Source organism: Pseudophryne corroboree, chromosome 6 (assembly GCF_028390025.1).
Source record: "Pseudophryne corroboree isolate aPseCor3 chromosome 6, aPseCor3.hap2, whole genome shotgun sequence".
In the NCBI taxonomy this organism is placed as follows: Eukaryota; Metazoa; Chordata; class Amphibia; order Anura; family Myobatrachidae; genus Pseudophryne; species Pseudophryne corroboree.
The window spans coordinates 800,275,045-800,347,133 of record NC_086449.1 but is presented as its reverse complement, the minus strand read 5'-3'; the positions used below and the strand labels follow the sequence as shown (position 1 = coordinate 800,347,133).

At 48.2% G+C, this 72,089-nt stretch overlaps 1 protein-coding gene and 1 long non-coding RNA gene across 2 annotated transcripts; both read left to right on the top strand.

The window, feature by feature from the left end:
- The first annotated feature begins 8,330 nt into the window (after positions 1-8,330).
- Positions 8,331-10,299, top strand: LOC134935752 (uncharacterized). The gene is made up of 3 exons (XR_010180388.1): positions 8,331-8,726; positions 8,977-8,998; positions 10,002-10,299. It is a non-coding gene; the product is annotated as an uncharacterized LOC134935752 (long non-coding RNA).
- Positions 10,300-34,181: 23,882 nt separating this feature from the next.
- On the top strand, positions 34,182-71,267 carry LOC134933592 (patatin-like phospholipase domain-containing protein 2). Its single transcript, XM_063928919.1, has 9 exons — positions 34,182-34,503; positions 59,830-60,062; positions 62,309-62,374; positions 63,102-63,311; positions 65,208-65,268; positions 66,569-66,778; positions 67,139-67,271; positions 68,834-68,947; positions 69,957-71,267. Exons 1-9 carry the CDS (start codon positions 34,317-34,319, stop codon positions 70,246-70,248), a joined length of 1,506 nt encoding a protein of 501 aa, XP_063784989.1. The 5' UTR covers positions 34,182-34,316; the 3' UTR covers positions 70,249-71,267.
- Positions 71,268-72,089: the final 822 nt, after the last annotated feature.

Sequence of the window (72,089 nt, the reverse complement as noted above, 5' to 3'; positions counted from 1 at the left end):
AACTGTGACAGGGAAGGTGGCCCCTCTCAGCTCTGGGCCCCATAGCAGCTGCACTCCCTGCACATATGGTAGCTACACCCTGTTTATAACACATGTAACTGTGACAGGGAAGGTGGCCCCTCTCAGCTCTGGGCCCCATAGCAGCTGCACTCCCTGCACCTATGGTAGCTACACCCCTGTATATAACACATGTAACTGTGACAGGGAAGGTGGCCCTTCTCAGCTCTGGGCCCCATAGCAGCTGCACTCCCTGCACCTATGGTAGCTACACCCTGTATATAACACATGTAACTGTGACAGGGAAGGTGGCCCCTCTCAGCTCTGGCTCCATAGCAGCTGCACTGCCTGCAACTATGGTAGCTACATCCTGTATATAACACATGTAACTGTGACAGGGAAGATCTCCCCTCTCAGCTCTGGCCCCATAGCAGCTGCACTCCCTGCACCTATGGTAGCTACACCCCTGTATATAACACATGTAACTGTGACAGGGAAGGTGGGCCCTCTCAGCTCTGGCCCCATAGCAGCTGCACTCCCTGCACCTATGGTAGCTACACCCCTGTATATAACACATGTAACTGTGACAGGGAAGGTGGGCCCTCTCAGCTCTGGCCCCATAGCAGCTGCACTCCCTGCACCTATGGTAGCTACACCCCTGTATATAACACATGTAACTGTGACAGGGAAGGTGGCCCCTCTCAGCTCTGGGCCCCATAGCAGCTGCACTCCCTGCACCTATGGTAGCTACACCCCTGTATATAACACATGTAACTGTGACAGAGAAGGTGGTCCCTCTCAGCTCTGGGCCCCATAGCAGCTGCACTCCCTGCACCTATGGTAGCTGCACCCAGGGCCGGCTCCAGGCCTACTAGCACCCTGAGCGAGAAAATGTAAAAGCACCCCCCAACCCCTATGCGCGCGACGAAGGCGCGCGCGCTTCGGGAAAAGTGGGCGTGGCCTCTTGGGAAAGTGGGTGTGGCCTCGTAACTTCATATTATTAAACTATAAATAAATATATTTTTTCACACCCCCTCTATGCACACAACTAGCAGCCTTATGCAGAACAGCCACAGTAGTGTTCCTTACACACAATGTCTCCAGTGTAGTGCCAGCTACACATGACATGCCCCGCAGCAGTGCCAGCAACACATGACATGCCCCGCAGCAGTGCCAGCTACACATGACATGCCCCTCAACAGTGCCAGCTACACACAATAGACCCCCAGCAGTGCCAGCTACACATGATAGTGTTCACGTTTTAGGGCAGGGTGCTGAGCACAAGGAGGGCACATTTTTAAGTAAGGAGGGCAAAATGATGTACATACTGTAATGCTTGGTGCTCCTCCACCCACATGCTGAAGCATGGACAGTGCGCGGCGAAGGCGCGCAGCAAAAATTTAGGGGCGTTGCTTCGTGGGGAAGGTGCATGACCACAGAATAGTGGCAATTCGCATTACACCACATAGTAGTGCAGCTAATACACATTGCACCAGGTAGAACCTCCTATACACTTTGCGCCAGGCAGAGCACGATAGACACTTTGCGCCAGGCAGAGCACGTTAGACACTTTGCGCCAGGCAGAGCACGATAGACACTTTGCGCCAGGCAGAGCACGTTAGACACTTTGCGCCAGGCAGAGCACAATAGACACTTTGCGCCAGGCAGCGCACGATAGACACATTGCCTAGCCACAGACGCCTAGTAGATACACTACATGATATGCCCCCCAGCAGTGCCAGCTACACGTGACATGCCCCCCAGCAGTGCCAGCTACACGTGACATACCCCCCAGCAGTGCCAGCTACACGTGACATACCCCCCAGCAGTGCCAGATACATAAATGGCCACACAGTGCAGATATGCCCCCAGTGCCAGATACATAAATGCCCCCACAATGCCAGATACATAAATGACCACACAATGCCAGATACATAAGTGCCCCCACAGTGCCAGATGCATCAATGACCCCACAGTGCCAGATACATAAGTGCCAGATACATAAGTGCCAGATACATAAATGCCCCCAGTGCCACAAAACATAAATGCCCCCACAGTGCCAGATAAATAAATGCCCGCCATGCCACAAAACATAAAAGCCCCCACAGTGCAGATATGCCCCCACAGTGACAGATACATAAATGCCCCCAGTGCCAGAAACATAAATGCCCCCACAGTGCCAAACATAAATGCCCCCACAGTGCAGATATGCCCCCACAGTGCCAGACACATAATGCCCCCACAGTGCCAGAAACATAATGCCCCCACAGTGCAGATATGCCCCCACAGTGCCAGAAAAATAATGCCCCCACAGTGCAGATATGCCCCCAGTGCCAGAAAAATAATGCCCCCACAGTGCAGATATGCCCCCACATTGCCAGAAAAATAATGCCCCCACAGTGCAGATATGCCCCCACAGTGCCAGAAAAATAATGCCCCCACAGTGCCAGAAAAATAATGCCCCCACAGTGCAGATATGCCCCCACAGTGCCAGAAACATAAACGGCCCCACACAGTGCCAGACAGATTTTAACTTACCTGTCACTGACACTGCGGTGCTGCTGGGAGCCGGGAATACTGCTGTGGGCGCGGGCGGGTGGGCGGGCTGCGGACGGAGGAAGGAAACTGTCTTCGCGCTATGCACGCTGCGCGGCGCCGGCGTCCAACGTCAGACGCCGGCGCCGCACAGCGCGCTGCATAGCGCGCACACAAGCGGCCGGGAGTGGGACACACAGAGGCTGGCTCCAGGCAGGAATATGGCGGCCGCAGCGTGCGGCGCCCTGTAAGAGTGGCGCCCCGCGCGGCCGCTCTAGTCGAACATGCCTGGAGCCGGCCCTGGCTGCACCCCTGTATATAACACATGTAACTGTGACAGAGAAGGTGGCCCCTCTCAGCTCTGGGCCCCATAGGAGCTGCACTGCCTGCACCTATGGTAGCTATGCCCTTGAATTTACCCCTATGATTCTTGACTGCTAAGAGCTGCCATACGTATTCCCTGGCTACATGAGACTCTTCCAAATAAAAAAATATAATGCAATGGTGTCAGACGTTTTCAGAAAAACTTAGGTCGCTTTCTTTTCACCTAATAGTCGACATGTGACATGAGAACTGGACTTGCAGACCCCCTTGCGTTGGTGACACTAAAAATAAATATTCTTTATAAAGGGCATGCAGACCCACCAACCTCAGCCAATCCCCAATGTGCATGTGTGCACATACAGGCCCTCATTCCGAGTTGGTCGCTAAGAGTCTTCGCAACGCAAATGTACGAAATGTAAGTATCTGCGCATGCGCAAATGCGTGATTACGCATGCGCGAGTACATACGTACGACAACTGTGCAAAATTACTCAGAAAAAAAAAAGCCGTAACTGGCAAACGAAAACGAGGAGTGGCGTGGGCGTGGCGGAGGCGAGACTTCGCAATGCTCCGACATGGGCGTGAAAGTGGGCGTACAGTGTGGGAGTATGCAACTCGCAATGGGCGTGTTTTTCGCAAATAAACATTGTCGCTGTTAAAACTAACATAGGAAACCGTAGCAACATTCACGCAGCAGCCGAGTAGGTCTGCAGTTACTCTACATTTGCGAAGTACTGGTACAAGTGTGTATGCAGTAATTAGCAGTTAATTGGATAGCACATTCATCTGATGTCCAATTACTTGTTAATTAATGAGCAGATGAAAGTTACCAACCAGCAATTGTCTGAACACACATTACATGTTTATTCTACTCACATATAAATCTCACACACTGCCAAATAAGGGTGTGATTTTTGTTGAAGTTGTTGTGTAAGCATTTTTTAAACTTGTTTTAATGTGTGTAAGACTCCCAAATACAAACAAGTGAAAATATTTGTGAAAGTGTTTGAAATCTGCAACTTTTTTGACAAATAAACCAACACCCACATAATGCAGCATACACTTTAATTTAGTCTTAAAAGTCACAATAATATTTGATTATAATATCTGACAATGTTTGAAATGATGTCCTGTTGACCATAGATATTTATAAAAAGCGTCGTGTCTGTTTACTTAATATGGACATTAAAGTGTGGTGCAAAGCATACCTTTTTTTGGTGTTTTTACCAATTTTTAAGGAGAATTTGCAGATTGGTCTACAAGTGTCTATATGCTGACCTAATCTTTCTGGAACTGCATTACCTTGAAGAAACTGCTCAAATTTTTTAAATATCTTTTTTATTACTATAATAATATTTCACAACATTTAAACAACATGGCTCCACGTGAGTCGCACAGGCAGAGATGGACCAAGCAGCAAGCAGATGGCACTGACAATCATTAGATAGCAGAACTCAGTACTCTGCAAAATTCTGCTTCTGACAAAAGTATATTTTTTAAGCATAAATAAAACATGACACACCCTGCCACACACAAATTTTAAACCAAATGAGAAAGAATTAGGATCCACCACACAAACACAACAATACATAGCACACTAGTAAGAGGAAGATGGCTCTGGTGTTTATACACATAAACTCACAGGCTACAATACATCCAAACAGAAAGAATACATTTCACTAAGAGGGAGTTATCCATTCTGGCCACACAAGCCAACTCCAAAAATACATAGAGGCAACATCAAAAACATGGGTGCTGCCCATCTGGAGAGACATCATTTTCTTCTTTTTCTCCCCGCCTGAGGCTGTTCTTCTTTGGAAGGTCTGCGGAGCGACCTTCGTTGGGCCTGCCCAGTGGGCTGTTCTTCCTGGGCAGGGGCAGGGGAGGGAGCCGATGTGGGTGGCTCTCTGCCACTGTGGGCAAGGGAGACAGCGATGGCCTGGAGCCCTTGCAAGATGTTATTTGCAAGGCTTTGGAATGAGGAGGCAAGTTGTTCTTGGCCCTGCCTGATCTCTGCCAGACCTTGGCAGAGTTGAGCAACACCTTGCTCAACACAGGTTCGGTGCTCAGTGAGCCGGACAGCTATCTGGCTTACCTCCCGGATGACCCCGTCTTGAAACCGATTTAGGCTCTCACCATACCTAGCGATTTCAAGCAGGATCTCCGGGATAGCAGAGGGTTGGGTGGGGGGGCCAGTAGGAACCTGCAGAGGTGGGATTTGTTGGCCCACACTGCCAGACTCACTAGGTCCCTCCACCTCAGCCTCAACCACATAACCGTCCTGTGACTCAAACGGATCACCCCCCTGTGCTGTGTTTTGTGGCAAGCAAATAGAAGAATGTGTGGGGAAAAAGTTGGATACAAAATTAGTTTATTATTATAAATACTGTCAAAATTACAGACAACTAAATGTGTAAACTTACCTTCCAAGTCATGTCCCGTCAGGATCTCAGGCAGGTCCGTGTCCATATGAGACACCCCTTGGCCCTCCTCATAACTGACACAGGGCATCGCCATCTCCTCCAAGTCAGTATACTCCACAGCGACAGGTGCTCCTCCACCTGTAGCCCTTGAGGCATTCCACTCCGCAGCCCTCTTTGCCTTCAGGCGGGATTTGAAGTCGGCCCACCTACATATGTATTGTGAAAGAGGGACAAAGTAGAGTCTTATTATTTGTCTAAGCTAATATATAGGACACGTGTTCTGCTTGTGTTTGCTAGACATAACATCACATGTAACTACATTTTTTAGTCAACTTATCACTGAAAAATGACTGTCAATATGCACTTACCGTCGTCTCACTTCCTGTGATGTTCTGACGACAGAGCCAACTTCATTCACAGATTTTGTGATGTCTCTCCAGATGCGATCTTTTGAAGCCGCCCCCATGTTTTTTGGCCCTCTATGGATTTTGGACATGGCCTGCGTGACCAAGACACGCAACTCCCTCTTAGTGAATGCAGGCTGTCTTTTCTTCCGTCTGGAGGTAGCCTGTGAGGTTTCTTCTTGTTGGTCATCACCATCTTCCTCCTCACTAGCAGCTTCTGTCTGTTGTGTTTGTGTGGCTAAAGCCAATTCTCCCTCAGTTTGGTCACTATGTGTGTGTGGCAGGGTATCCCCAGTCAATTGTTGTGGTTCAGAAGCAGACATTTGCAGAGTACTAGGTCCTGCCTCTTCAACATCCGCAGAGGCGTATTCCAACATGCGCCTTTGGCAATCTAGGCGTCTTTTCCGCAATGCCATCTCCTGCTCTGCAATGCGGTCCATCTCTGCTGCGATTTGCTCACGAGAAGCCATGTTTGTGATGACGTGTGTACGCCGAGGTGTGTGCTTATATACCTACGTGCGTAGCGTTAATTCACACAGGTGTACACTGTTAATCTGGTTAATGATTGCACTGCTTATTTAAGGGCCTACTTTGCACGCTGTGAGTGTAGGTAGTTTGGAGTTTCTTTCACTTGAGTTTGTTGGCTTGTGCGTGAAGGTGCTATAGGAATTTTCAGAGTGAGTAATTGTCAAGCATACATTTGTCCTTTCGTTTGCGTTTAGAATATAGTCAGTGTAGCATTTTGTCTGCGAATTTTCGTTTGTGAGTATTCTGGAATTCGTCTTGTTCATTTTTTGATTTAAAAGTGTTTATTTTATGTTGATTGTTTGTTATTCTTTTTTACACATATATATTTTGCTAGTCCATTTTTGCAAATAAACCTGTGCTTCATTGCTTTTACTGACATTTTTGTTCTCTTGTAGGAGAATTGTTTTGGGTGACGTAACCCTAGTCTATTTTGTTTATTTTGTGTGCTATATAACACAAATAGTTCCTTGCTTTATTTTGGATCAGGTAAGTTCCCTGGGCCTGTGTGGGTGCCTGTTTGGTTTATTGGTCTGTATGTTGTTTTTGACTGTCATATTTGCTCTCTTGTAGGAGAATTGTTTTGGGTGACGTAACCCTAGTCTATTTTGTTTATTTTGTGTGCTATATAACACAAATAGTTCCTTGCTTTATTTTGGATCAGGTAAGTTCCCTGGGCCTGTGTGGGTGCCTGTTTGGTTTATTGGTCTGTATGTTGTTTTTGACTGTCATATTTGCTCTCTTGTAGGAGAATTGTTTTGGGTGACGTAACCCTAGTCTATTTTGTTTATTTTGTGTGCTATATAACACAAATAGTTCCTTGCTTTATTTTGGATCAGGTAAGTTCCCTGGGCCTGTGTTGGTGCCTGTTTGTGTTTGTTCAAAGTGTTTTGATTATGTTTGTTTTCCATCTTGATAATAAATGTTATGTTTTTTACCGGGATTGATCAGCAAAGTAGTGTTGTTCTTGGCTGGACTAGCTACTAAAGGGCTAACTTTTTGTTTGTTTTATTTAAATGTTTTTAACAAATTATTCATAATTTTGTAGTAGGTGTTTGTGATGTGTTTGATGTTCTGTTTTTTTAAATAATAGTATTTTTAACAATTACAATTTAACATATGTAGCTTTCATTATAAAAATAATGTTGTTTTTCTTTTTTGTGATAATATTCTTTTTGGTCCTGAATTGAACCCAGAAAAAATGTCTTACGCTCCTGCAGTAAGTTGACACCCCCTTTTTTTACAAATTTTTTGTTTGCATATTTTTTGGACTTTGTTTTTGTCTTATTCAACATTTTTTTTTTTTTATAAAAGTGTGTGATGTCTATATTTATCGCAGCAGAAGCCCTACCTCCCCAACCCACGCCAGCACTCCCACCCCAACCGCCAGCCCCACAACCACAACCGGCTCCTCATCAACCAAGGCAACGGAGGCGTGCTAGGCCACCAATTTTCCGACCCCGTGTCCTACTTTTTGGGATGCCAGATGATGTGGTTGTACGTAGATACAGGCTGCCACCACATCTAATCCTAGACACTCTCTCCACAATAGAGAGTGATCTGGAGTCTGAAATTTGGTATCCTACAGCAATACCACTATTGACACAATTCCTTGCTGTGTTACATTTTTTGGCAACAGGGTCTTACCAGCATGTGGTTGGAGACCTGGTTGGCATGTCGCAGGGCCAGTTCAGTAAGGTCCTGCGGCGTGTCTGCCAGGCTTTCCTCAAGCGTGTGAAGCAATTTATTGCTATGCCTTTGGATGTTGGTGCCCTAGATGTGGTGAAGCGGCAATTTGCGGAAGGTGGTAGTCGCTTCCCACATGTTATTGGGGTTGTGGATGGCACACATGTAGCTATTCAGCCACCAAAACATAATGAAGAAATTTATAGAAACAGGAAACTGTTTCATTCTCTGAATGTAATGGTTGTTTGTGGGCCATCCCTCCAGATCCTTTCCCTGAACGCAAAGTTTACTGGAAGTTCCCATGATGCGTATGTCATTAGACAATCAGGGATATGGCACAGATTAAGATCAAGTCAACGAGCAGACATGTGGTTATTGGGTGAGTTGTTGCACATATTTCTTACAATTTTTTTTTTTTTTCAAAATTTACTATTTCTAATTTTGGTTTTTCCTCAAACAGGAGACCGTGGATATCCTTGCACCCCCTGGCTCATGACTCCTTACCGTAATCCCAGGCCAGGACCACAGACGGCATTTAACTCCGCGCTTACTGCCACTAGGCAGCTGGTGGAGCGCACAATTGGGGTCCTTAAAGGGCGGTTTCGTGTGCTCCACCGCACTGGTGGCGACATCATGTATTCGCCGGAGATGGCAAGTAAACCAGTGGTTCTGTGCGCAATACTACACAATATCGCGGTAAGGAGTAGCGTAGAGCTTCCTCAGACAGAGGAATTGCCTGATGAGGAGCCAGGGGTTGTTCGACACTTCGGTGGGGGGAGTGTTACACGGAGGGGGAGCCAAGTCAGGGCAAGCATTGTTGCTGAATATTTCAGGTATAGTGTTTTTATATTATCTTTTTTATCCAAATTAAAATCACAGTATGCTTATGTATTATTTGTAATGTTGACATTTTGTTTGATATTGTAAGGTCATTGTGTAATGCTTTTGGTGTGTTGGAATGTGTAATTTTTTTGATACTAAAAATCCGTTAACACGTTAAGCTTTCAATTTTAGATTTGAAATGTAAAAAATGTGATGATGCTAAATAGTGTCCTTATTTGTTTTATATCCTAAACTGTCCAGCTGAATGATCACACAAACTGTGGTGAGTACACAGATATTTGTAGGAATTTTTTCAAAACTGTGTGTCTCTGTGTCTGTGTTTGTGTTTTTTTTTTTTTTGTTTTGCTAAAAATTTTGCTAATGCGAATGCGTATTTCCGCTCGTGCGAAATAACACTCTGCTCTTCACAGCATTGCAAAGATCAATAAAGTTATTATAAATGACAACATAGATTTTTGACCAATCACATGCTAACAGACACTATAAATATATGCCCAAATAAGGAAAACGCCATTGCCATGATGCGTGCTGCACCTTTCACCAGGCGGGAGCTCCGCGTCCTGGTTGCGGTGATGGACCGCCGCGTAGGCCGCGTTGGGCACTTCATCCCAAATCGGGTTAAGCGCGAGGCCTACGCGGAGGTCCGCCGCCTGCTGCGGACTCGCGTCCGCAGCAGGCGGACAATCATCCAACTAGCGCGGAGATGGAGTGATCTCCGCAGGAGGAACGCCAGAGCTGTTGGCGGAGATCCGCCAGCAAATACGGGCTATGCATGCACGCAGTAAGTTACATTACATAAGATTCTTAGCAAAAATTTAAGAAATTTACACTAAGTGGTAGGCTAATTGCAACGCTGATTGTCCATTTTTATAACATAGGACAGTGTGTGTGGTTAGGGCAAACAGTACTGACTGTAGCAAAGTGTCACCAAACAAGTGCATGTTTTCCAGAATTAATAACCAGGCAGGAAACTGTACCCAAATACTTGATCAGTGCTGTCTATATAATAAGGTGCCTTGAATAGTTATCTGGTGATGTTGCCTAGACCAATCAATATGACTCAATGGAATAGATTAAGGAATGAGCTTTAAAGTAAAAGTTTTGACTCATTTTGTTTGCTGTGGGCAACATGATGATGTTTTTAAATGTGTATTTTTAAGAAAAACAAACCACAGTCTTTTACATGGAACAGAACAGTGATTTTTCAAATTGTTTAGTATGTAATTTAACATGCAAAATACATTTTTTCAAAAATATCATTATAGGACGAGAACAACGGCAGACCTCTCAGCCCCCTTCCCCTTCCCAGTCCCCCTCCCCTTCTCACTCCCCCTCCCCTTCTCACTCCCCCTCCCCTTCTCACTCCCCCTCCCCTTCGCAGTCCTCCTCAGCTTCCCAGTCCCCCTCAGCTATCCAGTCCCCCTCAGCTTCCCAGTCCCACTCCACTTTCCACTCCCCTTCTCACACCACCTCTCTATCTCTTTCTGTGACCCCTTCTCCTCCTTCCCATACCCCTTCTCCTTCAACTTCAAACTCACCTTCTCAGCCCCCCTCACCCTCTATTGGCTTAACTTTTCTCTCCGCCCCCTCGCCCTCTCAATCAGACCCACCCTCTGAAATTACATCCCCAATCCAGCCTCCTTCCCCCATCCAGCCTCCTTCCCCCATCCCTCCTCCTTCCCCAATCCCTCCTCCTTCCCCAATCCCTCCTCCTTCCCCCATCCAGCCGCCTTCCCCACCCAGTGAGTGGGCAGAAGAAGCCCCTGCTGAATTAACTGTCAACCATCATGTTGCAGAGGAAAGTAAGTGTTTTAACATGTTCTCCAAAAATGATTACCTACTTACACTTACAATGCCAAAACATGCAGTGTTGTACTGTTGGAATTCTTGTACCAAGGACAAATATTTGTGTTATTCTTCATGGTCTACATGTTGTATTTACATTTTTGTGAGTGTCATTATATGTACAGTGTTTATGTGTGCAATGTTTTGTGTGTCCACTCTAGGTCGACACTCATTAGGTCGACAGGGTTGCCAGGACAACAGGGTTTATATGTGTTAGGTTTTCAGGGAAACAGTTAGACCTGAGTGGAGTTTAGTATGTTGTTGGTCTTTTACACTTGTGCCTGTGTAGTCTTAATATTTGCACTTACAAATCACATGCTTCACTTTGTTATGCAGCCTAATGACACACTGATTTGTGGTGTGAAAGTTACACTCACAAAATGATTATTGGCTAAAGTCAAACCTGTTTGACCTTATTTAGTAAGGTCAGCTTTCAGGGAGTGTGGGCATGCTAGGATCTGTTGTCCTTCTGAAGATGTTGATATGCAGTGTGATGATGCAGGACCAAACCCATAAAAAAAATCATAAATACACTCCAGATGTAAATGAATGCCAACATGGTGTAACATTGACGAAGATGGTAGTTATCTTTAACATGGGATGTCGCCCATAGCAACCAATAAGATTATACTTTACAATTGGGGAACCACTTCTACAAGATAATATTCTTATTTTTCCTTGTTTGCTATGGGCAACGCTCCATCTTAAATATAACTCACATAGTAGTAAATGTACCCCATGGTCTCGTAAACGGGAAAAATTTATTAAAAAAACCCAGAGCAGGCTTGTGTGTTTTTCTGCTAATGATTGTACCATAAAACAGCCATGATGTAGTAACTTTGCCATTAAGCAGGCCTGTCCAAACTGCGGACCTCCAACTGTTGAGAAACTACACATCCCAGCATGCCCTGACACAGCTTTGGCTTTCCCTGGCCCCAAAACTGAGTCAAGGCATGCTGGTATATGTAGTTTCACACCAGCTTGAGGGATGCAGTTTGGACATGCCTGCATTAAAGTGTGCTTTGTGCCTTGCTTGTATAATAAGTAATGTGAGTAAGTTATTAATGTTTATGTTATCTCTTAATTTCAGATGTTGCCGTTGGAGATCCCACATCTTTTGCGGACATTATTGGCAACATGAGGATACATCTCCAGGCCTTGCTGGGTCTTGTTGACCAAATGCAAACGTTGTTTTAATTTTTGTTTTAAAAAAAAAAAAAAAAATGTTTATATTATAAAAAAACAAAAAAAAACCCAAAAAATAAAATTTGTTTTCAAGTTAAGCGGGTGTTTATTATTTATTAATGCAATGAAGGAACTGCAGAATGACGAACAGACATTTATTACCTTAAACATTTCATACATCTAACGTAAGTTTGTTTAAAATGTAAAAAAGACATATGTTGTTATTAATAAAACAATCCATACTTTATTCCAAAAGGATCCAAATTTAAAACGTCTTTTTGTGCAGACACGGGATAATCACAGCATGAGAAGCGGCACAGATGTTAATTGTGGGATGTAAATTAGGAGCTCACCAGACCCTCAGGACGCAGTTCATACACGCGGTGCTATCTATAGCAGGGAATTTTCACCCGCAGTTGTAGTGTGAAGCACCCGCTAGCTGTCCTTCGATCACGGACTCCCCAGGCGCTGCAGTCGCCTCCACAATCCTCCGCTCTCCTCCGCTAGACATTCCCGGCTGTGCACAGTTTCCAATCAGGTTCACCTACGGCTGCCGACGCGTTTCTACCCTCCGTGGGTCTTTGTCGAGGCAAAAGACCCACGGAGGGTAGAAACGCGTCGGCAGCCGTAGGTGAACCTGATTGGAAACTGTGCACAGCCGGGAACGTCTAGCGGAGGAGAGCGGAGGATTGTGGAGGCGCCTGCAGCGCCTGGGGAGTCCGTGATCGAAGGACAGCTAGCGGGTGCTTCACACTACAACTGCGGGTGAAAATTCCCTGCTATAGATAGCACCGCGTGTATGAACTGCGTCCTGAGGGTCTGGTGAGCTCCTAATTTACATCCCACAATTAACATCTGTGCCGCTTCTCATGCTGTGATCAGTGGCGTAACTACTGCCCCCGCAGTCCTCGCGGTGGCTTGGGGGCGAGGGGCTGCGGGGGCGCCACTGATTACAGCAGACTGACATGCGGACGAGCGCCCGCATGTCAGACTGCTTTCTCCTTCCCGCCGCCGCTTGTTGGAGGGACACGGAGGGCACAGATCGCCTCTCCTGTGTCCCTCCTGCATCATCTCCGGCGGCCGCGGGTCTAATAGGGGGAAGTGCCGTCCGTGAGCTCTAATTGGCTCACGGACGGCACTTCCCCCTATTAGACCCGCGGCCGCCGGAGATGATGCAGCAGGAGGGACACAGGAGAGGCGATCTGTGCCCTCCGTGTCCCTCCAATAAGCGGCGGCGGCGACGGCGGCACTGGGAGGAATATCTGGCACTGGGGGGGGAGATGTCTGGCACTGGGGCATATATGGCACTGGGGGGGAGATGTCTGGCACTAGGGGGGATATCTGGCACTGGGGCATATATGGCACTGGGGGGGGGGATGTCTGGCACTGGGGGGGATATCTGGCACTGGGGGGGGGATGTCTGGCACTGGGGCATATATGGCACTGGGGGGGGGGATGTCTGGCACTGGGGGGGATATCTGGCACTGGGGGGGGGATGTCTGGCACTGGGGCATATATGGCACTGGGGGGGAGATGTCTGGCACTAGGGGGGATATCTGGCACTGGGGCATATATGGCACTGGGGGGGGGGGATATCTGGCACCGGGGGAGAGGGGATGTCTGGCACTGGGGGGATATCTGGCACTGGGGGGGGGGGGGTGTCTGGCACTGGGGCATATATGGCACTGGGGGGGGATGTCTGGCACTGGGGCATATATGGCACTGGGGGGGGGGATGTCTGGCACTGGGGGGGATATCTGGCACTGGGGGGGGATGTCTGGCACTGGGGCATATATGGCACTGGGGGGGGGGGATGTCTGGCACTGGGGGGGGGATGTCTGGCACTAGGGGGGATATCTGGCACTGGGGGAATATCTGGCACTGGGGGCATATGTGGCACTGGGGGGGAATATATGGCACTGGCGGCATATCTGGCACGGGGGGAATATCTGGCACTGGGGGCATATGTGGCACTGGGGGGGGAATATCTGGCACTGGGGGCATATGTGGCACTGGGGGGGGGGTATATGTGTACCTGGCACATGGGGGGGCTATATTTGGCACCGGGGGCATGTGAGTACCTGGCACCGTGGGGGAATATCTGGCACTGGGGTCATATGTGGCACTGGGAGCACAGCCCTAGCAACAAGGACTACCTCCTAGCAACGAGCATGACACCCAGTGCATGAAACACCTGACAACGAGCATGACACCCAGTGCATGAAACACCTGGCAACGAGCATGACACCCAGTGCATGAAACCCCTGACAACGAGAAGGTAATTGAAAAGTAATTAGAAGCCTTACTGTAGGACTTAATGTGTAATGGGCATTACGGTGTGTGGCATAATGTATCACGGACATTGCGGTGTGTGTCATAATGTGTCACAGGCATTACGGTGTATGGTATACTATATCGCGGGCATTGTGATATGTGGTATAATGTCTCAGGGTCATTGCAGTGTGTGGCATAATGTATCACGGACATTGCGGTGTGTGTCATAATGTGTCAGGCATTACGGTGTGTGGTATACTATATCACGGGCATTGTGGTATGTGGTATAATGTCTCAGGGTCATTGCAGTGTGGCATAATACATAACGGGCATTGCGGTGTGTGGCATAGGGTATAACGGGCAGGGCATTGCGGTATGTGTCACAGGCATTACGGTGTATGGTATACTATATCACGGGCATTGTGGTATAATGTCTCAAGGTCATTGCGGTGTGTGTCATAATGTGTCACAGGCATTGTATGTGCTATAATGTATCAGGGGCATTGCAGTGTATAGCATAATGTATAACGGGCATTGCGATTCCTGTCATAATGTGTCGGGGGCATTACGGTGTGTGGCATAATGTGTCACAGGCATTACGGTGTGTGGCATAATGTGTCACAGGCATTACGGTGTGTGGCATAATGTGTCGGGGGCATTATGGTGTGTGGCATAATGTGTCATGTGCATTATTGTGTGTGGAATAATGTCTAAGGGCCATTGCAGTATGTGGCATAATGTATACTGGGCATTACTATAAGGAGGAAAAATGACAAATAATGTAAGGGGCATGAATCAGGATTATTTTTCTTTCCTGTGGTGGCTAACGTCTGGGCGTGCAGGTTGCAAAACTGGGGTATAAGGTAGTCTTTTCCTGCAATACCACGCCCCTTTATGAGAAACCACGCCCATTCCAACAAAACCACGCCCCTTTTTTTGCAGCGCGCCTTCGGCGCGCGCATATTTATCCCTTTCTTGCTCCCAATTATGCGGCGGGGGGGGGGGCGGGGGGCCAAAGAATTTTTTGGCTTGGGGGAGAAAAATTTCTAGTTACGCCACTGGCTGTGATTATCCCGTGTCTGCACAAAAAGACGTTTTAAATTTGGATCCTTTTGGAATAAAGTATGGATTGTTTTATTAATGCCTATGTGGTAAAGTGTCCTTTATACAATTGAGGAAGTCTGGAGGACATCCACATGAGATTTTAAAAACAGCGCTGTGTTTTGCCTTTATTTGAACTTTTTCTTGGACGTATATCATTTGGGCAGTGTGAGCTGACCTGCCACAAGTAAAGGAAACAGCTGCAGTTTTTAAAGAGCCCTGCATCGAGGACAACAACGTGTGTTTTTTGATATGTTGTTATTGTCTAAATAAACATGCAAACACCTTCATTCACATACTAAAACTCTACTTAAAAAATAAAAATAAAAACATTAGACCAAGCACATTGCAAACATCTATATTTATATTAAAATTCTAAAATAATTTAGGTACAATTATGGCTACAAAGTGTTCTTCAGGTATTTTAAAAAGACTTAATTGATCATGAACATTACAATTCATTTCACTAATTGGATTTGTAATTGAGGAGGGCTTGTGGACTTTTAATTGGAAGGTGTTATTCCACTTAATAGTAAAAAAAAACCATTGTGGTGCGTTTGCCCGCAAAAGTGAGCACTTTTAATGATAAATGTGTAAATATACTACAACTTAGTATTTTTACGATGAAGTATGTGTTAATGCGATGGTTTCGCATTGCTGCAATGTTTTCGCATTGCTGCGATGTCATTTGGCGTACGCCCACTTTGTGTAATACTGCGTACGAAAGAGCAAAAATACGTTGGGGGCGGATGTTCGCAAATTTACTACACTAACGCAACTTTGCAAATATGTTGTGCGAACGAAAAACTGAGCGATCAACTCGGAATGAGGGCCACTGTACATAAACCAACAGGTTGCAGTTCCAGAACTATAGGGGCCCGGTTCTAAGATGGATGTTAGTGGAAATGCGCACGGGTCTGGCGGATATCTGCATAATACATAGGCACCACAGAAAAATCGCCAACTGCACATGCGCCTAACAAGACACAGGCGAAGTTGCAAGTGCATACGGATCACTGGCATATCTAAAATGGGTGCAGTGTGTGGGGTGCACAGGGGCCCTCACCGCACACGCTGCAGCCATTTTTTATATACTTACCCCTCCTGAGTCCTGCACCTATGTCAGCAGGGCTCTAGAATTACCGTGAAAATGGTGCAGCGGCCATTTTCACTGTGTTCTGCGCATGTGCAGTAGAGAAATCACTGGGAAAATGGCCGCCACGCCATTTTCCCAGTGATCTTCGCATGCGCAGTAGAGTCTGAGCCCTCTAGTGCTCAGGCTCTCCAGTGTTGCCTGCAGAGAGGAGGGGGCCCGAACGAAGGCGACAGCACGCGGGCCTCCTCCTCTCTTAAAGCGCCCCTGGTGCACATAGATCCATTCTGTCAACTACGCACTCTTCAAGTGGAATGGGCGGTGACTGTGCGGCGCCCATGTGATCGCACAGAACTTATCCATCTGGTGGGAGTGTGTTGGGTGTGTAAGACGGCTTCTGTGCTCGCTCGTAGTGTGCAAATACAGATAGGACGCCTGCGTATTACCTAGCATGGAGAGGGAGCAAGTGCTGATACTAATAATGACGGCTGTGGATGTGAAAAACAGTAGGTGGGGGATGGACTTCTACATGCAGATGCGTGGATATTTGGTATAGGCGGGTGGATTCTTGCATTAGTATAGGCTGGCAAGCAGGCTGCCATGGCTGTATGGAATAGCGGTCACAGGTGCGCCCGACTCAGAATCAGCCCCTAGATTTCTAATGATGACTGGTTCCGTCTCAAACTGATGACCATTATGCAAATAGGCGGCTTTATTTTATTTAACTCTGTATTTCTTGAATTTATTCCATGAGCTATACAATGGTATGTTTATGTCTGTTAAGTGCATTTTTATATATATATATATATATATATATATATATATATATATACACACACCCCGGTAGGTTTATATATTTTTATTAAATATTATCATCTATACCCACTGTTGTTATATGTATTATTAAGCGCTACCTGGGTATTATATACACATACAGATGTGTCATACACAGAAGGAAAATTATAGCTACAGGTACCACCAGGCGCCTATACAGATATATTCACAATACAATAATGGATCGGCGAACTTACCTGTGGCCAGTACTCGGAGGGTGCCGTGCAGTTTTAAGCGCTAGTGACTTTCCAGTTTTCCAGCCCGGGCGGTTTCTGGGATTTAAAGATCTTGTCTGAGAACTTTTTGTGGGTTCTCAGACGCTCTGGTAATTATTCTGCATTTTCCCCTCTGCAAGCTGATCCACTTGTACCATCTCACAGTATTGCTTTTGTCTATGTGTGTATGTAATAGAGATGAGCGGGTTCGGTTTCTCTGAATCCGAACCCGCCCGAACTTCATGTTTTTTTACACGGGTCCGAGCGACTCGGATCTTCCCGCCTTGCTCGGTTAACCCGAGCGCGCCCGAACGTCATCATCACGCTGTCGGATTCTCGCGAGGCTCGGATTCTATCGCGAGACTCGGATTCTATATAAGGAGCCGCGCGTCGCGGCCATTTTCACACGTGCATTGAGATTGATAGGGAGAGGACGTGGCTGGCGTCCTCTCCGTTTAGAAATTAAAATAGATAGGAGAGTGAGAGTGAGACACTTCATTTACTTACTGGAGCTTAGGAGGAGTTATACTAGTGACTGATGATGACCAGTGACCTGACCACCAGTGCAGTTTTATAATTTATTATTATTTAATAATCCGTTCTGTTCTTGTTCTCTGCCTGAAAAAAACGATACACAGTGACTCAGTCACACTCACATACCATATCTGTGCTCAGCCCAGTGTGCTGCATCATCTATGTATAATATCTGACTGTGCTCACACAGCTTAATTGTGAGGGAGACTGGGGAGCAGTTATAGGTTATAGCAGGAGCCAGGAGTACATATTAAACAGTGCACACTTTTGCTGCCAGAGTGCCACTGCCAGTGTGACTGACCACTGACCACTGTGACCAGTGACCTGACCACACTGACCACCAGTATAGTATATTGTGATTGTCTGCCTGAAAAAGTACACTCGTCGTGTGACTTGTGTGGTGTTTTTTTATTCTATAAAAATTAAAAAACTCATTCTGCTGACAGACAGTGTCCAGCAGGTCCGTCATTATATAATATATACCTGTCCGGCTGCAGTAGTGATATATATATATTTTTTATATCATTATTTATCATCCAGTCTATACTAGCAGCAGACACAGTACGGTAGTTCACGGCTGTAGCTACCTCTGTGTCGGCACTCGGCAGTCCATCCATAATTGTATACCACCTACCCGTGGGTTTTTTTTTTCTTTCTTCTTTATACATACTACATCTCATTATCATCCAGTCTATATTAGCAGCAGACACAGTACAGTACGGTAGTCCACGGCTGTAGCTACCTCTGTGTCGGCACTCGGCAGTCCATCCATAATTGTATACCACCTACCCGTGGTTTTTTTTCTTTCTTCTTTATACATACTACATCTCATTATCATCCAGTCTATATTAGCAGCAGACACAGTACGGTAGTCCACGGCTGTAGCTACCTCTGTGTCGGCACTCGGCAGTCCATCCATAATTGTATACCACCTACCCGTGGTTTTTTTTTCTTTCTTCTTTATACATTACATACTACATCTCATTATCATCCAGTCTATATTAGCAGCAGACACAGTACGGTAGTCCACGGCTGTAGCTACCTCTGTGTCGGCACTCGGCAGTCCATCCATAATTGTATACCACCTACCCGTGGTTTTTTTTTTCTTTCTTCTTTATACATACTACATCTCATTATCATCCAGTCTATATTAGCAGCAGACACAGTACAGTACGGTAGTCCACGGCTGTAGCTACCTCTGTGTCGGCACTCGGCAGTCCATCCATAATTGTATACCACCTACCCGTGTTTTTTTTCTTCTTTCTTCTTTATACATACTACATCTCATTATCATCCAGTCTATGTTAGCAGCAGACACAGTACAGTACGGTAGTCCACGGCTGTAGCTACCTCTGTGTCGGCACTCGGCAGTCCATCCATAATTGTATACCACCTACCCGTGGTTTTTTTTTTCTTTCTTCTTTATACATTACATACTACATCTCATTATCATCCAGTCTATATTAGCAGCAGACACAGTACGGTAGTCCACGGCTGTAGCTACCTCTGTGTCGGCACTCGGCAGTCCATCCATAATTGTATACCACCTACCCGTGGTTTTTTTTTTCTTTCTTCTTTATACATACTACATCTCATTATCAACCAGTCTATATTAGCAGCAGACACAGTACGGTAGTCCACGGCTGTAGTTACCTCTGTGTCGGCACTCGGCAGTCCATCCATAATTGTATACCACCTACCCGTGGGTTTTTTTTTCTTTCTTCTTTATACATACTACATCTCATTATCATCCAGTCTATATTAGCAGCAGACACAGTACAGTACGGTAGTCCACGGCTGTAGCTACCTCTGTGTCGGCACTCGGCAGTCCATCCATAAGTATACTAGTATCCATCCATCTCCATTGTTTACCTGAGGTGCCTTTTAGTTGTGCCTATTAAAATATGGAGAACAAAAATGTTGAGGTTCCAAAATTAGGGAAAGATCAAGATCCACTTCCACCTCGTGCTGAAGCTGCTGCCACTAGTCATGGCCGAGACGATGAAATGCCAGCAACGTCGTCTGCCAAGGCCGATGCCCAATGTCATAGTACAGAGCATGTCTAATCCAAAACACCAAATATCAATAAAAAAAGGACTTCAAAACCTAAAATAAAATTGTCGGAGGAGAAGCGTAAACTTGCCAATATGCCATTTACCACACGGAGTGGCAAGGAACGGCTGAGGCCCTGGCCTATGTTCATGGCTAGTGGTTCAGCTTCACATGAGGATGGAAGCACTCAGCCTCTCGCTAGAAAACTGAAAAGACTCAAGCTGGCAAAAGCACCGCAAAGAACTGTGCGTTCTTCGAAATCCCAAATCCACAAGGAGAGTCCGACTCCAATTGTGTCGGTTGCGATGCCTGACCTTCCCAACACTGGACGTGAAGAGCATGCGCCTTCCACCATTTGCACGCCCTCTGCAAGTGCTGGAAGGAGCACCCGCAGTCCAGTTCCTGATAGTCAGATTGAAGATGTCAGTGTTGAAGTACACCAGGATGAGGAGGATATGGGTGTTGCTGGCGCTGGGGAGGAAATTGACCAGGAGGATTCTGATGGTGAGGTGGTTTGTTTAAGTCAGGCACCCGGGGAGACACCTGTTGTCCGTGGGAGGAATAGGGCCATTGACATGCCTGGTCAAAATACAAAAAAAATCAGCTCTTCGGTGTGGAAGTATTTCACCAGAAATGCGGACAACATTTGTCAAGCCGTGTGTTGCCTTTGTCAAGCTGTAATAAGTAGGGGTAAGGACGTTAACCACCTCGGAACATCCTCCCTTATACGTCACCTGCAGCGCATTCATAATAAGTCAGTGACTGAGGCCTTGACAACTATGTTGGTGTTAGACGTGCGTCCGGTATCCGCCGTTAGTTCACAGGGAACTAGACAATTTATTGAGGCAGTGTGCCCCCGTTACCAAATACCATCTAGGTTCCACTTCTCTAGGCAGGCGATACCGAGAATGTACACGGACGTCAGAAAAAGACTCACCAGTGTCCTAAAAAATGCAGTTGTACCCAATGTCCACTTAACCACGGACATGTGGACAAGTGGAGCAGGGCAGGGTCAGGACTATATGACTGTGACAGCCCACTGGGTAGATGTATGGACTCCCGCCGCAAGAACAGCAGCGGCGGCACCAGTAGCAGCATCTCGCAAACGCCAACTCTTTCCTAGGCAGGCTACGCTTTGTATCACCGCTTTCCAGAATACGCACACAGCTGAAAACCTCTTACGGCAACTGAGGAAGATCATCGCGGAATGGCTTACCCCAATTGGACTCTCCTGTGGATTTGTGGCATCGGACAACGCCAGCAATATTGTGTGTGCATTAAATATGGGCAAATTCCAGCACGTCCCATGTTTTGCACATACCTTGAATTTGGTGGTGCAGAATTTTTTAAAAAACAACAGGGGCGTGCAAGAGATGCTGTCGGTGGCCAGAAGAATTGCGGAACACTTTCGGCGTACAGGCACCACGTACAGAAGACTGGAGCACCACCAAAAACTACTGAACCTGCCCTGCCATCATCTGAAGCAAGAAGTGGTAACGAGGTGGAATTCAACCCTCTATATGCTTCAGAGGTTGGAGGAGCAGCAAAAGGCCATTCAAGCCTATACAATTGAGCACGATATAGGAGGTGGAATGCACCTGTCTCAAGCGCAGTGGAGAATGATTTCAACGTTGTGCAAGGTTCTGATGCCCTTTGAACTTGCCACACGTGAAGTCAGTTCAGACACTGCCAGCCTGAGTCAGGTCATTCCCCTCATCAGGCTTTTGCAGAAGAAGCTGGAGACATTGAAGGAGGAGCTAACACGGAGCGATTCCGCTAGGCATGTGGGACTTGTGGATGGAGCCCTTAATTCGCTTAACAAGGATTCACGGGTGGTCAATCTGTTGAAATCAGAGCACTACATTTTGGCCACCGTGCTCGATCCTAGATTTAAAGCCTACCTTGGATCTCTCTTTCCGGCAGACACAAGTCTGCTGGGGTTGAAAGACCTGCTGGTGAGAAAATTGTCAAGTCAAGCGGAACGCGACCTGTCAACATCTCCTCCTTCACATTCTCCCGCAACTGGGGGTGCGAGGAAAAGGCTCAGAATTCCGAGCCCACCCGCTGGCGGTGATGCAGGGCAGTCTGGAGCGACTGCTGATGCTGACATCTGGTCCGGACTGAAGGACCTGACAACGATTACGGACATGTCGTCTACTGTCACTGCATATGATTCTCTCAACATTGAAAGAATGGTGGAGGATTATATGAGTGACCGCATCCAAGTAGGCACGTCACACAGTCCGTACTTATACTGGCAGGAAAAAGAGGCAATTTGGAGGCCCTTGCACAAACTGGCTTTATTCTACCTAAGTTGCCCTCCCACAAGTGTGTACTCCGAAAGAGTGTTTAGTGCCGCCGCTCACCTTGTCAGCAATCGGCGTACGAGGTTACATCCAGAAAATGTGGAGAAGATGATGTTCATTAAAATGAATTATAATCAATTCCTCCGCGGAGACATTGACCAGCAGCAATTGCCTCCACAAAGTACACAGGGAGCTGAGATGGTGGATTCCAGTGGGGACGAATTGATAATCTGTGAGGAGGGGGATGTACACGGTGATATATCGGAGGATGATGATGAGGTGGACATCTTGCCTCTGTAGAGCCAGTTTGTGCAAGGAGAGATTAATTGCTTCTTTTTTGGTGGGGGTCCAAACCAACCCGTCATATCAGTCACAGTCGTGTGGCAGACCCTGTCACTGAAATGATGGGTTGGTTAAAGTGTGCATGTCCTGTTTATACAACATAAGGGTGGGTGGGAGGGCCCAAGGACAATTCCATCTTGCACCTCTTTTTTCTTTAATTTTTCTTTGCGTCATGTGCTGTTTGGGGAGGGTTTTTTGGAAGGGCCGTCCTGCGTGACACTGCAGTGCCACTCCTAGATGGGCCCGGTGTTTGTGTCGGCCACTAGGGTCGCTTATCTTACTCACACAGCTACCTCATTGCGCCTCTTTTTTTCTTTGCGTCATGTGCTGTTTGGGGAGGGTTTTTTGGAAGGGACATCCTGCGTGACACTGCAGTGCCACTCCTAGATGGGCCCGGTGTTTGTGTCGGCCACTAGGGTCGCTTATCTTACTCACACAGCTACCTCATTGCGCCTCTTTTTTTCTTTGCGTCATGTGCTGTTTGGGGAGGGTTTTTTGGAAGGGACATCCTGCGTGACACTGCAGTGCCACTCCTAGATGGGCCCGGTGTTTGTGTCGGCCACTAGGGTCGCTTATCTTACTCACACAGCTACCTCATTGCGCCTCTTTTTTTCTTTGCGTCATGTGCTGTTTGGGGAGGGTTTTTTGGAAGGGACATCCTGCGTGACACTGCAGTGCCACTCCTAGATGGGCCCGGTGTTTGTGTCGGCCACTAGGGTCGCTTATCTTACTCACACAGCTACCTCATTGCGCCTCTTTTTTTCTTTGCGTCATGTGCTGTTTGGGGAGGGTTTTTTGAAGGGACATCCTGCGTGACACTGCAGTGACACTCCTAGATGGGCCCGGTGTTTGTGTCGGCCACTAGGGTCGCTTATCTTACTCACACAGCTACCTCATTGCGCCTCTTTTTTCTTTGCGTCATGTGCTGTTTGGGGAGGGTTTTTTGGAAGGGCCATCCTGCGTGACACTGCAGTGCCACTCCTAGATGGGCCCGGTGTTTGTGTCGGCCACTAGGGTCGCTTATCTTACTCACACAGCTACCTCATTGCGCCTCTTTTTTTCTTTGCGTCATGTGCTGTTTGGGGAGGGTTTTTTGGAAGGGCCATCCTGCGTGACACTGCAGTGCCACTCCTAGATGGGCCCGGTGTTTGTGTCGGCCACTAGGGTCGCTTATCTTACTCACACAGCTACCTCATTGCGCCTTTTTTTTTCTTTGCGTCATGTGCTGTTTGGGGAGGGTTTTTTGGAAGGTACATCCTGCGTGACACTGCAGTGCCACTCCTAGATGGGCCCGGTGTTTGTGTCGGCCACTAGGGTCGCTTATCTTACTCACACAGCTACCTCATTGCGCCTCTTTTTTTCTTTGCGTCATGTGCTGTTTGGGGAGGGTTTTTTGGAAGGGACATCCTGCGTGACACTGCAGTGCCACTCCTAGATGGGCCCGGTGTTTGTGTCGGCCACTAGGGTCGCTTATCTTACTCACACAGCTACCTCATTGCGCCTCTTTTTTTCTTTGCGTCATGTGCTGTTTGGGGAGGGTTTTTTGGAAGGGACATCCTGCGTGACACTGCAGTGCCACTCCTAGATGGGCCCGGTGTTTGTGTCGGCCACTAGGGTCGCTTATCTTACTCACACAGCTACCTCATTGCGCCTCTTTTTTTCTTTGCGTCATGTGCTGTTTGGGAGGGTTTTTTGGAAGGGACATCCTGCGTGACACTGCAGTGCCACTCCTAGATGGGCCAGGTGTTTGTGTCGGCCACTAGGGTCGCTTAGCTTAGTCATCCAGCGACCTCGGTGCAAATTTTAGGACTAAAAATAATATTGTGAGGTGTGAGGTATTCAGAATAGACTGAAAATGAGTGGAAATGATGGTTTTTGAGGTTAATAATACTTTGGGATCAAAATGACCCCCAAATTCTATGATTTAAGCTGTTTTTTAGGTTTTTTGGAAAAAAACACCCGAATCCAAAACACACCCGAATCCGACAAAAAAAATTCGGTTAGGTTTTGCCAAAACGCGGTCGAACCCAAAACACGGCCGCGGAACCGAACCCAAAACCAAAACACAAAACCCGAAAAATTTCCGGCGCTCATCATTAGTATGTAATAAATGATTGTACTACACATGTGGCCCTCCTGTGCTCTCTTTTATGTGCTGGTCTTCATGCGACCCATTTGGTGAGAAGGAGGTGCACAAAGTTTTGAAGATCGAACATCCCTGCATCAACTAAAGGGTTGTATTGTTTGCTTATCCATTATTGTATTGTGAATATATCTGTATAGGCGCCTGGTGGTACCTGTAGCTATAATTTTCCTTCTGTGTATGACTATATTCTGTTGTGTTTTGGAGAGACACTTCCTCTGGCTACGGGAACTGCAGGGCAGCCCTTGTAATATAGTGGCGCAACACACGGGTCAATTGGACACATTTTTTAGGTTTACATACAGATGTGTCCCTGCTCAGCCTGCATATTGGCCCTCATTCCGAGTTGATCGCTCGCTAGCTATTTTTTGCAGAGCAGCGATCAGATAGACGCCGCCCACGGGGGAGTGAATTTTTGCTTTGCAAGTGTGTGAACGCTTGTGCTGCCGAGCGGGACGAAAACGTTTGTGCAGTTTCTGAGTAGCTCTGACCTTACTCAGCCGCTGCGATCACTTCAGCCTGTCCGGTCCCGGAATTGACATAAGACACCCGCCCTGCAAACGCTTTGACACGCCTGCATTTTCCCAAACACTCCCAGAAAATGGTCAGTTGCCACCCACAAACGCCCTCTTCCTGTCAATCTCCTTGCGATCGGTTCTGCGAATGGATTCATCGCTAGAAGCATTGCACAGCAACGATGCTGTTTGTACCCGTATGACGCGCCTGCGCATTGCGGTGCATACGCATGCGCAGTAGTAACCTGATCGCTGCGCTGCGAAAAAATGGCAGCGAGCGATCAACTCGGAATGAGGGCCTTAATCGCCTGTTGCGATGCGTATATACGCGTCAGCGATTTCTATGCAGTTTGCTGCAGGCAGTTGCAGCGTGCTACCGCTCCCATTGCTTTCAATACGGACTGAGGGGTAGATGTATTATACGGCACTGAGCGTGCCGGTATAATGCTTCCCGCTTCATCTTTTTACCAAGGCGAAGGAGGAAGCAGTAGCAGCAGATATATAAACTTCTCGGTTGCTGTTGCTGCTGTGGTGAAAGGGCACCGACACCTGCAACTGTGAAAATCGATAGCTGCAGTTGTCAGAACGTTCTGTACGACTTACCATCGATACACTGCCCTGCACATCGGCAAGCTATATTACAGATGGGTCCGGTATGATTTACCGCCGCCGGGATGCCGAAATGTCAGTATCCCGAGATTGGCATCCTGAGCGTTAGAATGCTGGCATAGGTTCTATTCTCCCCCTATGGATGTGGTGAACATCCACAGAGGGGGAATCACCTACCTCGCTGGTATACTGGCGATGGTATGGTGCCCCCGTCGGGATCACGGCGTCGGTATTGTAACAGCCGGGATCCCGACGAGCGGTATGCTAACCGCATACATTACAGATATCAGCAGCGATAATGACAGCATAGCGCCCCCTGTCACGTACCACACATCAGCGGATAAATACATAGGGGAGAACGGTATCAGCGCTGATACCACGTCTCCCCCCATACTGACTAATACTACATCCACCCCACAGCAATCCATCTGATGATGGATCTCTTTTTGCGTGGCAAGGGGGCTTCTGTGTGGCAACTGGGCGCTCAACATGCAGACGCTCGGAACAGATCTGAGTTGTGGGATTGCCATGGGCGTGCAGATGGAGATGAGTAATAGATAAAATAAGATTTTACTTACCGATAAATCTATTTCTCGTAGTCCGTAGTGGATGCTGGGGACTCCGTCAGGACCATGGGGAATAGCGGCTCCGCAGGAGACAGGGCACAAAAAGTAAGCTTTTAGGATCACATGGTGTGTACTGGCTCCTCCCCCTATGACCCTCCTCCAAGCCTCAGTTAGGATACTGTGCCCGGACGAGCGTACACAATAAGGAAGGATCTTGAATCCCGGGTAAGACTCATACCAGCCACACCAATCACACCGTACAACCTGTGATTTGAACCCAGTTAACAGTATGATAACAACGAAGGAGCCTCTGAAAAGATGGCCCACAACAATAACAACCCGATTTTTGTAACAATAATTATGTACAAGTAATGCAGACAATCCGCACTTGGGATGGGCGCCCAGCATCCACTACGGACTACGAGAAATAGATTTATCAGTAAGTAAAATCTTATTTTCTCTAACGTCCTAGTGGATGCTGGGGACTCCGTCAGGACCATGGGGATTATACCAAAGCTCCCAAACGGGCGGGAGAGTGCGGATGACTCTGCAGCACCGAATGAGAGAAACTCCAGGTCCTCCTCAGCCAGGGTATCAAATTTGTAGAATTTTACAAACGTGTTCCCCCCTGACCACGTAGCTGCTCGGCAAAGTTGTAAAGCCGAGACCCCTCGGGCAGCCGCCCAAGATGAGCCCACCTTCCTTGTGGAATGGGCATTTACAGATTTTGGCTGTGGCAGGCCTGCCACAGAATGTGCAAGCTGAATTGTACTACAAATCCAACGAGCAATAGTCTGCTTAGAAGCAGGAGCACCCAGCTTTTTGGGTGCATACAATATAAACAGCAAGTCAGACTTTCTGACTCCAGCCGTCCTGGAATTATATATATATATATATATATATATATATATATATATTTTCAGGGCCCTGACAACGTCTAGCAACTTGGAGTCCTCCAAGTCCCTAGTAGCCGCAGGCACCACAATAGGTTGTTTCAGGTGAAACGCTGACACCACCTTAGGAAGAAACTGGGGACAAGTCCGCAGTTCTGCCCCGTCCGAATGGAAAATTAAATATGGGCTTTTGTAAGACAAAGCCGCCAATTCTGACAATCGCCTGGCCGAGGCCAGGGCCAACAGCATGGTCACTTTCCATGTGAGATATTTCAAATCCACAGATTTGAGCGGTTCAAACCAATATGATTTGAGGAATCCCAACACTACGTTGAGATCCCACGGTGCCACTGGAGGCACAAAAGGGGCTGTATATGCAATACTCCCTTGACAAACGTCTGGACTTCAGGAACCGAAGCCAATTCTTTCTGGAAGAAAATCTACAGGGCCGAAACTTGAACCTTAATGGACCCCAATTTGAGGCTCATAGACACTCCTGTTTGCAGGAAGTGCAGAAATCGACCTAGTTGAAATTTCTTCGTGGGGCCTTCCTGGCCTCACCCACGCAACATATTTTCACCACATGTGGTGATAACGTTGTGCGGTCACCTCCTTCCTGGCTTTGACCAGGGTAGGTATGACCTCTTCCGAAATGCCTTTTCCCTTAGGATCCGGCGTTCAACCGCCATGCCGTCAAACGCAGCCGCGGTAAGTCTTGGAACAGACATGGTACTTGCTGAAGCAAGTCCCTTCTTAGCTCCCGAGGCCATTAGTCCTCTGTGAGCATCTCTTGAAGTTCCGGGTACCAAGTCCCTCTTGGCCAATCCGGAGCCACGAGTATAGTTCTTACTCCTCTACGTCTTATAATTCTCAATACCTTGGTTATGAGAAGCAGAGGAGGGAACACATACACCGACTGTTACACCCACGGTGTTACCAGGACGTCCACAGCTATCGCCTGAAGGTCTCGTGACCTGGCGCAATACCTGTCCCGTTTTTTGTTCGGGCGGGACGCCATCATGTCCACCTTTGGTCTTTCCCAACGGTTCACAATCATGCGGAAAACTTCCCGATGAAGTTCCCACTCTCCCGGGTGGAGGTCGTGCCTGCTGAGGAAGTCTGCTTCCCAGTCGTCCACTCCCGGAATGAACACTGCTGACAGTGCTATCACGTGATTTTCCGCCTAGCGAAAAATCCTTGCAGTTTTGCCACTGCCCTCCTGCTTCTTGTGCCGCCCTTTCTGTTTACGTGGGCGACTGCCGTGATGTTATCCCACTGGATCAATACCGGCTGACCTTGAAGCAGAGGTCTTGCTAAGCTTAGAGCATTATAAATTTGCTCTTAGCTCCAGTATATTTATGTGGAGAGAATTCTCCAGACTTGATCACACTCCCTGGAAATTTTTTCCCTGTGTGACTGCTCCCCAGCCTCTCAGGCTGGCCTCCGTGGTCACCAGCATCCAATCCTGAATGCCGAATCTGCGGCCCTCTAGAAGATGAGCACTCTGTAATCACCACAGGAGAGACACCCTTGTCCTTGGATATAGGGTTATCCGCTGATGCATCTGAAGATGCGATCCGGACCATTTGTCCAGCAGATCCCACTGAAGAGTTCTTGCGTGAAATCTGCCGAATGGAATCGCTTCGTAATAAGCCACCATTTTTACCAGGACTCTTGTGCAATGATGCACTGACACTTTTCCTGGTTTTAGGAGGATCCCGATTAGCTCGGATAACTCCCTGGCTTTCTCCTCTGGGAGAAACACCTTTTTCTGGACTGTGTCCAGAATCATCCCTAGGACCAGCAGACGTGTCGTCGGAACAACTGCGGTTTTGGAATATTTAGAATCCACCCGTGCTGTCGTAGAACTACTTGAGATAGTGCTACTCCGACCTCCAACTGTTCACTGGACCTTGTTCTTATCAGGAGGTCGTCCATTTTCTTTGAAGACGAATCCTCATTTCGGTCATTACCTTGGTAAGGACCCGGGGTGCCTTGGACAATCCAACGGCATCGTCTGAAACTGATAGTGACAGTTCTGTACCACGAACCTGAGGTACCCTTGGTGAGAAAGGCAAATTTTGGGACATGGAGGTAAGCATCCCTGATGTCCCGGGACACCATATAGTCCCCTTCTTCCCGGTTCGCTATCACTGCTCTGAGTGACTGCATCTGGATTTGAACCTTTGTAAGTGTTCAAATATTTCAGATTTAGAATAGGTCTCACCTAGCCTTCTGGCTTCAGTACCACCATATAGTGTGGAATAATACCCCTTTCCTTGTTGTAGGAGGGGTAATTTTATTATCACCTGCTGGGAATACAGCTTGTGAATTGTTTTCAATACTGCCTCCCTGTCGGAGGGAGACATTGGTACAGCAGACTACAGGAACCTGCGAGGGGGAAACGTCTCGACATTCCAATCTGTACCCCTTGGATGCTACTTGTAGGATCCAGGGGTCCTGTACGGTCCCAGCGTCATGCTGAGAACTTGGTAGAAGCGGTGGAGGGCTTCTGTTCCTGGGAATGGGCTGCCTGCTGCAGTCTTCTTCCCTTTCCTCTATCCCTGGGCAGATATGACTCTTATAGGGACGAAAGGACTGAGGCTGAAAAGACGGTGTCTTTTTCTGCAGAGATGTGACTTAGGGTAAAAAACGGTGGATTTTCCAGCAGTTGCCGTGGCCACCAGGTCCCATGGACCGACCCCAAATAATTCCTCCCCTTTATACGGCAATACATCTTTGTGCCGTTTGGAATCTGCATCACCTGACCACTGTCGTGTCCATAAACATCTTCTTGCAGATATGGACATCGCATTTACTCTTGATGACAGAGTGCAAATATCCCTCTGCGCATCTCGCATATATAGAAATGCATCCTTTAAATGCTCTATAGTCAATAAAATACTGTCCCTGTCAAGGGTATCAATATTTTTAGTCAGGGAATCCGACCAGGCCACCTCAGCTCTGCACATCCAGGCTGAGGCGATCGCTGGTCGCAGTATAACACCAGCATGTGTGTGTATACTTTTTAGGATATTTTCCAACCTCCTATCAGCTGGCTCCTTAAGTACGGCCCTATCTGTAGATGGTACCGCCACTTGTTCTGATAAGCATGTGAGCGCCTTATCCACCCTAAGGGGTGTTTCCCAACGCGCCCTAACTTCTGGCGGGAAAGGGTATACCGCCAATAATTTTCTATCGGGGGAAACCCACGCATCATCACACACTTCATTTAATTTATCTGATTCAGGAAAAACTACAGGTAGTTTTTTCACATCCCACATAATACCCTTTTTTGTGGTACTTGTAGTATCAGAAATATGTAACACCTCCTACATTGCCCTTAACGTGTGGCCCTAAAGGAAAATACGTTTGTTTCTTCACCGTCGACACTGAAATCAGTGTCCGTGTCTGGGTCTGTGTCGACCGACTGAGGTAAATGGGCGTTTTACAGCCCCTGACGGTGTTTGAGACGCCTGGACAGGTACTAATTTGTTCGCCGGCCGTCTCATGTCGTCAACCGGCTTGCAGCGTGTTGACATTATCACGTAATTCCATAAATAAGCCATCCATTCCGGTGTCGACTCCCTAGAGAGTGACATCACCATTACAGGCAATTTGCTCCGCCTCCTCACCAACATTTTCCTCATACATGTCGACACACACGTACCGACATACAGCACACACATAGGGAATGCTCTGATAGAGGACAGGACCCACTAGCCCTTTGGGGAGACAGAGGGAGAGTTTGCCAGCACACACCAAAACGCTATAATTATACAGGGACAACCTTTATATAAGTGTTCCTCCCTTATAGCATTTTAATATATATTCATATCGCCAAATCAGTGCCCCCCCCTCTCTGTTTTAACCCTGTTTCTGTAGTGCAGTGCAGGGGAGAGCATGGGAGCCTTCCCACCAGCATTTCTGTGAGGGAAAATGGCGCTGTGTGCTGAGGAGAATAGGCCCCGCCCCCTTTTCGGCGGGCTTCTTCTCCGGAGTCTGTGATATCTGGCAGGGGTTAAATACATCCATATAGCCTCAAGGGCTATATGTGATGTATTTTTCGCCATACAGGTATTATACATTGCTGCCCAGGGCGCCCCCCCCCCCGCGCCCTGCACCCTCCGTGACCGCTGTGTGAAGTGTGCTGACAACAATGGCGCACAGCTGCAGTGCTGTGCGCTACCTGATGAAGACTGAAAGTCTTCTGCCGCCTGGTTCCGGACCTCTTCAATCTTCAGCATCTGCAAGGGGGGTCGGCGGCGCGGCTCCGGGACGAACCCCAGGGCGAGACCTGTGTTCCGACTCCCTCTGGAGCTAATGGTGTCCAGTAGCCTAAGAAGCCAATCCATCCTGCACGCAGGTGAGTTCACTTCTCTCCCCTAAGTCCCTCGATGCAGTGAGCCTGTTGCCAGCAGGACTCACTGAAAATAAAGAACCTAAAATCTTTTTCTAAGCAGCTCTTTAAGAGAGCCACCTAGATTGCACCCTGCTCGGACGGGCACAAAAACCTAACTGAGGCTTGGAGGAGGGTCATAGGGGGAGGAGCCAGTACACACCATGTGATCCTAAAAGCTTACTTTTTGTGCCCTGTCTCCTGCGGAGCCGCTATTCCCCATGGTCCTGACGGAGTCCCCAGCATCCACTAGGACGTTAGAGAAATGTGTGTGTCCTCATACAATTATACTTGTTGTACCATATCACACGAGGCGCTGGGCACGACTTAGATGCCTCGCCACGGGCAGCGATTCCCATACTTTAAATACTTTTTCCTGAATTTTGCATATTACAGGCATTATAGTCGCATACAAATTGGCTTATAAGGCCAGATTTCGTGACTGATGCAGACGCAGCAGCGTCTATCGGCGGTCGCCCATATGTGACTATATGCAAATGAGGCTACAGACTCCTCCCCAGTGTACACCCGTGCTGCCGTATCAGCAAGGCCTGAGACGTCCACTTTCTGTGTCTGTATGCGCTGTAATACCATTTGGTGAGTCCTTAGACGCCACCATCGGTTTCACCATCGGAACTCGCACTAGCCCTATGGCAGGGGCAGTGTCTCCGTCGATCTATGGCCTCCTATGCCTGCGGCTGTGCGGCTCTGAATGCCGCCACTTGCACTAACACACTGACGATGCCCCCATTTTTGCGCCCACTACTAGCTGTCACCAAGTCACCGCCCAGGAAAGCTCAGCACTTTTCCCCAACATTTCTGATATCATCTGACCCTATCTTAACACGCTATGTAACGCGCGCGCCGTGGGGGGGTTCATCGGTGTCCTAGGGACTTAGCAATAATATTTTGGTTGCAAAGGGACTGGTATAAAGTGGCAGATTAATCACAAAGATACGTGGAGTGAGACGTGGCGCGGACCACTCGTATCGAATCTCCTTCTCTTGCTTTTTTTACCCAGATCAGCATGCCACACACAGAAGCTTTATGGGATGCTTTTCTGAGTAGTCATGGTAACCGTGCATTGTGCATTGTCTCCCATTATACACCTTTCAGACACCCTCCAAAATCCCGGGTTTACGCACATGAACGCGCATCAATCCGGGATTTTGGTATGTCTGAAAGGCAGGGTTTTTCCCGGGATTTACGTCCCAGGTAGACAACCCAGCTTAGGGCTGCCTTCAAGGGGTGGGGCTGCCTGGAGGGGGCAGGGGTGCATGGAGGGGGCGTGCGCAGCCGGCGCAGCCAAACAACAGAGAGGTGGTCTGTTGTTGTTAGGTCTGGTGGCTGGTGTGTGACGTGTGTGTGTATGAGTTTGGCATGTGTGTGTGTGTATGAGTTTGGCGTGTATGTCTATATGACATGTATGTGTGTGTTTGAGTGTGACGTGTGTGTGTAAGACGTATGAGTGTGACCTGTGTGTGTGTATATGACATGTGACATGAAAGTAGCCTGGTCTGTCCTGGCTTGTAGAATACCAGGACAGACCAGGCTTATGTCTGAATGGGGGCGACCCGGGAATTTCCCAGGTCTCCGGTTTAGTGTGAAAGGGGGTGTCAAGCAAAACCCTGGATTTTTCAGGGGTGAAAACCCGGGAATGAGCCGGGAAATCCCTGTGTCGTATGTCGGGGTATATGTGATACAAATAAAATGGATATGTTATGGAAAAGTCTCTGGTGGGACGCTGGGCGCGGCTAAGTGGCAGAGCCCGTGAGCCGCAGACCAGGGCTATTTGGCGCCTTTTAGGAATAGGTGTATGTAATCTGCTTTTTCTACTTATTTTCCAAGCTGCAACCACAACGGTTGATAATATAAGTGTGACTGGTATATTATGTATAACTCAGGATATAGCAGCTGGATAATAAGGGGGTCATTCAGATAAATTTAGCACATCTATGATCAGTTACTCAGACATGTAGGGGGATGCCCAGCACATGGCTAGTCCGCCCCGCCTGTCAGGCCCTGCCCCCCCCGCACGGCGGCGAAAGTATTGCACGACGGTGATGCTTTTGCACTCGCTGAGTAGCTTCACGAGGTGCGCACACGCAGTGTGCCCGCTGCTCGAGCGCACTCCTCAAAAAGGTTTAGACTGCGACGCTGCAGCGATCCAGTCTGAATGACCCCCTATGTACTAAGCCTTGGAGAGAGCAAAATTGGAGAGAGATAAAGTACAATCCAATCAGCTGACAACTGCCATATCACGGGCTGTATTTGAAAAATGGCATTCAGGAGCTGGTTGGCTGGTACTTTATCACTCTCCACTTTATCTCTCTCCAGGGCTTAGTACATCTCCATTGTGTGAGAGAATCAGGAGCTGACAGTACAACTGAGACTGATGCTCTGAGTGACAGAAGGATATCACTGACTGCCCCATGAGCCTCTGCGCCGCATCCGATGACGTCAGTTCAGGGGTTCCCTCAGTGCGCAGGGCAGAGGCCGGGCTCAGTGTCCCCGCTGTGATTGGCTCCGGCAGGCGTGACGTGGGTGTGGGCGGGGTCAGTGTGATAGACCTCGGTGCCGGTGTCTCTCCTCCATCTAGTCAGTGCTATCAGTGCCCGGCCGGCTGTAATGTCAGTAGCCGGTGCCCCGCACACCCCCAGCTCATAACGCCGCCATGTTTGACCGGGAGAGGGGCTGGAACCTGTCCTTCGCCGGCTGCGGCTTCCTCGGGGTCTATCATGTCGGGGTGTCCAGCTGCCTGCAGGAGAGAGCGCCCTACCTCATCACCGAAGCCAGCAGGATCTACGGGGCGTCCGCCGGGGCTCTCAACGCGGCTGCCCTGGTGTGTGGGAGCTGCCTGGGTGAGTCATGCACCTGTACTGGGTAATGCAGGGGTGGCACAGGTCCTGGGTAATGGTGGGTGGCACACAGGGGCACAGGTCCTGGGTAATGGTGGGTGGCACACAGGGGCACAGGTCTTGGGTAATGGTGGATGGCACACAGGGGCACAGGTCCTCGGTAATGGTGGGTGGCACACAGGGGCACAGGTCCTGGACAATGGTGGGTGGCACACAGGGGCACAGGTCCTGGGTAATGGTGGGTGGCACACAGGGGCACAGGTCCTGGGTAATGGTGGGTGGCACACAGGGGCACAGGTCCTGAGTAATGGTGGGTGGCACACAGGGGCACAGGTCCTCGGTAATGGTGGGTGGCACACAGGGGCACAGGTCTTGGGTAATGGTGGGTGGCACACAGGGGCACAGGTCCTGGGTAATAGAGGTTGGCACACAGGAACACAGGTCCTGGGTAATGGTGGGTGGCACACAGGGGCACAGGTCCTGGGCAATGGTGGGTGGCACACAGGGGCACAGGTCCTGGGTAATGGTGGGTGGCACACAGGGGCACAGGTCCTGGGTAATGGTGGGTGGCACACAGGGGCACAGGTCCTGGGTAATGGAGGGTGGCACATCGGGGCACAGGTCCTGGGTAATGGAGGGTGGCACACAGGGGCACAGGTCCTGGAGGTTGGCACACTGGGGCACAGGTTGTGGGTAATGGTGGGTGGCACACAGGGGCACAGGTCCTGGGCAATGGTGGGTGGCACACAGGGGCACAGGTCCTGGGTAATGGAGGGTGGCACACCGGGGCACAGGTCCTGGGAGATGAAGGAGAGTGGCATACAGGGGCACAGCTAATGGGGGGGGTGGCACACAGGGGCACAGGTCCTGGGCAATGGTGGGTGGCACAGGTCCTGTGTAATGGAGGGGGGGCACAGGTCCTGTGTAATGAGGTGGCACAGCTCCTGTGTAATGGAGGGGTGGCACAGCTCCTGTGTAATGGCGGGGTGGCAGCTCCTGTGTAATGGCGGGGTGGCACAGCTCCTGTGTAATGAGGTGGCACAGGTCCTGTGTAATGGAGGGGTGGCACAGCTCCTGTGTAATGGCGGGGTGGCAGCTCCTGTGTAATGGCGGGGTGGCACAGCTCCTGTGTAATGGAGGGGTGGCACAGGTCCTGTGTAATGGAGGGGTGGCACAGCTCCTGTGTAATGGTGGGGTGGCACAGGTCCTGTGTAATGGTGGGGTGGCACAGGTCCTGTGTAATGGAGGGGTGGCACAGGGGCACAGGTCCTGTGTAATGAGGTGGCACAGCTCCTGTGTAATGGAGGGGTGGCACAGCTCCTGTGTAATGGAGAGGTGGCACAGGTCCTGTGTAATGGTGGGGTGGCACAGCTCCTATGTAATGGAGGGGTGGCACAGGGGCACAGGTCCTGTGAAATGAGGTGGCACAGCTCCTGTGTAATGGAGGGGTAGCACAGCTCCTGTGTAATGGAGGGGTGGCACAGCTCCTGTGTAATGGAGAGGTGGCACAGGTCCTGTGTAATGGTGGGGTGGCACAGCTCCTATGTAATGGAGGGGTGGCACAGCTCCTGTGTAATGGCGGGGTGGCAAAGGTTGAGGAGGGGTGTTTCCTCTGAAACCAATACAGTGACCCATATGTTTTCTGCTGTTGGGTCTCTATAATGTAATTTGTATCATGCCCTACGCTGTCCTCTGCCCCTATGTTCTGTATAACACACAGAGAGAGAGACTAATGTATAATACCTATGTTATCACCAGGCAGAGACTCCGAGAAATACAGGATCTATATAGCCCACATACAGCCTGCAGATTCTTTGTTCCGTTTGTTGATTTCCCAGTTCCTATAGACTGTCCCACCGGTGACCCTGTAGCATTGTTACACACAGGGAGTAGCTGCATGTCATTGTGACTACTATCTCCCCACAGAGTGTCTGCAGTGCCACACAAGGAGCATAATACCGGATATATGCCAGCTGTGCCCGTTATCTCCGGCAGATGAATGCTGCACAGTGTCACACACGTTACTATTAGTGCCCAATGGTCCTAGCTCTTACTGGCAAATACTGCCTGCTCTGAATACTGCATTACTGTACTGGGGCATGAGGTCCCTATGCCTCATGCCTCAGTGATGTACCTAGTAGTGACTGATTAAATATTAGCCTATTAAGTGGCTACTTCCGAGCGCAGTGAGTCCATGTTATCCTTCTGTAATGACTGACTCAGCCAACCAGTAATGTCAATATGTCTGTATAATTAGTAATTACGTGTGCTCGCGTGCAGTCAGGCTTGCATAGGGAGTGACATGACAAGACGTGAGTGTGTACTTGTTAACACTGTTCCGCATCAGTTTAGTGCACCTTTATGAATGATACATTTTATATATATATATATATATATATATATGTGTGTGTGTATGTATATATATATATATATAATTTTTGTCTTTGATGTGTTGTAAATAGTATTTCTAGGGAAGTTACCTAGCTTTGCACTTCTGCTATGCTGGTGCTCTTTGTGCTGTATCCTCTGTACCCACCAATCATTGTCCAGGATCTGCCATGTAAAAGCTGCTGATTGTCCCTGGTCTGGAAGCCCGGAGCAGGAATGTGTGTCCTGTGATTGGTCAGCAGCGGTGGGCTGACATGTCAGTGTGCAGTCACCCAGCCCCTCCTGACTGAGGTTACTTCTGGTCATTGACACCCCAGCCAGGACCTTCTATATAGCATGCTTCCTATGGAGCAGAGGTTGCTAGGTCATTTCAGTTCTCACAGGCTGTTTATGTGAGAGATCCATGCAGTCTGCACAATATTTACTAACACTAGCAACCTGAGCGCAAAGTCCACTAACTAGACTTTCTCTGACGTCCTAGTGGATGCTGGGTACTCCGTAAGGACCATGGGGAATAGACGGGCTCCGCAGGAGACTGGGCACTCTTTAAAGGAAGATTAGGTACTATCTGGTGTGCACTGGCTCCTCCATCTATGCCCCTCCTCCAGACCTCAGTTAGAATCTGTGCCCGGCCAGAGCTGGATGCACTTAGTGGGCTCTCCTGAGTTCACTATAAAGAAAGTATTTGTTAGGTTTTCTATTTTCAGTGAGATCTGCTGGCAACAGACTCACTGCTACGTGGGACTTAGGGGAGAGAAGCGAACCTACCTGCTTGCAGCTAGCTTGTGCTTCTAAGGCTACTGGACACCATTAGCTCCAGAGGGATCGAACACAGGGCCCGACCTCGATCGTCCGTTCCCGGAGCCGCGCCGCCGTCCCCCTTGCAGAGCCAGAAGACGGAAGATTCCGGAGAAAATCGGCGGCTGAAGACTCCGGTCTTCAATAAGGTAGCGCACAGCACTGCAGTTGTGCGCCATTGCTCCCACAGTACACCACACGCTCCGGTCACTGGTGGGTGCAGGGCGCTGGGGGGGGGGGGGGGGCGCCCTGGGCTGCAATTAGTATACCTTAAAGTGGCAAAATGCACATAATACAGTTCTAAACTGTATATGTGCCTAATCCCCCGCCATAATTATTATTAAAAAAGCGGGAGAAGCCCGCCGCTGAAGGGGCGGGGCTATCTTCCTCAGCACAGCCAGCGCCATTTTCTCTTCACAGCTCCGCTGGAAGGACGCTCCCCAGGCTCTCCCCTGCAGTATACACTACAGAAAGGGTAAAAAAGAGAGGGGGGGCACATAAATTTAGGCGCAAATTGTGATATAAGCAGCTATTGGGGGAAAATTCACTTTGTGTATAGTGTAAATCCCTCTGTTATATAGCGCTCTGGTGTGTGCTGGCATACTCTCTCTCTGTCTCCCCAAAGGACTTTGTGGGGTCCTGTCCCAGTCAGAGCATTCCCTGTGTGTGTGTGTGTGCGGTGTGTCGGTACGGCTGTGTCGACATGTTTGATGAGGACGCTTACGTGGAGGCGGAGCAGGTGCCGATAAGTGTGATGTCGCCCCCCTGCGGGGCCGACACCAGAGTGGATGGATATGTGGAAGGTATTAACCGACCGTGTCAACTCCTTGCATAAAAGGTTCGATGGCGCAGCTTTGGGACAGCCGGCATCTCAGCCCGCGCCTGCCCAGGCATCTCAGAGGCCATCAGGGGCTCAAAAACGCCCGCTACCTCAGATGGCAGACACAGATGTCGACACGGAGTCTGACTCCAGTGTCGACGAGGATGAGACAAATGTACAATCCACAAGGGCCATCCGATGCATGATTATGGCAATGAAAAATGTGTTGCACATTTCTGACATTAACCCGGTTACCACAAAAAAGGGTATTATGTTTGGGGAGAAAAAGCAACCAGTGACTTTTCCCCCATCTGATGAGTTAAATGAATTGTGTGAAGAAGCGTGGTGTTCCCCAGATAAGAAATTAGTGATTTCTAAGCGGTTACTAATGGCGTACCCTTTCCCGCTAACGGATAGGTTACGCTGGGAGACATCCCCTAGGGTGGACAAGGCGCTCACACGCTTATCAAAAAAGGTGGCACTGCCGTCTCAGGATACGGCCGCCTTAAAGGAGCCTGCAGATAGAAAGCAGGAGGCTATCCTGAAGTCTGTGTATACACACTCAGGTACTATACTGAGACCTGCTATTGCGTCAGCATGGATGTGTAGTGCTGCAGCAGCATGGTCTAATTCCCTGTCAGATAACATTGATTCCCTTGACAGGGATACTATTTTGCTAACCATAGAGCATATTAAAGACGTAGTCTTATATATGAGGGATGCACAGAGGGACATTTGCCGGCTGGCATCTAGAATTAATGCAATGTCCATTTCTGCCAGGAGAGTATTATGGACTCGGCAGTGGACAGGTTATGCTGATTCTAAAAGGCACATGGAAGTTTTGCCTTATAAGGGTGAGGAATTATTTGGGGACGGTCTCTCGGACCTCGTGTCCACAGCAACTGCTGGGAAGTCGATTTTTTTACCCCAGGTTCCCTCACAGCCTAAGAAAGCACCGTATTATCAAGTACAGTCCTTTCGGCCCCAGAAAGGCAAGCGGGTCAGAGGCGCGTCCTTTCTGCCCAGAGGCAGGGGTAGAGGGAAAAAGCTGCACCAGTCAGCCAGTTCCCAGGAACAAAGATCCTCCCCTGCTTCCACTAAGTCCACCGCATGACGCTGGGGCTCCACAGGTGGAGCCAGGTGCGGTGGGGGCGCGTCTCCGGAACTTCAGCAACCAGTGGGTTCGCTCACAGGTGGATCTCTGGGTTCTACAAGTGGTATCTCAGGGATACAAGCTGGAGTTCGAGACGTCTCCCCCTCGCTGTTACCTCAAATCAGCCTTGCCAGCCACTCCCAAGGAAAGGGAGGTAGTACTGGCGGCAATTCACAAGCTGTACCTCCAGCAGGTGATAATCAAAGTTCCCCTCCTTCAACAGGGACGGGGTTACTATTCCACAATGTTTGTGGTACCGAAACCAGACGGTTCGGTGAGACCCATTCTAAATTTGAAATCCTTGAACAATTATATAAGGAAGTTCAAGTTCAAAATGGAATCGCTCAGGGCGGTTATTGCAAGCCTGGAAGAGGGGGATTTTATGGTATCACTGGACATCAAGGATGCTTACCTACATGTCCCCATTTACCCACCTCACCAGGAGTACCTCCGATTTGTGGTACAGGACTGCCATTACCAATTCCAGACGTTGCCGTTTGGTCTGTCCACGGCACCGAGGGTATTTACCAAGGTAATGGCCGAAATGATGATACTCCTTCGGAAGAAGGGAGTTATAATTATCCCGTACTTGGACGATCTCCTTATAAAGGCGAGGTCCAGGGAGCAGTTGTTGGTCGGAGTAGCACTATCTCAGGAAGTGCTACAACAGCACGGCTGGATTCTGAATATCCCAAAGTCGCAGCTGGTTCCTACGACGCGTCTGCTGTTCTTGGGTATGATTCTGGACACAGAACAGAAGAATGTGTTTCTCCCGGAGGAGAAGGCCAAGGAGTTGTCATCTCTGGTCAGAGACCTCCTGAAACCAAAACAGGTGTCGGTGCATCACTGCACGCGAGTCCTGGGAAAGATGGTGGCTTCTTACGAAGCGATTCCCTTCGGCAGGTTCCATGCAAGGATCTTTCAGTGGGATCTGTTAGACAAGTGGTCCGGATCGCATCTTCAGATGCATCGGTTGATCACCCTGTCCCCGAGGGCCAGGGTGTCTCTGCTGTGGTGGCTGCAGAGTGCTCATCTCCTCGAGGGCCGCAGATTCGGCATTCAGGACTGGGTCCTGGTGACCACGGATGCAAGTCTCCGAGGTTGGGGGGCAGTCACTCAGGGAAGAAACTTCCAAGGACAATGGTCGAGTCAGGAGACTTCCCTACACATAAATATTCTGGAACTAAGGGCCATTTACAATGCCATAAGTCAAGCAAAACCCCTGCTTCAAAACCAGCCGGTGCTGATTCAGTCAGACAACATCACGGCGGTCGCCCATGTAAACAGACAGGGCGGCACAAGAAGCAGGATGGCAATGGCAGAAGCCACAAAGATTCTCCGATGGGCGGAAAATCACGTGATAGCACTGTCAGCAGTGTTCATTCCGGGAGTGGACAACTGGGAAGCAGACTTCCTCAGCAGGCACGACCTCCACCCGGGAGAGTGGGGACTTCATCCAGAAGTCTTCCAGCTGATTGTAAATCGTTGGGAAAGGCCACAGGTGGACATGATGGCGTCCCGCCTCAACAAAAAGCTAAAAAGATATTGCGCCAGGTCAAGTGACCCTCAGGCGATAGCTGTGGACGCTCTAGTGACACCGTGGGTGTACCAGTCGGTTTATGTGTTCCCTCCTCTTCCTCTCATACCAAAGGTACTGAGGATAATAAGAAAGAGAGGAGTAAGAACTATACTCATCATTCCGGATTGGCCAAGAAGAACTTGGTACCCGGAACTACAAGAAATGATCTCGAGGACCCTTGGCCTCTGCTGCTCCGACAGGACCTGCTACTGCAGGGGCCCTGTCTGTTCCAAGACTTACCGCGGCTGCGTTTGACGGCATGGCGGTTGAACGCTGGATCCTGATGGAAAAGGGCATTCCGGTAGAAGTCATTCCTACGCTGATAAAAGCTAGGAAGGATGTGACAGCAAAACATTATCACCGCATATGGCGAAAATATGTTGCTTGGGTGAGGCTATGAAGGCCCCAACAGAGGAATTTCAGCTGGGTCGATTTCTGCACTTCCTACAGTCAGGAGTAACTATGGGCCTAAAATTGGGATCCATAAAAGTCCAGATTTCGGCCCTGTCTATTTTCTTTCAAAAAGAACTGGCTTCACTGCCTGAAGTCCAGACGTTTGTTAAGGGAGTGCTGCATATTCAGCCCCCTTTTGTGCCTCCAGTGGCACCTTGGGATCTCAACGTAGTGTTGGATTTCCTAAAATCACATTGGTTTGAGCCACTTCCGACTGTGGAGTTGAAGTATCTCACGTGGAAAGTGGTCATGCTTTTGGCCTTGGCTTCGGCTAGGCGTGTGTCAGAACTGGCGGCTTTGTCATGTAAATGCCCTTATCTGATCTTCCATATGGATAGGGCAGAATTGAGGACTCGTCCCCAGTTTCTCCCTAAGGTGGTATCAGCTTTTCATTTGAACCAACCTATTGTGGTGCCTGCGGCTACTCGGAACTTGGAGGATTCCAAGTTGCTGGACGTAGTTCGGGCCCTGAAAATATATGTTTCCAGGACGGCTAGAGTCAGAAAAACTGACTCGCTGTTTATCCTGCATGCACCCAACAAGCTGGGTGCTCCTGCTACTAAGCAGACTATTTCTCACTGGATCTGTAGCACGATTCAACTTGCGCATTCTGCGGCTGGACTGCCGCACCCTAAATCAGTAAAAGCCCATTCCACGAGGAAGGTGGGCTCTTCTTGGGCGGCTGCCCGAGGGGTCTCGGCTTTACAACTTTGCCGAGCTGCTACCTGGTCGGGATCAAACACGTTTGCAAAATTCTACAAGTTTGATACCCTGGCTGAGGAGGACCTTGAGTTTGCTCATTCGGTGCTGCAGAGTCATCAGCACTCTCCCGCCCGTTTGGGAGCTTTGGTATAATCCCCATGGTCCTTACGGAGTACCCAGCATCCACTAGGACGTCAGAGAAAATAAGAATTTACTCACCGGTAATTCTATTTCTCGTAGTCCGTAGTGGATGCTGGGAGCCCGTCCCAAGTGCGGACTTCTGCAATACTTGTATATAGTTATTGCTTAACTATAGGGTTATTGTTCTGAGCCATCTGTTGAATGAGGCTCAGCTAATGGCCCTCATTCCGAGTTGATCGGTCGCAAGGCGAATTTAGCAGAGTTACACACGCTAAGCCGCCGCCTACTGGGAGTGAATCTTGGCTTCTTAAAATTGCGACCGATGTATTCGCAATATTGCGATTACTAACTACTTAGCAGTTTCAGAGTAGCTCCAGACTTACTCTGCCTGTGCGATCAGTTCAGTGCTTGTCGTTCCTGGTTGACGTCACAAACACACCCAGCGTTCGCCCAGGCACTCCCACCGTTTCTCCGGCCACTCCTGCGTTTTTTCCGGAAACGGTAGCGTTTTCAGCCACACGCCCCTGAAACGCCGTGTTTCCGCCCAGTAACACCCATTTCCTGTCAATCACATTACGATCGCCGGAGCGAAGAAAAAGCCGTGAGTAAAAATACTTTCTTCATAGTAAAGTTACTTGGCGCAGTCGCAGTGCGAACTTTGCGCATGCGTACTAAGTGGATTTTCACTGCGATGCGATGAAAAAGAACGAGCGAACAACTCGGAATGAGGGCCATTGTTCATACTGTTAACTGGGTATAGTTATCACAAGTTGTACGGTGTGATTGGTGTGGCTGGTATGAGTCTTACCCTGGATCCCAAATCCTTTCCTGGTAATGTCAGCTCTTCCGGGCACAGTTTCCCTAACTGAGGTCTGGAGGAGGAGCATAGAGGGAGGAGCCAGTGCACACCAGATGTAGTACCTAATCTTTCTTTAAAGAGTGCCCAGTCTCCTGCGGAGCCCGTCTATTCCCCATGGTCCTTACGGAGTACCCAGCATCCACTACGGACTACGAGAAATAGAATTACCGGTGAGTAAATTCTTATTTCTCTAACGTCCTAGTGGATGCTGGGGACTCCGTCAGGACCATGGGGAATAGCGGCTCCGCAGGAGACAGGGCACAAAAGCAAGCTTTTAGGATCACATGGTGTGTACTGGCTCCTCCCCCTATGACCCTCCTCCAAGCCTCAGTTAGGTTTTTGTGCCCGGCCGAGAAGGGTGCAATCTAGGTGGCTCTCTTAAAGAGTTACTGAGAAAAAGTTTTTAGGTTCTTTATTTTCAGTGAGTCCTGCTGGCAACAGGCTCACTGCATCGAGGGACTTAGGGGAGAGATTTTCAACTCACCTGCGTGCAGGATGGATTGGATTCTTAGGCTACTGGACATAGCTCCAGAGGGAGTCGGAACACAGGGCTCGCCCTGGGGTTCGTCCCGGAGCCGCGCCGCCGACCCCCCTTGCAGACGCTGAAGATGAAGAGGTCCGGAACCAGGCGGCAGAAGACTCTCAGTCTTCATCAGGTAGCGCACAGCACTGCAGCTGTGCGCCATTGTTGTCAGCACACTTCACACAGCGGTCACGGAGGGTGCAGGGCGCTGGGGGGGGGGGGGCGCCCTGGGCAGCAATGTATAATACCTGTATGGCGAAAAATACATCACATATAGCCCTTGAGGCTATATGGATGTATTTAACCCCTGCCAGATATCTAAAACTCCGGAGAAGAAGCCCGCCGAAAAGGGGGCGGGGCCTATTCTCCTCAGCACACAGCGCCATTTTCCCTCACAGAAAGGCTGGTGGGAAGGCTCCCATGCTCTCCCCTGCACTGCACTACAGAAACAGGGTTAAAACAGAGAGGGGGGGCACTGATTTGGCGATATGTATATATATTAAAATGCTATAAGGGAGGAACACTTATATAAAGGTTGTCCCTGGATAATTATAGCGTTTTGGTGTGTGCTGGCAAACTCTCCCTCTGTCTCCCCAAAGGGCTAGTGGGTCCTGTCCTCTATCAGAGCATTCCCTATGTGTGTGCTGTATGTCGGTACGTGTGTGTCGACATGTATGAGGAAAATATTGGTGAGGAGGCGGAGCAAATTGCCTGTAATGGTGATGTCACTCTCTAGGGAGTCGACACCGGAATGGATGGCTTATTTATGGAAATTACGTGACAATGTCAACACGCTGCAAGCCGGTTGACGACATGAGAGGGCCGGCGAACAAATTAGTATCTGTCCAGGCGTCTCAAACACCGTCAGGGGCTGTAAAATGCCCATTTACCTCAGTCGGTCGACACAGACCCAGACACGGACACTGATTTCAGTGTCGACGGTGAAGAAACAAACGTATTTTCTTTTAGGGCCACAAGTTAAGGGCAATGAAGGAGGTGTTACATATTTCTGATACTCCAAGTACCACAAAAAAGGGTATTATGTGTGAGGTGAAAAAACTACCTGTAGTTTTTCCTGAATCAGATAAATTAAATGAAGTGTGTGATGATGCGTGGGTTTCCCCCGATAGAAAATTATTGGCGGTATACCCTTTCCCGCCAGAAGTTAAGGCGCGGTGGAAAACACCCCTCAGGGTGGATAAGGCGCTCACACGCTTATCAGAACAAGTGGCGGTACCATCTACGGATAGGGCCGTACTTAAGGAGCCAGCTGATAGGTGGCTGAAAAATATCCTAAAAAGTATACACACACATGCTGGTGTTATACTGCGACCAGCGATCGCCTCAGCCTGGATGTGCAGAGCTGAGGTGGCTTGGTCGGATTCCCTGACTAAAAATATTGATACCTTTGACAGGGACAGTATTTTATTGACTATAGAGCATTTAAAGGATGCATTTCTATATATGCGAGATGCGCAGAGGGATATTTGCACTCTGGCATCAAGAGTAAATGCGATGTCCATATCTGCAAGAAGATGTTTATGGACACGACAGTGGTCAGGTGATGCAGATTCCAAACGGCACAAAGATGTATTGCCGTATAAAGGGGAGGAGTTATTTGGGGTCGGTCCATGGGACCTGGTGGCCAGGGCAACTGCTGGAAAATCCACCGTTTTTTACCCTAAGTCACATCTCTGCAGAAAAAGACACCGTCTTTTCAGCCTCAGTCCTTTCGTCCCTATAAGAGTCATATCTGCCCAGGGATAGAGGAAAGGGAAGAAGACTGCAGCAGGCAGCCCATTCCCAGGAACAGAAGCCCTCCACCGCTTCTACCAAGTTCTCAGCATGACGCTGGGACCGTACAGGACCCCTGGATCCTACAAGTAGTATCCAAGGGGTACAGATTGGAATGTCGAGAGGTTTCCCCCCTCGCAGGTTCCTGTAGTCTGCTGTACCAATGTCTCCCTCCGACAGGGAGGCAGTATTGAAAACAATTCACAAGCTGTATTCCCAGCAGGTGATAATAAATTTACCCCTCCGACAACAAGGAAAGGGGTATTACTCCACACTATATGGTGGTACTGAAGGCTAGGTGAGACCTATTCTAAATCTGAAAAATTTGAACACTTACAAGGGTTCAAATCCAGATGGAGTCACTCAGAGCAGTGATAGCAAAGAACAAGGGGACTATATGGTGTCCCGGGACATCAGGGATGCTTACCTCCATGTCCCAAAATTTGCCTTTTCTCACCAAGGGTACCTCAGGTTCGTGGTACAGAACTGTCACTATCAGTTTCAAGACGATGCCGTTGGATTGTCCAAGGCACCCCGGGTCCTTACCAAGGTAATGACCGAAAGGAGGATTCGTCTTCAAAGAAAATGGACGACCTCCTGATAAGAACAAGGTCCAGAGACCAGTTGGAGGTCGGAGTAGCACTATCTCAAGTAGTTCTACGACAGCACGGGTGGATTCTAAATATTCCAAAACCGCAGTTGTTCCGACGACACGTCTGCTGGTCCTAGGGATGATTCTGGACACAGTCCAGAAAAAGGTGTTTCTCCCAGAGGAGAAAGCCAGGGAGTTATCCGAGCTAATCGGGATCCTCCTAAAACCAGGAAAAGTGTCAGTGCATCATTGCACAAGAGTCCTGGTAAAAATGGTGGCTTATTACGAAGCGCTTCCATTCGGCAGATTTCACGCAAGAACTCTTCAGTGGGATCTGCTGGACAAATGGTCCGGATCGCATCTTCAGATGCATCAGCGGATAACCCTATATCCAAGGACAAGGGTGTCTCTCCTGTGGTGATTACAGAGTGCTCATCTTCTAGAGGGCCGCAGATTCGGCATTCAGGATTGGATGCTCGTGACCACGGAGGCCAGCCTGAGAGGCTGGGGAGCAGTCACACAAGGAGTGTGATCAAGTCTGGAGAATTCTCTCCACATAAATATACTGGAGCTAAGAGCAAATTTATAATACTCTAAGCTTAGCAAGACCTCTGCTTCAAGGTCAGCCGGTATTGATCCAGTGGGATAAAATCACGGCAGTCGCCCACGTAAACAGAAAGGGCGGCACAAGAAGCAGGAGGGCAGTGGCAAAACTGCAAGGATTTTTCGCTAGGCGGAAAATCATGTGATAGCACTGTCAGCAGTGTTCATTCCGGGAGTGGACGACTGGGAAGCAGACTTCCTCAGCAGGCACGACCTCCACCCGGGAGAGTGGGAACTTCATCGGGAAGTTTTCCGCATGATTGTGAACCGTTGGGAAAGACCAAAGGTGGACATGATGGCGTCCCGCCCGAACAAAAAAATGGGACAGGTATTGCGCCAGGTCACGAGACCTTCAGGCGATAGCTGTGGACGTCCTGGTAACACCGTGGGTGTAACAGTCGGTGTATGTGTTCCCTTCTCTGCTTCTCATAACCAAGGTATTGAGAATTATAAGACATAGAGGAGTAAGAACTATACTTGTGGCTCCGGATTGGCCAAGAGGGACTTGGTAACCGGAACTTCAAGAGATGCTCACAGAGGACTAATGGCCTCGGGAGCTAAGAAGGGATTTGCTTTCAGCAAGTACCATGTCTGTTCCAAGAGGAACCGTGGCATCGGCCTTTAAGAAAGGACCCGCTCCAGCAGGGACCTTGTCTGTTCCAAGACTTACCGCGACTGCGTTTGACGGCATGGCGGTTTGAAAGCCGGATCCTAAGGGAAAAGGCATTCCGGAAGAGGTCATACCTACCCTGGTCAAAGCCAGGAAGGAGGTGACCGCACAACGTTATCACCACATGTGGTAAAAATATGTTGCGTGGGTGAGGCCAGGAAGGCCCCACGAAAAAATTTCAACTAGGTCGATTTCTGCACTTCCTGCAAACAGGAGTGTCTATGAGCCTCAAATTGGGGTCCATTAAGGTTCAAGTTTCGGCCCTATAGATTTTCTTCCAGAAAGAATTGGCTTCAGTTCCTGAAGTCCAGACGTTTGTCAAGGGAGTATTGCATATACAGCCCTTGTGTGCCTCCAGTGGCACCGTGGGATCTCAACGTAGTGTTGGGATTCCTAAAATCATATTGGTTTGAACCACTCAAATCTGTGGATTTGAAATATCTCACATGGAAAGTGACCATGCTGTTGGCCCTGGCCTCGGCCAGGCGATTGTCAAAATTGGCGGCTTTGTCTTACAAAAGCCCATATTTGATTTTCCATTCGGACAGGGCAGAACTGCGGACTCGTCCCCAGTTTCTTCCTAAGGTGGTGTCAGCGTTTCACCTGAAACAACCTATTGTGGTGCCTGCGGCTACTAGGGACTTGGAGGACTCCAAGTTGCTAGACGTTGTCAGGGCCCTGAAAATATATATATATATATATAATTCCAGGACGGCTGGAGTCAGAAAGTCTGACTTGCTGTTTATATTGTAGGCACCCAAAAAGCTGGGTGCTCCTGCTTCTAAGCAGACTATTGCTCGTTGGATTTGTAGTACAATTCAGCTTGCACATTCTGTGGCAGGCCTGCCACAGCCAAAATCTGTAAATGCCCATTCCACAAGGAAGGTGGGCTCATCTTGGGCGGCTGCCCGAGGGGTCTCGGCTTTACAACTTTGCCGAGCAGCTACTTGGTCAGGGGCAAACACGTTTGCTAAATTCTACAAATTTGATACCCTGGCTGAGGAGGACCTGGAGTTCTCTCATTCGGTGCTGCAGAGTCATCCGCACTCTCCCGCCCGTTTGGGAGCTTTGGTATAATCCCCATGGTCCTGACGGAGTCCCCAGCATCCACTAGGACGTTAGAGAAAATAAGATTTTACTTACCGATAAATCTATTTCTCTATCGTCCTAGTGGATGCTGGGGTTCCTGAAAGGACCATGGGGAATAGCGGCTCCGCAGGAGACAGGGCACAAAAAGTAAAGCTTTAGGATCAGGTGGTGTGCACTGGCTCCTCCCCCTATGACCCTCCTCCAAGCCTCAGTTAGATTTTTGTGCCCGGCCGAGAAGGGTGCAATCTAGGTGGCTCTCCTAAAGAGCTGCTTAGAAAAGTTTAGCTTAGGTTTTTTATTTTACAGTGAGTCCTGCTGGCAACAGGATCACTGCAACGAGGGACTTAGGGGAGAGGAAGTGAACTCACCTGCGTGCAGGATGGATTGGCTTCTTGGCTACTGGACATTAGCTCCAGAGGGACGATCACAGGTACAGCCTGGATGGTCACCGGAGCCTCGCCGCCGGCCCCCTTGCAGATGCTGAAACGAGAAGAGGTCCAGAATCGGCGGCAGAAGACTCCTCAGTCTTCTTAAGGTAGCGCACAGCACTGCAGCTGTGCGCCATTTTCCTCTCAGCACACTTCACACGGCAGTCACTGAGGGTGCAGGGCGCTGGGAGGGGGGCGCCCTGGGAGGCAAATGAAAACCTTTTTTGGCTAAAAATACCTCACATATAGCCTCCGGGGGCTATATGGAGATATTTAACCCCTGCCAGAATCCGTTAAGAGCGGGAGACGAGGCCGCCGAAAAAGGGGCGGGGCCTATCTCCTCAGCACACAGCGCCATTTTCCCTCACAGAAAGGCTGGAGGGAAGGCTCCCAGGCTCTCCCCTGCACTGCACTACAGAAACAGGGTTAAAACAGAGAGGGGGGGCACTAATTTGGCGTTAGAAATATATAAAAAAGATGCTATAAGGGAAAACACTTATATAAGGTTGTCCCTATATAATTATAGCGTTTTTGGTGTGTGCTGGCAAACTCTCCCTCTGTCTCTCCAAAGGGCTAGTAGGTCCTGTCCTCTATCAGAGCATTCCCTGTGTGTGTGCTGTGTGTCGGTACGTGTGTGTCGACATGTATGAGGACGATGTTGGTGAGGAGGCGGAGCAATTGCCTGTAATGGTGATGTCACTCTCTAGGGAGTCGACACCGGAATGGATGGCTTATTTAGGGAATTACGTGATAATGTCAACACGCGCCAAGGTCGGTTGACGACATGAGACGGCCGACAAACAATTAGTACCGGTCCAGACGTCTCAAACACCGTCAGGGGTTTTAAAACGCCCGTTTACTTTAGTCGGTCGACACAGACACAGACAGGGACACTGAATCCAGTGTCGACGGTGAATAAACAAACGTATTCCTTATTAGGGCCACACGTTAAGGGCAATGAAGGAGGTGTTACATATTTCTGATACTACAAGTACCACAAAAGAGGGTATTATGTGGGATGTGAAAAAACTACCGTAGTTTTTCCTGAATCAGATAAATTAAATGAAGTGTGTGATGATGCGTGGGTTCCCCCCGATAGAAAATATGGGCGGTATACCCTTTCCCGCCAGAAGTTAGGGCGCGTTGGGAAACACCCCTTAGGGTGGATAAGGCGCTCACACGCTTATCAGAACAAGTGGCGGTACCGTCTATAGATAGGGCCGTCCTCAAGGAGCCAGCTGACAGGAGGCTGGAAAAATATCATAAAAAGTATATACACACATACTGGTGTTATACTGCGACCAGCGATCGCCTCAGCCTGGATGTGCAGAGCTGGGGTGGCTTGGTCGGATTCCCTGACTAAAAATATTGATACCCTTGACAGGGACAGTATTTTATTGACTATAGAGCATTTAAAGGATGTATTTCTATATATGCGAGATGCACAGAGGGATATTTGCACTCTGGCATCAAGAGTAAGTGCGATGTCCATATCTGCCAGAAGATGTTTATGGACACGACAGTGGTCAGGTGATGCAGATTCCAAACGGCACAAAGGTGTATTGCCGTATAAAGGAAGAGGAGTTATTTGGGGTCGGTCCATCGGACCTGGTGGCCACGGCAACTGCTGGAAAATCCACCGTTTTTACCCTAAGTCACATCTCTGCAGAAAAAGACACCGTCTTTTCAGCTTCAGTCCTTTTGTCCCTATAAGAGTCATATCTGCCCAGGGATAGAGGAAAGGGAAGAAGACTGCAGCAGGCAGCCCATTCCCAGGAACAGAAGCGTTCCACCGCTTCTGACAAGCTCTCAGCATGACGCTGAGACCGTACAGGACCCCTGGATCCTACAAGTAGTATCCCAAGGGTACAGTTTGGAATGTCGAGACGTTTCCCCTGCGCAGGCTCCTGAAGTCTGCTTTACCAAGGTCTCCCTCCGACAAGGAGGCACTATGGGAAACAATTCACGAGCTGTATTCCCAGCAGGTGATAATTAAATTACCCCTCCTACAACAAGAAAAGGGGGTATTATTCCACACTATATTGTGGTACTGAAGCCAGAAGGCTAGGTGAGACCTATTCTAACTCTAAAAAAATTTGAACACTTACAAAGGTTCAAATCAAGATGGAGTCACTCAGAGCAGTGATAACGAACCGGGAAGAAGGGGACTATCTGGTGTCCCGAGACATCAGGGATGCTTACCTCCATGTCCCAAATTTGCCCTTATCACTAAGGGTACCTCAGGTTCGTGGTACAGAACTGTCACTATCAGTTTCAGACGCTGCCGTTTGGATTGTCTACGGCACCCCGGGTCTTTACCAAGGTAATGGCCGAAATGATGGTTCTTCTTCGAAGAAAAGGCGTCTTAATTATCCCTTACTTGGACGATCTCCTGATAAGGGCAAAGTCCAGGGAACAGTTGGAGGTCGGAGTAGCACTATCTCGGATACTGTTACAACAGCAGGGGTGGATTCTAAATATTCCAAAATCGCAGCTGATCCCGACAACAAGTCTCCTGTGCTTAGGGATGATTCTGGACACAGTCCAGAAAAAGGTGTTTCTCCCGGAAGAGAAAGCCAGGGAGTTATCCGAGCTAGTCAGGAACCTCCTAAAATCAGTGCATCATTGCACAAGGGCCATGGTAAAAAAATGGTGACTTCCTTCGAAGCAATTCCAGTCGGCAGATTTCATGCAAGAACTTTTCAGTGGGATCTGCTGGACAAATGGTCCGGATCGCATCTTCAGATGCATCAGCGGATAACCCTATATCCAAGGACAAGGGTGTCTCTCCTGTGGTGGTTACAGAGTGCTCATCTTCTAGAGGGCCGCAGATTCGGCATTCAGTTTTGGATGTTGGTGACCACGGAGGCCAGCCCGAGAGGCTGGGGAGCAGTCACACAAGGAAAAAATTTCCAGGGAGTGTGATCAAGTCTGGAGATTTTTCTCCACATAAATATAGCTAAGGGTAAATTTATAATGCTCTAAGCTTAGCAAGACCTCTGCTTCAAGGTCAGCCGGTATTGATCCAGTGGGATAAAACATCACGGCAGTCGCCCACATAAATAGACAGGGCGGCACAGGAAGCAGGAGGGCAGTGGCAAAAACTGCAAGGACTTTTCGCTGGGCGGAAAATCATGTGATAGCACTGTCAGCAGTGTTTCATTCCGGGAATGGAAACTGGGAAGCAGACTTCCTCAGTAGGCACGACCTCCACCCGGCAGAGTGGGAACTTCATGGGGAAGTTTTCCACATAATTGTAAACCGTTGGGAATTACCAAAGGTGGACATGATGGCGTCCCGTCTGAACAAAAAACGGGACAGGTATTGCGCCAGGTTAAGAGACCCTCAGGCAATAGCTGTGGACGTTCTGGTAACACCGTGGGTGTACCAGTCGGTGTATGTGTTCCATCCTCTGCTTTTCATACCTAAGGTACTGAGAATTATAAGACGTAGAGGAGTAAGAACTATACTCATGGCTCCGGATTGGCCAAGAAGGACTTGGTACCCGGAACTTCAAGAGATGCTCACAGAGGACTTATGGCCTCTGCCGCTAAGAAGGGACTTGTTTCAGCAAGTACCATGTCTGTTCCAAGACTTACCGCAGCTGCGTTTGACGGCATGGCGGTGGAACGCCGGATCCTAAGGGAAAAGGCATTCAGGAAGAGGTCATTCCTACCCTGGTCAAAGCCAGAAAGGAGGTGACCGCACAACATTATCACCACATGTGGCGAAAATATGTTGCGTGGTGTGAGGCCAGGAAGGCCCCACGAAGAAATTTCAACTCGGTCGATTCCTGCATTTCTTGCAAACAGGAGTGTCTATGGGCCTCAAATTGGGGTCCATTAAGGTTCAAATTTCGGCCCTGTCGATTTTTCTTCCAGAAAGAATTGGCTTCAGTTCCTGAAGTCCAGAAGTTTGTCAAGGGAGTATTGCATATACAACCCCCTTTTGTGCCTCCAGTGGCACTGTGGGATCTCAACGTAGTTCTGGGATTCCTCAAAACACTTTGGTTTAAAACCAGTCAAATCTGTGGATTTGAAGCATCTCACATGAAAAGTGAACATGCTCTTGGACCTGGCCTGGACCAGGCGAGTGTCAAATTGGTGGTTTTTTTTTTCTCAAAAAAGCCCATATCTGTTTGTCCATTCGGACAGGGCAGAGCTGCGGACTCGTCCCCAGTTCTCTCCCTAAGGTGGTGTCAGTGTTTCACCTGAACCAGCTTATTGTGGTGTCTTGCGCCTACTAGGGACTTGGAGGACTCCAAGTTGCTAGATGTGGTCAGGGCCCTGAAAATATAGGTTCCAGGACGGCTGGAGTCAGGAAAACTGACTTGCTGTTATCCTGTATGCACCCAACAAACTGGGTGCTCTTGCTTTTAAGCAGACTTTTGCTAAGTTGGATGTGTAATACAATTCAGCTTGCACATTCTGTGGCAGGCCTGCCACAGCCAAAATATGTAAATGCCCATTCCACAAGGAAGGTGGGCTCATCTTGGGCGGCTGCCCGAGGGGTCTCGGCTTTACAACTTTGCCGAGCGGCTATTTAGTCAGGGGCAAACACGTTTGTAAAATCCTACAAATTTGATACCCTGGCTAAGGAGGACCTGGAGTTCTCTCATTCGGTGCTGCAGAGTCATCCGCACTCTCCCGCCCGTTTGGGAGCTTTGGTATAATCCCCATGGTCCTTTCAGGAACCCCAGCATCCACTAGGACGATAGAGAAAATAAGAATTTACTTACCGATAATTCTATTTCTCGGAGTCCGTAGTGGATGCTGGGCGCCCATCCCAAGTGCGGATTATCTGCATTACTTGTACATAGTTACAAAAATCGGGTTATTATTGTTGTGAGCCATCTTTTCAGAGGCTCCGCTGTTATCATACTGTTAACTGGGTTCAGATCACAGGTTGTACAGTGTGATTGGTGTGGCTGGTATGAGTCTTACCCGGGATTCATAAATCCTTCCTTATTGTGTACGCTCGTCCGGGCACAGTACCTAACTGAGGCTTGGAGGAGGGTCACAGGGGGAGGAGCCAGTGCACACCACCTGATCCTAAAGCTTTACTTTTTGTGCCCTGTCTCCTGCGGAGCCGCTATTCCCCATGGTCCTTTCAGGAACCCCAGCATCCACTACGGACTCCGAGAAATAGAATTATCGGTAAGTAAATTCTTATTTTCTCATAGCCCGTAGTGGATGCTGGGCGCCCATCCCAAGTGCGGATTGTCTGCATTACTTGTACATAGTTATTGTTACAAAAAAATCGGGTTGTTATTGTTGTGGGCCATCTTTTTTAGAGGCTACTTCATTGTTATCATACTGTTAACTGGGTTCAAATCACAAGTTGTACGGTGTGATTGGTGTGGCTGGTATGAGTCTTACCCGGGATTCAAGATCCTTCCTTATTGTGTACGCTCGTCCGGGCACAGTACCTAACTGAGGCTTGGAGGAGGGTCATAGGGGGAGGAGCCAGTACACACCATGTGATCCTAAAAGCTTGCTTTTGTGCCCTGTCTCCTGCGGAGCCGCTATTCCCCATGGTCCTGACTGAGTCCCCAGCATCCACTACGGACTATGAGAAATAGATTTATCGGTAAGTAAAATCTTATTTTTTACATATATATGTGTGTGTGTGTGGTGTGTGTGTGTGTGTGTGTGTGTGTGTGTAATACACACATATATACATAAATAGAAGTGTTGATAGGTTTTTTTTTTTCTCAATTAACAAAATGTAAAGTGAAGGAACAGAAGAGGAATCTAAATCAAATCAATATTTAGTGTGACTTTCCTTTGCCTTTGCCTTCAAAACAGCATCAATTCTTCTAGGTACACTTGCATACAGGAAGGAGAGAAATACAGGCAGGTACTTATCCATCATGCAATACTATCAGGGAGGCGTCTAAATGGGTGTAGTATGGTATGCCGGCGGTCGGGCTCCCGGCTACCAGCATGCCGGCATCCCGACAGTGTGGCGAGCGCAAATGAGCCCCTTGCGGGCTTGCTACGCTCGCCACGCTGCGGGCACGGTGGCGCGCGCCACGCTATTTTATTCTCCCTCCAGGGGGGTCGTGGACCCCCACGAGGGAGAATAAGTGTCGGTATGCCGGCTGTCGGGATTCCGGCGCCGGTATACTGTGCGCCGGGATCCCGACAGCCGGCATACTGAAGACCACCCAGTCTAAATGGCTCCAAAAGTATTCTGCAGCAGGATAACAACCACAAACATACAGAGAATGTCTTTAAGAACTGTCTTCAGCACAAAGAAGAACAAGGAGTCCTGGAAGGGATGATATGGCCCCCCACAGCGCCCTGATCTCAACATCATTAAGACAGAGGGATTTGAGCAAGCCTACATCCACAGAAGATCTGTGGTTAGTTCAAACTGGAACAACCTCCCTGCCAAATTACTTCAAACTATGTGCAAGTGTACCTAGAAGAATTGATGCTGTTTTGCAGGCAAAGGGTGGTCACACCAAGATTTGATTTAGATTTCTCTTCTGCTCATTCACTTTGCATGATGTTAATTGAGGAAAATAAACTATTAACGCTTCTATTTAATGAAAACATTCTGACTTTGCAGCATTTTCTCCACACCTGCCTGGGCATGCTCCAGATAAGTAGAACTCAGACTTATTAATATGACTAGTTTTTGTGATGGCACAAAGGGCACCAGAGGCCGTAATATGTCGTGGAGCTGCTGCTGAATGTTACTACCTTTGCCCCTAGATAATGGCTGGACAGAATACTGCAGTAATGATAATTCTGCAGTTGTTTTCACCTTCCAAATGTGAACTATGTCCCTGGGATCCCTCCTCATTTCACAATCGCTGGGAATGATGGACAGAATGAAGTAATGGCAGTAACCTGAATCTTCTTGACACAATACAATTTGGTTGCACGTGGGCAAATTATGGGGCTGATTGTGAGTTGGAAACAACAAAAGCAGGTAACTGTGCACCTGGGTAACACCATGCTGCCCTGCAAGGGGGGGGCAGATTTAACATGTGCAGGGAGATATACATTTGGGTGGGGCATGCCCAAACAAGGGATGGCCATCGGTGTTACCTCCATTGATGGTTGCCATTGATGCTGATGGTGACACAAATCATCGATGGCAGGTTTATTCTGTGCATATCCATTGATGGTTTTGTCATTGGTGTTTATGCACCTGTGCGGCTGTTGGCTCTGCTTCCGTGCGAGAGCCGGGGCGGGGCTGAGCTGTGAGTGACAGCTTAGCCTCCGAAAGAGGCGGGACATCCTGTTCTCTGCTCTTACACATAGCATAAGAGCTGGAGGCTGCACAGGGCTGCTGTCTGACTGCCTAGCAGCCCTGAAAACGACAGGTGGCGGTGGTGCGGGGACACACAAATTCCATCAGTCACCATTGATAGTGTATAACCATCTGGTTATACACCATTGATGGTAAAAGTATTAAAAATCGTCCATAGACCATCGATTATTTGGAGTTGTCGAGGCCATCCCTAATCCAAACTCAAATCTAAATTACAGTGTAGACAATGTTTTGAATGATTTAGCCAATTCTGACTGATCGGAACATCAAATTATTCAAATGGTAAAATGTGTACGAGCTATCTGCGCGCTCCCGCGGTCCTGAGCGTCGTCTTCTGGTCGGTCTTACAGTAGCTAGAAATCTTGTTTCACAGCACAGTATGTTTTGTACAGAATTTATAGAACATAAATACCCAAGCTGTGGATTCTAAGTCGCAGTTCTGGATGCCTGCAGAGACAAGATTGCTATCCTGATTATATGCCCATACTCTGGTATGTAGAATCGGTCACTGACGGGTGTACTACAATATCTCGGCTGTCGGTATCCCGACGGGCAAAATGCCGGCAGTGGGGCGAGTGCAGAAGAGCCCCCTTGCGGGCTGGCTGTGCTCACCACGCTGCGGACACGGTGCACGCTATTTATTCTCCCTCCAGGGGGCTCGTGGACACCCCAAGGAAGAGAATAGTTGTCTGTATCCCGACAGCCGGAATATCGAATGCTTCCCGTCACTGACAGGTGAAGTGAATAACAAGGATTCTGGTTACAGTGGCATGCATCAGACAGCAAGTGAAAAATAAGTTCTTGCAGTTGATATAGTCAGGGCTGGTTCTAGCCCTTGTGGCACCCCGGGCGAAAATAGGGGTGTGGCTTCATAAAGGGGTGTGGTCAATGTGCCCCAAGTAGTATTGCCCCCGTTTGTGCCACTTTAAAAAATTTAAAAAATTCCATCCCCGCTCCTGATTCCCGTCTCTGGCCGCTGGCGCCGCTCCTCTACTCTATGGGAGAGACGTCATGACTTCTCTCCCATAGAACCGTATAGACACTAGAGGTTAATCATGACCCCTAGTGTCTAAGTGCCGCTCCCACGATGCAGTGCGGTGCCCCGGCAAAAGTACCGTGTGTCCGTAGCAAGATCCGCTACTGGATGTATTGGTAGCAGGAGAAATGGGCAAGTGTAAGGATCTGAGCCACTCTGACAGGGACCAAATTGTGATGGCTAGATGATTGGGTCAGAGCATATCCAAAATGTCAGGGCTTGTACGGTGTCCCAGCATGCAGTGCTTTGTACAGACGTAGCCATGATGTATTTATATATTTTGCAGCAAACCTTGTAAATGAGAAAAGTGCTGATTTCCAGGTGCTGTAATGTGCCTGTTGTGCAATGCCTCTGCTGCTGGCATGTCCAGCACTGATTGGCTGCATGACATGAGCTGACTCTGTCCTGTATTACATGTCCTCTTAGACGGGTCACTGGAGGTCGTACACTTGAGCCTATTACGCAGAAGGAAATACCTCATTAGCTTTACATTATCTGAGCTGTGTGTACATTTACAGCTGAAAACCAATAGGCTCAAATTATCAGCGTGATATTCTAAGAAACAGGTTACTGTGGCCACGTCCTGCTTCACGAAGGGCAATTAACATCAAACGAAAGTTCTTACGTTTAAAGTTCAGCTTGCGACTCGGAGACTATTTCATAAGATCTAACACAGACGAACTGTATCATCGTAGCGTAATGTGTAGGCGAAACATCAATCTAGAATTATTGCTGGGGGATCCTGCAAATGACGGGGGTGCTAGATGTGACCTTGGCGTTCCTTGAAGATGATGCCCATAAGAAGTAACTTCTATTATCTATAATCGTTCATTGTACGGGGTATTCTAAGAGTTTATATGTATCCTGGGGGTAATTCTGAGTTGATCGCAGCAGCAAGTTTGTTAGCAATTGGGCAAAACCATGGCCCTCATTCCGAGTTGTTCGCTCATTATTTTTCTTCGCATCGGTGCGATTAGTCGCAAACTGCGTATGCGCAACGTTCGCAGTGTGCCTGCGCAAAGTAAATTTGATAAAAAGTTGGGTATTTTACTCACGGCTTAACGAAGAAATTTCTTCGTTCTGGTGATCGGAGTGTGATTGACAGGAAGTGGGTGTTTCTGGGTGGAAACTGGACGTTTTCTGGGTGTGTGCGAAAAAACGCAGCCGTTTCTGGGAAAAACGTGGGAGTGTCTGGAGAAACGGGGGAGTGTCTGGGCGAACGCTGGGTGTGTTTGTGACGTCAAACCAGGAACGAAACTGACTGAACTGATCGCAGTGGCAGATTAAGTCTCGAGCTACTCAGAAACTGCTAAGAAATTTCTATTCGCAATTCTGCTAATCTTTCGTTCGCACTTCTGCTAAGCTAAGATACACTTCCAGAGGGCGGCGGCTTAGCGTGTGCAAAGCTGCTAAAAGCAGCTAGCGAGCGAACAACTCGGAATGAGGGCCCATGTGCACTACGGTGGGGGGGGGGGGGGGCGGCAGATATAACATTTGCAGAGAGAGTTAGATTTGGGTGGGTTATTTTGTTTCTGTGCAGGGTAAATACTGGCTGCTTTATTTTTACACAGCAATTTAGATTTCGGTTTGAACACACCCCACCCAAATCTAACTCTCTCTGCACATGTTATATCTGTCCCCCTGCACTGCACATGGTTTTGCCCAATTGCTAACAAATTTGATGCTGCGATCAACTCCGAATTAGGTCCCTTGTCACGTAGGGGCTGAGTGAGCCGGACGCATCTGCGGCAGCCTGCTCACTAGCTGATGCTGGTGCGTTCAGAAAATCTGCGCGACTGCATGTTGGAGTCTATCACTCATTAGTATCTGAACAAAACTGGGTAAAAACAGACAGACATAGAGGTAGGAGGGCCCTGCTCGCAAGCTTACAATCTATAGGGAAATAGGCATTGATACACAAGGATAGATGCTACATATTGCATAATGGTCACCAGATTGCTAGGTACTTAATGGGTTGTATGATATGATCACCCCGCAATGTTGGCCTGGGGTCAGGAGGGTGTGAGAGTAAAGAGACAAAATGTGATGTTATGTGTACTGTACAGAGAGGATGATATAGACAGAACACGTCTGTGTTTTCGCAAGATCACGCAGAGACTCCCATTTCATGGTTCGTGTGGTCCGTCAAAGGACAGATCAATCTGTACGCACTAGCGATTTCCGTCCGTGTGCTTAAGTCCGATTTGGAGCATGCGCAGTCACAAAACTATTTATTTGGCCCATGCGCTGTGAGCTGAAATCTGTGATATCTGTCAGCAATGCAACAGCGCCACCCAGTGGCCACACTGGTGAGAGTGAATGATTGAATTCTTGTTAGGCGTTCTTCCGACCAATAGCATTGCAGCAAACGTTTTCACTGTTTAAACATAAACATCCCGGTTTCTCTCTTGCAGCTGAGTGCTGTTCGGATGTGATGGAAGTGGCCAAGGAGGCCAGAAAAAGGAATCTGGGACCGTTACACCCATCCTTCAACCTGGTCAAGATTCTGAAGAACGGATTATATCGGAACCTCCCAGACAACGCCCATGAGCTGGCTTCTGGCAAGTTGTGTATATCCCTCACCCGGGTCTCTGACGGAGAGAACGTACTGGTATCAGACTTCAGCTCAAAGGAGGAGCTTATTCAGGTAACCCGGCCCTTGGGCTACAGAGCTGCATCAGGAGAGCTGACTTTACACCTGTGCAGGAAAGGGATATTTAAGAAGTTCCTATTGATGTCAAAGTCCCGCTAACATGGACAAGAAAAGCATCGCTGTTGCGATACTTAGTAATAAGCTAACACAGGACCACCTTCCCCAACTGGCTGTGTTTTGGCCAAAGCAGACTATTAACCCATAATTTGAATACTTATGTTCCACACTGGATTACAATAGAAATGTGGATCACTGTATTATACCACAGCCCATAGATGGAGTCCCTGCCCTTTGCATACTGCAACTTTGGAGATTCTCACCTTCTACTGGTCACCAGCTGGTGTATTCTCCTGCGAGATGGGCATGGCTAGAGGCACTTGTTGGGTCATGCTGGCCAGACATGCCCAGTCTCCACTTAAACATTACCCCGTGCCCTGGGTCCGATCGTCTTGCTTTAAAATTGGTTTGGTGCAGTGACCTGGAAGATACACTGATGCCCCCGATTCTACTATGGGTGTGCATGGTGGGTAGTGGGCCAGAAGTTAGGAGACTGGGGTCCCCAATGAGCCTCTGTGTTATTGCTGCACAGGAAAGCGTTTTTCACAGATGGCAGCTAATCTGAAGCTTTGTATCCAGAGAATCTGCTCACTGCGGGGAAGAGGCATCGAGCCTTCTAAAGGGTGGGTAAGTGGAGAGCCAATCCGCTTGGAGATAGCATTTATCAAGTGCATTCTATAAAATGATGGGTAGACGCGGATTGGTTGGAATGAGCAACTAGTCTGCTTGTAGCCATCATTTAATAGCATATACCTGATAAATGCTAGCTAGAAGCTGATTGGTTCTGCACTTGTCCACTCGTGAAGGCTTGATGCATGCCCCCTTCTTGCTCCAAACAAAATACAATGGTCCTGATTCGGTGGTGGAGGCAGTTCAGATGTTTGCGCAGTTGAGCAATTATTTGCTGCCGCTCATGCGTGTGAAGTTTTGGAAACCCTTACTTGCACACGCATGAACCAAGATGTGCGATAGGTTACCCATTTGTGTACGCCATTGCTGTCACTTGAAGCGGTTTCTGCGATCCATGGGTAGTTCAGGGTGGAGACTGGGAGGTGATCTAAAGTCTTTGCAAAAAGAGTAAATACCATGGGCGGTTTATGGGCGTGTCGGGGCGTGCATCGGTATACGGCTGAGATCTTGGGCCTAATTCAGCTCGGATCACTATTGAGACAGAAATTGTTATTTTTCTCAATCCTGCTGCTGCTAAAAATCTCATGTGAAGATCCGCCCAGGAAGGTAAGACACCCACCGATGCAATCGGAAATCGAGATGCATATGCAGAAATCGAGTACCATCGACAATTGCGGTTGACCCAGGGCTACTCAGAATAATGAGAATATAGTTGCCCCGGCGCTATGTGTTTAGTCGCAATCCATTGCAAATGACGTCAGATACACACCCCGAAAACGCGCATGATCCGCCTACATTTTTCTAACCACTCCCCACAAACCCCATATTAACACCCACGAACAGTCACTTCCTGTCAGTCAAATTCCGATTGCAATTTAGCCTTTGTGCAATGCGTTTGCAGTGTAGGCTGCCAATAATCACCCAGTTTGCAATTTTGCAACTAAAGCTGAATAAGGCGCCTTCTTCGCAGCACCCCAGCCACAATGGCCATATCTTAAAGTTGCAAGGGAGACTGTGCGCCAGGCAGGGGCAGCTGGAGGAGTCGATGTTGCAACTGACTGTGCATGGACGGTGGAGAGATCTGATCCCCCAGCTCACTTGAGCGTTGCTTACATGTGCAAAGTGGGCGTCCACAGGGCTTGTGAAGTCCGCAGGGTAACACAAGGGCAGGGCTTACGCTGCCATTTGCATATTTTCGCACTAGATAATCTGTGAGAAATTGCAGCCTCGCGCGACCTGCGCCCCCACCCCTGAATCAGATCTAATGTGAGCTCGCTGGGTGCCTTGTGCAGGCTATAGGTGATCCTATGGGTCCTATGGTGGTGGTGGGGGGGGGGGGGGCGGGGGGTTTCACCGCCAGCTGCCACTTATCTGAAACCTATGTAGGACCTACGATCAGTGATCCTGTTTCCTGTATTGACGGCTGCATCTTACTATTGACACAGTTTTTCTTGTCTGTGTATTGATTTGGAATATCTGCATTTTAGTTTTTACTTATTCATCCATTTATTAACTTTGACTTTTTTTTTTTTTTTTTTTCTCCCTTTCCTCAGGCTTTAGTGTGCAGCGCCTTTGTCCCAGTTTACTGCGGGATCATTCCCCCGACTTTCAGAGGGGTGGTAAGTGTGCCTCTTATTTTATTTTTGTTGTGTAAGACTTGAAAGCCGAGCTAGGTGTAATAAAACCTGATACCGGTTATCCGTTGTTTGTACAGTTGTGGATCACCCAAGATATCTGTAAAGCTATAAACTAACAAAGGCCGGAACTGCCTAGGTCAACGACCACCTGACATTGCCTGTTCACTGGGTGTCTACCCTATACTGAGCTTGGACAAAGTCCTGTAGTGTCGCAGGATGGTGTTTATCAGACCTTTATGCACTTTGCAGACTCCACTTATGGCTGTGTTGGTTTCACAGGGCAGTAATGGGTACGGGGGAAGATACGCATTTGATCCCACATACGCAGTGCAGGAGGAGTTTCGTCCTCCGTGCACGCCATGGGCCTAATTCAGATCTGATCGCAGCAGCATATTTGTTAGCTAATGGGCAAAACCGTGTGCAGTGCAGGTGGGGCAGATGTAACATGTGCAGAGAGAGTTAGATTTGGGTGGGGAGTGTTCAAACTGAAATCTAAATTGCAGTGTAAAAATAAAGCAGCCAGTATTTACCCTGCACAGTAACAATATAACCCACCCAAATATAACTCTCTCTGCACATGTTACATCTGCCCCACCTGCAGTGCACATGGTTTTGCCCATTAGCTAACAAATTTGCTGCTGCGATCAGGTCTGAATTAGGCCCCATGTTACTGTCAGACTGAGTGGAATTATTTATTTTGCCTCTCCAGCGTTACGTTGATGGCGGGATTAGCAACAACTTGCCTGAGTATGAGCTGAAGAACACAATCACCGTCTCTCCTTTCTCCGGGGAATCCGACATCTGTCCCAGAGACAACTCCACCAATTTCCATGAACTGCGAGTGACCAACACCAGCATTCAGTTCAGCCTGAGGAACCTCTACCGACTGACGCGTGCCCTCTTCCCCCCTGAGCCTAAAGTAAGTGACATTGCTCTTTGTCCCAAGCATTAAGGGCTAGGCTACTTACCTAAAGGAACGCCAATTTTGCCGATGGTCGGGACAAATTTCTTTTGTCCCACACCTTTAGAGATTGCCGGTATCCACTGAGTCCTTTAATGAACAATGGAATGATCTCTCGTTCCATCCTTCATTAAACTGCACCAGGTCACACGCAAGATTTTCTGATTGGCTGTGCAGCACGGCCAACCAAAATATATTGTGTGCGACCCGCAGGAGCATGCAATCCTACGTACACCCTAAACGATATGTGCGATTTGAGCTGCCAATATGGTTTAGGTGTGTACCCGGTCTTAGTGACCAATCTTGGAAAATGCTGGACAATAAAATTGGAAACGGTCAGCCCATTAAAAAGATTTACATATGCACTTGAGTTTCAAATAAATAATTGCAAAAAAATAAAGTGACATTGGGGGCGGTATGAAATGAAGCTGGCCGAACTTGGACATTTTTATTAAAAAGGGGCAATCCTTAAAAATAAATAAAAAAGGACTAACTCGGACTTCATTAAATTCAGGCCTGGATATATTCATCTGTGTTTGCGGGTCATTTTTATTTTATTTTTTAAATTTTGTGCTTGACAATTAGATGGTAGCAAGCTTGGGCCTATCTTTATTGCATACTGTAGCTCCTGGTCCCCTCCCAATTGATTCTGTAGAGCTCATTGGAAAGATATCCCACATCCCAGATTCAGAATAAAAGCAGCAGAAATTGGCAGAAGTTTCATGATGTGACTGAGTATTGAAAAGCATGGAGCTTAGGAAACCAGTACCCCATAAATATAGGATTGGGTCTCCACTAACCATAACCCTCCTCGAACCCGTTTAGGTTTCTCCGCAGACGGAGGACAATGGGGGTCATTCCGACCCGTTCGCACGCTGCAGTTTGTCGCAGCGGTGCGAATGGGTCAGAACTGCACATGCGCGGCGGGTGCATTGCGCATGCGTGTTGATGCCTGGCGACGGCTGTTGCCGGGCAGCGCCGCCGCCAGCGGAAAAAGCCATCGCAGCGGTGATCGCAAGAAGACTGACAGGCGGGAGGCGTTCCGGGGCGTCAACTGACCATTTTCAAGTCGTGGTGAGGCGATCTCAGGCGTGCCCAGGCGTTTGGAGGGCGGATTTCTGATGTCAATTCCGGGACCTTCGTCGCTGGATCCGTTGCACAGGGCATGTAACTCTTAAGGTGCATACACACTGAGCGCTTTTTCCCCCCTGCCCAGCATTGTCAGCGGCTTTCCATAGCAAGACGCTATGGAAAGCCGCTCACCCCGCCGTTCATCTACTGGTAATACCAGTAGATGAACGGTGGCCACCAGCGATGAAGTGGGAGCGCGCATCAGCTCTCACCGCTCATCAATTCTCCATACACACTGGGCAGCTTTGAGCTGAAAGCAGCTCAACACACCAAAAGTGACCTGCTCTCAGCTCAACATCGCCCAGTGTGTTTGGGCCTTTACCCTGGTCTTCTTTTGCTCAAAACTTTTTTTGCATAACAGGGCTGCACAAGCGATCGCAGCCTTGCTATGCAAAAAATACCTCCCCATAGACAGCATCTAGTTGATCGCACGGGCTGCAAAAAAGTAGCTTTGTGCGATCAACTCGGAATGAGGGCCAATGTGCAGTCTGACATTTACACTCTGTAAAGAGGGGTCTTTGCCAGTATTGAGTTTAGGCATGTCCTGGTAACTTTGTATCTTTATCTTACAAATGCAACTTTTATATACAGCGTAGCTTTATGTGTTTTCTCTTTTACGTAACCGTGATCTAGGGTTACTAGGCGCGTTTATATTATACTGTGCGTTCTTCAGGCCGTTGTATTTCTTATTCTCCTATTCACGGACTGACGTTGTCTTCGCAGGTTCTGGGAGAAATGTGCCAGCAAGGATACAATGATGCCCTCAGATTTCTAAAAGACAACAGTATGCTTTAACTATCATTTAATGCTACCTTCAATGTACAAAACCGTCTGACTTCTCTCCAGTGCTTCTCTCTATTTCCCGCTTTCTTAAAAAATTAATTTTTTGCTTCTTTTTGGGTCATATGGGGAATATTTACACTTTTTTTGGAGGGTTTGACCACAAAATTAAAATTGGTGCTAATTATACGAGAATAGGCAGGCTTTGTACTTACTATTCGTGCCGACTTACATTATTAGGCTAAACCCGCCACTTTGTAAATGCATCCAGAAGACGTTTGGGAATAAACATGTATTAGGACGCAGCTTTTTATACATTAGTTGGCATGTTTCCAAATTATTTCGCCTTCCTACAGCTGGTTGACGCTTTTTTTTTCTTCATTTTTTTTTTTTTCCCCCCACCAAAATATAACATTATCTTGTCTTTTGGGTACCCACATTAAACCTTTGCTATTCTTTTGAAAAATACATTGACTGCTAATATACTGTATGTAAAGCAGAACAGTATGGAGTGGTTTATTCCAGTTTTGTGGAGCTATCAAGCAAGTATTTAAAATACAACCAGTCAGGCAATTGCGCTGGTCTGTACAATAAATACTTTTATAGTATAATTATCTGATTGCAGTGATGCCCAAAGCGGAAACCACTTGCTTATAAACCATAGCGACTTCATATATTAATATTCAATTAAGCAATACAGTGTGTGTTTTTTATTTTTAAATATATGATACTTAAATTGCGATTTTTGCATTAGTATGTTGGCTAGTTTTCTATTATTGAGATGTAAAAGTGAATAGCGCCATCTATAGGTTGGGGTAGTAACTGCATCGTAATCGATTGGAAGCAAAAGTTTCCTTGATTTGGTGACTTTCCGATTTAGTATGTGATAATGCATTAGGTGAACAAGTATAAAGGGCCCTACACACTGGCCGACATGACTGCATGATATGAACGATCTCGTTCATTAATGAACGAGATAACGTTCATATCGTGCAGTGTGGAGGCTCCAGCGATGAACAATGCGCGGCCCCGCGCTCGTTCATCGCTGGTCCCCCGTCGGCTGTACTTGCAGGCCAATATGGATGATCTCGTCCATATTTGCTTGCACTTCAATGCAGTCGGGGGACGGGGGGAGTGAAGTAACTTCACTCCCCCCGTCACTGCCCCTCCGCCGCCGGGTCGCCCGTATCCGCCATCGGGCAGCTCGGCGGCTGATCGGCCAGTGTGTAGGGCCTATAAGTGTCACTACTGATATGTATTTATTTTTTAATTGATTTTTTTTTTTTTTCCCCATCTTTGGTTAGACCTTTTAAGAGAGCCATCACCCTCCTCAAATCTGCTCTTGACAGCACCACAGCCACTCCCCACCACACGCTGCAGCAGCCCACAGTGCACTGTGCCCCCCTACTCCAACAAAGAGGACAAAGAAGCCGAGAAGACGACGCTGGTGAAACGGACACGTTGGCCCCTGGAGAAGAAAATAATGGAAAATCTGCCACCCTTGCTGTACAAAGGTAGGTAATACTCAGGAAGTGCATCAACATCTGTTGACAGCGGAGGCAGCCATGTTTTGGCCTGGCCAGTATTCATGAGAATACATCCTATTAATCCACTGGGTACAAAGATGCAAAGCCTCCTGGTGCTGTGATCTCACTGGTTATTGTATAGGGAGACTACAGTCACCAACAACTTGGCTGCCTCAGCTACATGTCTGCTATTAGAGCACCCAGCTGTATTGCAGCACTGTTGTCAGCTAGGCATCATAGAACAAATATAATATCTCACTAACTTTTCATAATGTGACCTAATAAGGTGGTTTGGTTTGACTCTCCGTACCCATTGTGAAATAACCTTGCTTTTATTATTCATTTAAGCCTTGCAAGACGCGTGTAAGGAGAAAGGAGGACTCTACAATCAGATAACCAGTCTCCTGCCAATGCGTTTGGCATCTTATATGGCGTTGCCTTGTACTCTGCCGGTGGAGTCTGCCTATTCGATGGCTATGAGGTGAGGCTTGTGGGGAGGAAAGGGGGCTGTGGGTGCGGGAAGGTTGAAAGGGATGTATTTGTGAGCAGTATTTGGAATAGCATAGTCAAGGGCATATTAACTCCTCAGGTAACCCCCTCCACATCTTTTTGCGGCCAAGCGGATCCCACCATCCTTTGTGACGCCATCATTCCAGTGAAGGCTCTTGCACAGTGTCAGTCTTCGCTTTCACTGCGCAGCGCCATATTTCTGAAGAAGTGGCTGGGAAGATGGTGTATTTATAATGGGTGCAGGGTGTGCGGTACAGGGCCCATGTGCACTGCGCAAACTGCACCCATTATAAATATGCCTGTGAGCATAATAAAATATAGTGTTCATTCTAGCACCCTGCACCTTTCAAATCTTGTGCAGTTCCTCTTTCCTGCCTGGGGTGTCACTCTCTGCTTTGGTGCTTCTCAGCACACACAGGTCTGTATCACAGCACTGAGTAACAGATCAGAGTGTGCTGAGAAGCATCACAGCAGAGAGTTACACCCCGGGCAGGAAAGAGGAACTGCATGGATTTTAAAGGTGCAGGGTGCTAGAATGAACACTGTAATAGTGGGGGGAGTTGCCTTTTCAGTATATTGGCTGTATAGCCCCAGATTGGAGAGACCTCTTGGAGACTCTCTGCGGTCTAGTATCCATCGCACCGAAAGCTACTAATGGCGTCTCATTGTGTCCATCAGAAAGCATGTGGGACTGTGCATGCTCTTTGTAGGACTGTACCACAAGGGTACTGGGGAAACCACCGGTGGGCCCCACTGCTTGGGGACCCACTCCTTCCTCTAGGGATCAGGTTCCAGACTTTGCACTTGTATTATACATGGTAGATATGTTGCATTACACTGCACAACTCTATTGTGTATTTCAAGCCTCTGTGGAGGCTGGCCACACCCCCTTTGTAGGCTGACCACACCCCTAAGTATGGGGCCCTATCACTGCATTCCCCCGGTGGGACCTTCATGCCCCAGTCCAACACTGTGTATCCCTAAAGCAGCCTTCTGATTCGCTGTAAGAAGACGATTCAGATCATATTGGAATTCTACTCCTGCTTTATTCATTTAGATTATTGATGAACTTGCATGTTGTACACTAGTAGTTAAGGTAACTATGGTCTATGGAACACTAGCTGTTTATTTATTATTGCTACCTATTCCGCAGCACTTTACAGAGTATGTGACCTCTCAATCAGTCCCTGCCCCAGTGGCGCTTACAATCTGTATTCCCTACTGCATGTACACACTACAGTTTTGCCAGGAGGCAGTTAACCTACCAGTATATGTTTGTAGTGTGGGAGGAAACCGGAGTACCCGGAGGAAGCCCACGCAAGTATGGGGAGAATATACAAACTCCACACAGTTAGGGCAATAGCGGGAATCAAACCCATGACTTCAGTGCTGTGAGGCCGTAATGCTAACCATTACACCATCCCTACTGCTAAGGATGTATAAATGTCATGCCTTGTATACAGGATAAATGTAAGTGTAAATCTGTATTTCGGATGTGACAATGCAGTAAGCTTGACATGTTTCCCTTTGCAGATTAGTGGACTGGTTCCCTGATATTCCAGATGACGTTCGTTGGATGCAGGAGCAGATGTGTTCTGTGGCTGGCGCTGTATATTACCAGGCGAGAAAGAGGTTACTCCCAGTAAGGTAGGTGGCATACGCCTCTCTCCCCAAATCTTACACTAAAGATATTGGGGTATATTCAATTAGCGTCGGATCCATTCGGACATGCATTTGTGGGAATGGATCAGACAACCCCTATTCAAATCTCATCTCAATTCGACTTTTTCAAGTCGAATTGAGATGAGGGACCCAGAGGAGGAGGGTGGGGAGCTGCGTGGAGACTAGCGGGGACAGCCGCCGGCAGACGGAGGACATCAGCGCTACAGTAGCGCTGCAGGAGGATGTCACATAGCCGCCTGTCCTCACGGCAGTGTCCACCCGGCTCCAGCAAGCGTGACCTCACTTACTGGAGCCGGGTGGAAACTGCCGTGAGCGGCTGTATGACATCCTGCTGCAGCGCTGATCTCCTCTATATACCCGCGGCTGTCCCCTGTCTCCCTGCGGCTCCCCCCCTCATTCCGCCATTTATTTATTTTTTGGACACAAGCACGTGGATCAGCAGCTATTCCGCCAATCCACGTGCTTTTCGACTTGTCGAAAAAATTTGGGATATATTGAATAGGTCTAATCATGATTCGACCTTAAAAAGTCGAAAACTGACGTCTTTTCGACAGACGGAAGCTTTCGATTTTAATTGAATATACCCCATTGAGTGATTCCCGTTCCATCACTAGATAGACTCACACGTATAGATAGTCATTGAGAGGACACTTTTACATTGTAGTTCCAACAGCATAAACATCACCAGTGCAGGGGGTGCGGCACTAATGGGGGAGGGGGCTGGTGAGCCTGCTCTCCCTAAGTGCACGTGGCCTGGAGTATGCAAAGTGATGCCCCAACCAGCTCTGAAGTATAGAGCTTTGGGCCCAATGGCAAACTTCAGTGAAGCTGACCAACTCTTCCAGCCCTGTGCTCGCCTATAATCCATGAACCTCCCCAGAATTCAAAGGTGGGAGTGGGGTTATTTTATTAAAATTCACAAATATGTCTTTTTATTTTGGTTTTCCCCATCAATTTTATTTTCCCTCTGCAGGCCACCAGCTCACAGCACCCTAAGGAAGTGTCTCAGCCTCCCATCTGCGTTCAGTCATGCTTCCACCTATCTCTCCCCTAATACTTATTCTTCCATGGACCTTGAAAGCTGGGTGTTTGACTTCTCCAGCCCTGTGACCTCGGATGTCCAGGAAGCTGAATTGCACATGAGAAGACTCGGGTTCCCGTCCTTTCTCAGTCCGGAAGACTCGGGAGTTGAGCTGAACCTCTCCAGGGAAGATCTGAACTCTTCCTCCTCTTCTTCATCCTCCTACTCAGAGATGACTTTCTAGGTTTTACTGGAACTGAATAATAGAAATCTCAATTGGTGCTTGAATCTCAGGAATGAAAAAAATAACAAGCTAGCAAGCCTAGGAATGTAATTGGGAGTGCGCTGTGACCAAACTACCATGGCCTGTATACTATGGAGTGACACTTACAGCATTTGCGTCTTGTGGATAAGTAGGAACCTTAATAGTCCTCTTCCTGGTCTGACTGTACCATAAAATGCTTTACATCTGGACTGTTCTATAGGCAATTATTGGCACGTGGCCTGAAGCCCGTCAGCCTATCTGCGGCCATAGAGTACTGGGAGCCATAATAGTATTGTATACATTCCTTGTGTTTACCTAGACGCTGTAAAGTGGTCACGTTTTGAGATTAGAACAATGAGCTTTAATTCCTTCTAATTACAATATACTACAGATTTTTTTTTTTTTTACAAAACTAAAAAAAAAAATGTTTTTCTTCCCCCCACGTTGAATCAGGAACCTGGTTAAAACTAAAAAAACAACCCTCTGAGTACAGGTCTGGCCAGGTGGGGTGATCATATTTATTTTTTTATGTTATTTACTTTTGTCCCCATAACCAGCAGTGATATTAAACTCTATGTAAATAATAAAAAGATAATTTTAGTAATCAAAATAATAAAAAATAATAAAAATAAAGTATGATATATATTTTAAATGAGCCAACAATGTTGCACTTTGATCTGTTGAACAACTTTTCCTCTACAACTAGTAGCGCCGTCTTCACTCGGAGGGTAATGTAATGGAAAAGGCTATTCATTTGTTTGGGCAAACTGGATTTTAGTATCCGCATTTGTTTTGTTTTTGTGGGCTGTTAAAGAGAATGTATTTAATAGGAGGTGCGGACTCTATTAGCACGAAGCGGACAAAAGTTTACGTCCTGAAATATGGGGAAGAAATATCCGTACTTGATGGGTTTTTCACCTTTTTCTTGGTCTTGAAAATGCCAAATGGCGAAGAAGGAAGCCCAAGAAGTGTGATTGTAGGATATTTTTTTTGTTTTTGAGACCTACTGGATATATAGGCTGAGAAGACTTTTTTACTGGGTAGATAAAAATGGTTGCAGTTTCTGGGAGTGTCGATACGGTCCAACTGTCGCACGGTGGCGGCAGCCATTTTGTAAGACTAAACAACAGTTGAGACGTAGCTGTATGAATTCATTAGAAACCAGTGTCGACCTATAGGCACAATGGTGCCCATTTGACTTCTAATAAATTGATAGGCTACATTCCTATGATGGACAAAATGGCTGCCCCTCCACTGTAAATTATCCTGCTAGGTTTAACATCAGTTATTATGTTTTTTACATTCAAATTAGGCCAGAAATTCCATCTTGTGGCTTACTACTGTACTGCAGATACTATGCTGTGCGTGTAAGTGGGACTTATAAGGTCCATTATGTTACAGTACCTCCCATTATTTACATGAAGCTGCTATGACTGGTGCTGCACATTTAATCTGTACCTGGTGCTACTGCAACCTATCCATTTTGCAAAGAAACACTGACTTCTCTGATGTATGAGGCACGTTACTCTGTTATGTCATAGGAACCTACGGGATATTGGTTCAGCCAACAAAATGGTCGCCTCCGCAGGACTGTGGCAACAAAATGGTCACCTCCGCAGGACTGTGGCAACAAAATGGTCACCTCCGCGGGACTGTGGCAACAAAATGGTCACCTCCGCAGGACTGTGGCAACAAAATGGTCACCTCCGCAGGACTGTGGCAACAAAATGGTCACCTTCGCAGGACTGTGGCAACAAAATGGTCACCTCTGTGGGACTGTGGCAACAAAATGGCCGCCTCCACGGACCGAGGCAAAGGGT

What these genes read in the sequence shown, in the direction of transcription:
- LOC134933592 (XM_063928919.1), top strand. Translation starts at nt 34,317, where the DNA reads ATGTTTGACCGGGAGAGGGGCTGGAACCTGTCCTTCGCCGGCTGCGGC. An exon ending in TCTTCCCCCCTGAGCCTAAA is followed by an intron (nt 63,312 to 65,207) that starts GTAAGTGACATT and finishes TTGTCTTCGCAG; the next exon opens with GTTCTGGGAGAAATGTGCCA. An exon ending in GCCACCCTTGCTGTACAAAG is followed by an intron (nt 66,779 to 67,138) that starts GTAGGTAATACT and finishes TATTCATTTAAG; the next exon opens with CCTTGCAAGACGCGTGTAAG.